This window comes from Neoarius graeffei, chromosome 3 (assembly GCF_027579695.1).
Source record: "Neoarius graeffei isolate fNeoGra1 chromosome 3, fNeoGra1.pri, whole genome shotgun sequence".
Taxonomy (NCBI): Eukaryota; Metazoa; Chordata; class Actinopteri; order Siluriformes; family Ariidae; genus Neoarius; species Neoarius graeffei.
Genome location: NC_083571.1, coordinates 49,487,231 through 49,548,178, shown reverse-complemented (window position 1 = coordinate 49,548,178; position 60,948 = coordinate 49,487,231). Strand labels below are relative to the sequence as shown.

The window sequence follows — 60,948 nt, the reverse complement described above, 5'->3', positions numbered from 1 at the left end:
GGCTGGGGTGCCCTTGAGTGAGGTACCTAACTCCCAACTGCTCCCTGGGTGCTGTTAGCATGGCTGCCCACTCTCTGTGTGTGTGTGTGTGCTCACTGCTTCAGATGGGTTAAATGCAGATAGGAATTTTCACAAGTGTGTGATGAATAAAGTTGTGCTTTCTTTCTAACCAAAAAAACACTTGCAAGCTGTAATTTCTGCCAAAAGGTGGTGTTAATAAATACTGATATAGTCAGGTGTACAAACTTTTTTTTATGCAACAAGTACTTTTTTCCTCTATCTCTGTTTAAAAGTTCCTCAAATATAAATTAACTGTCTATTAACATTTACAAAAAATGTTATTTGCTAAAAATGTTTGCTGTCGAGATTGTCTTTACATCTCTTCATGTTAAAATCAGCAAAATGAGGTGATAGGTGCCCAAACTTTTACAGACAGTTGGATGTGAATAATGAGAAACAAGAAAATCAAGTTTGCAACAGTCTGAACAGTCTGCACTGTACATCATATCATGAATACCTACCTCATTATCACAATGATCATGACTAATGACTCAAATCAAAGTCCCTTCCATGCCAAGATCTGGTTTTCCAAGGCAGTCTCTGTCCTAGTACTAACCAGCTCTTTGACGTGCATGGGTGTGGCGTCGATCTCTGTTTGAGACTACTAATGACTACTTCTCAAAAAATGTCACAGGCCGGGTTTCATAAGCCAGGCACACAACAGTAATCAGAAACCAAAACTTATGAAGACATTAAAGACAAGCAACTGCAAGCAGAACAGTTCAAGGTAAAAACTTGAGCGGTAAGAATTCTCATACGAATTTAAAATTTTTGAGCTTCCTTGAGTAGACTTAAGCCTGCTGGAGTACCATAAATAAAATCTGTTTTTAATAATGGTAGATTTTAATGAAATTTTTGGTATTATTTTTTTAAAAAAAGCAATAGAAACCATAGGTTACAATCATAAATAGCAGCATAGTAAAGCTTTTGCATTTTTATTTTGAAGATTATAAGGTTAATTAATTAATCAATTGATTAATTAAAAGAAAACTATCAGCATTTAATTATTGAAAATTGACATATATGTGTGTGTGTGTATATATATATATATATATATATATATATATATATATATATATATATATATATATATATATAAAACTTCAAAAGACCATAATAAACCTAAAATAGATTTGATAGATTTGATTCATGCAACATATAAATTACATACATTGTAAATTAAAATTTAAAATACATATAAATTAATTATTTTATTTACTTATCAGTTTAGTTTTGTTTGTATATTAATATTAATATATGCATCCATGTATTAAAACATTATATAATAAATCAATACATTATCCAATTAATTAGCTATATTTTCTGCCAAACAGTTGATTAATTAAAATATGTTTGATTAGTCAGTTAGCTCATCAACTACGCTCTGCTTTCTATCACTGTAAATGGTGAAAATGGTGTCAGTTTACAGTATTTATTTTATCGCAAATTACTAGACACTGCACAATTTGACAGTTGGAGCAGTGCATTTGTTTACTGGAAAATACCAGAAAATGCAATGCATTGTGGGATAGCTAACATTTTCGACAGGGGTCCGGTCAGAATTGTAAAAATACTCCTTATGTTAATCTTGAGTTTAATTTTCTATCCAAGCAAATATGTTGGTGATTTTTTTTTAATTCAGTGATAAAATTGGTGGCTCAGTGGTTAAGGCTTTGAGTTATATATCAGGTTATTGTGTGTTCAAATCCCAACACTTGCAAGATGCTTTGGTTGAGTCCTTGAGCAAAAGCCTTAACCTTCTGCTCAGCTATATTGGGCAGATGTACTGGTTTTTGCTTTGTTTTATATGACTATTATATTTACAAGTATTTTTACTTGCAAGATTTACAGTATATTACTGGAAACACAGTAATATCCCTTAAAAAGAAAAGGATAGATAGCACAGTACGTTACTGTAAATATGTTACAGTAAATAACTATACAAATGTAAAGTACTTTACTGAGAACTCTGCTGCCATTATTGTAATTTCTACAGTAAAAAAAGAAAGAAAAAAATCCAAGTCTTTATTTTATGATGGATAAATCAGTTCTACATTCAATTATCTGTTAGTTAGTTAATTACCTTATAAATTATTTGCACATTTTTAAAGTTATGGTCCTATGTGTGTGTATGTGTGTGTGTGTGTGATCTGATTACTCCAAGAGCATTTCACAATGGTACATGATGAAATACGAGTCTTTGTTTTGCATATGAGTGACGCATTATTCTTTGTGTCCAACAGTTATATCCAAGAATGAACACAACAACACATCAGGGTAAGATAAGTGAATAACAGAAAAGTATTCATTCTCTGAATTTGGCAGTGCAGAACAGTAAATGGCTAATCCACACATGTTTCAGCTGTTCCTCAAACAATAATGACATTTAACTAAGTTGTTCAACAGAGTATTAGCAGCCAAAAAAATTACATCCACTCATTGTATATTTATTCAAAATGAATTAAGAAAAACTTGGTACAGTGTATATCAGGCATGGATAGTAATACAAATGGTATATCTGAAATATTTTATATTAATATTTTATATTTATTTGCTTTTGGAAATTTTGTAGAAATGTCCAGGTGACAACCAGAGGCTTTTCTACACTGTTTCAAAGTTGTTTTTTTTTCATAACTGGACTAGTAGTTTCCAGACCAAATCATTTAAATTCTTGATCTTCTCCGATATATAATTTAGTTTCATCCTCATGTAAAAGCACCATAACATTGTGACAAAAACTGAGAATGTATGGTACATTCATCAGACTGTGATTTCTGAATATAAATTCTTAACTATATTCTTTTTTCATAATCTAAAAATATAATAATGTACCATGAGTTGGCCTAGTGGTGTGCATGTTCACCTCTTGACCGGGAGATCATGAGTTCTACTCACAGTTGGGTCTCACCAAAGACCATCATAAAAATGGTACCTACTGCCATCTTATGAGGCAAGCTGCAATACAGATGTGAGAAGGGAGTCAAACTCTTGGGCTACCAGAGGACTGTAACCCTAGCTATGTACAACCCCAATTCCAAAAAAGTTGGGGCGCTTTGTAAAATGTAAATAAAAACAGAATTCAATTATTTGCAAATTTCATAAACCCATTTTTTTAATAATAGAACATAGACAACATATCAAATGTTTAAACTGAGACATTTTACTATTTCATGAAGAATGATTCTGGAATGGAAATCCCTGCTTGGGCTCAGGAACACTTCCAGAAATCATTGTCTGTGAACCAGTGGCGGCTCCTGAATTTTTTTTCAGGGGGGGGGGGGGGGGGGTGCAATTTTCCCCCGTTATGTCTACACGGACCGTAAATGTCCACAGGACTGAAGTAAATTGACCTAGGTAGCAAATCAATTGGCCGAACTTGTTTTTTTTGTCTGGTAAATTCAGATATCAATACAGACAATATCTCTTCTCTCCACTAGGTGGCAACACTAAACAAGTTAAAGGTGGCAAACTAATGCCGCTTTTCCACTACAAACGCGGCTGAGCCGTGCCGTGCTGAGTTGGGCTAAGTCGAGCTGAGTGGGGCTGTTGGAGTTGCATTTCGACTACAACCGCGCTGAACCGTGCTGGCTGGAAATGGGTGGACACATTGGGTGGAGTTAGAGAAAGTGGGTGGACGTCACGTGATGTCGTTAAGCAGCGCAAACAGTGACATCAGTGAGCTTTTAAGCGGTAGTCTCACGACCCGAATAGTAAACAATAAACATGGAGTCGTTAGTGTTGCTGGTCTTGGTGCTGTGGCTTGTTGTCACCGACAACGCCAACAGATACTGGCAAGAGCGTATAGATGAGGCGAGGCGCATAAGGCTTCAGAAATTCTCGTAATTCGTAATTCTTCTTCTTCCGGGTTTACGGTGTTTACAGATCCCAGCGTGCTCGCGGGGCGTGTGTGGGCATGTGAGGACACTCCTCCTCACCAATCAGTGCACAGGGGAGTGTCTGCTCACGCCCCCAGCCTCACTCGGCTCGCTTTGGCTCGCTTCAGCCCCACTCCAAAACGGTGCGAGTTTTAGGGGCTAAGCAGGGCTGAAGCGAGCTGAGTCGTGCTGTTCTTTGGTAGTCGAAACGCGAGCCGTGTCGGGCTGAAGCGAGCTGAAAAAGGGTAGTGGAAAAGGGCCATAAGGTAGCCTAGTAAACTAGACCCACCCGCCTAGCGGCCAAAAATATTTTTGCCTACGAGTGGCAAATATTCACATTTAGTCTGGCTTGCCAGGCTAAAACTAAGGAAGATTCATTGTGAAGCCTTCAAAGCAAAACATTTGGCATGACAATCAATTAATATTACATTACTCATTTATTTTCTCATATTATTCCAGTATTCTATAATAAGTAGACACAAATTCTTAATTATAAACATATTCTAATTTCTTCAATTCTAAAGAATGCAATTAAAGTGGCAGGATATAAATCCAAAACAAGTGTTTATTTAAGTTTTGAAAAAGATGAAGAAAAGCATAACCATCAAACAAACATGTGCAGCTTAATTATGTGTTTTTTTATATGGAATTGCACCATTTTAACAACAAATAATTCTAAGTAAATTCTGCAGTTTTTTTCCCCAAGAATTCCTCCAGAAAGCCATGCCTTAAAAGGAAATTTAAAGTATTACAAGCATGTCAATGAACACAAAAGGCTTTAGTTATTTAGCTATACACACACAAGGTTACACAAGGTTTTGTAGTCAGTGCAACTTGGCTTAACAAGTTGGAAAAAAGGTAAGGTGCTGCTGGCTCCAATGAACACATATACTGTACAATATATAAAAACTGAAAATATGCTTAATTTACACCAAGTCAGAGAGAACTTGAGGCTACTGAAATATTCCAAGCATGGCAATGTTAAACTGCCATTGGTAAAACACACACACAAAAACAACTTTTGCCTAGTAAATTCAAATATCAGATATCACTGTACCGTCTGCTGTGCTACTTCCAGGGTGGAAGAGAACGCAAGGGTAGCAAAAAAGAGCATTGACTACATCACAGCCAGCTAGCCAAGTTTTCTGGTGGTACCAGTTCTTGTTAAAACCTCTTGAGTAGGTCTTCTACCCCTTCGTAGACACTTGCTTGATGTTTAAATTCGGTCTAGGAGGTCCTAGCTGTTTGATTGCCGTTTTCTCCTCATTGGTACGACGACTAAAGGGAACTTCTTTCAGAGACGCTATCGTATTGTTGCACTCAACACTCGCCATCTTCTTCATAGAATGTTCACACATTTCCTGCGCAAGTTGCGTTTTCCAGCCCAAAATTATGTTCAAAACCCGCCAAAATGCACTTAAAACCAATCTGGCAACACTTGCGCGGCGCAACAGGCGTATGACGTAAGCACGCTGCTTGTGCGAGCACATAAAATCTAATAGAAAATGCATTGGGAGCAGGATTTTCGAAAAAAACGTACGTACCATTAGTGCCAATGGGAGATTTTGGGGCAAATCTGAACCTGACAGAAATCGCCCCAAAAGGGCGTGGCTACACCAGGCGCGACTTTAGCCTGATTGGACAATGACATTACTGTTGGTAGTAGGCGTAGATAAAAAAAAAAAATCTCCCTCCCTGTTTGGGAGTGCGTCACCCAAATCGCCCCTATTAACGAGCCGCCAGTGCTGTGAACACAGTTCGCCATGCCATCCACAAATATACAGGTTCAAGCTCTATCATGCAAAGAAGAAGACGTATGTGAACATGATTCAGAAATGCTGCTGTCTTCTCTGGAACAAAGCTCATTTAAAATGGACTGAGGTGAAGTGGAAAATTGTTCTGTGGTCAGACGAATCCATCCATCATCTGTAGTCACTTATCCTGTTCTACAGGGTTGCAGGCAAGCTGGAGCCTATCCCAGCTGACTATGGGCAAGAGGCAGGGTACACCCTGGACAAGTCGCCAGGTTATCACAGGGCTGACACAGAGACAAACAACCATTCACACTCACATTCATACCTAGTCAATTTAGAGCCATCAATTAGCCTAACCTGCATATCTTTGGACTGTGGGGGAAACCAGAGCACTCAGAGGAAACCCACGCAGACACAGGGAGAACATGCAAACACCACACAGAAAGGCCCTCGCTGGTCACTGGGCTAGAACCCAGGACCTTCTTGCTGTGAGGCAACAGTGCTAACCACTACACCACCATGCAGCCATCAGACGAATCGAAATTTGAAATTCTTTTTGGAAACCATGGATGCCACATCCACTGGACTAAAGAGGAGAGAGACCATCCGCTTTGTTATCAGTCCTCAGTTCAAAAGCCTGCATCTCTGCTTAGTACATTAGAGATCTTGCAGTCACTTGACCGGAAAGTACACAGCCGCCATCTTGTCGGTCAACAGCACAGCTGAATATTGCTGCACTCGTGTACAGAATGGATCAATTTCAACCGACGGACTACACGGCTCATTTTTCTAATGAACAGATAACTAGATATATGTCTAAAATAAACGATCTACAGATTAGTGACCCTTATGGCTTTCCGGACGGAGTTTTCACGACCGTGTCAGTGGATGTTGAACTGCCAGCGGAATACCCAGACCACCGGCAGCTCGTTTATAGAGATCTTGCAGTCACGTGACCGGAAAGTACACAACCGCCATCGTGTCGGTAAAAAACACCGCGCTGAATATTGCTGCACTCGTGTACAGAATGGATCAATTTCAACCGACGGGCTACACGGCTCATTTTTCTAATGAACAGATAACTAGATATATGTCTAAAATAAACGATCTACAGATTTGTGACCCTTATGGCTTTCCGGACGGAGTTTTCACGACCGGATTTTGAACTGCCAGCGGAATACCCGGACGTGTATAATTACCTCATTCACTTTCCCTCGCTATGGGCGGCACGGTGGTGTAGTGGTTAGCGCTGTCGCCTCACAGCAAGAAGGTCCTGGGTTCGAGCCCCGGGGCCGGCGAGGGCCTTTCTGTGCGGAGTTTGCATGTTCTCCCCGTGTCCGCGTGGGTTTCCTCCGGGTGCTCCGGTTTCCCCCACAGTCCAAAGACATGCAGGTTAGGTTAACTGGTGACTCTAAATTGACCGTAGGTGTGAATGTGAGTGTGAATGGTTGTCTGTGTCTATGTGTCAGCCCTGTGATGACCTGGCGACTTGTCCAGGGTGTACCCCGCCTTTCGCCCGTAGTCAGCTGGGATAGGCTCCAGCTTGCCTGCGACCCTGTAGAAGGATAAAGCGGCTAGAGATAATGTGATGTGTGACTTTCCCTCGCTGTTCAGTGGTGAAGCACTGCGTGCTTATAAACCTCTGCACAGTTATCTTTACAGAAATTCAGCGACTCAGATGTGGCATCTTGTGAACATCTTGTGAAAATGATCCTCACTGGATGGGTAAGTCACGTATTGAGTATAGCACTGACCAGCCGATTATAGAATAGAATAAGGTAATTCCAAATCGTCCGTGTTGTTTACATGGATCTGGCGTTGGAGAGGTAGAGGCTTGGCAGTGGAGGTTTGAGTAGCTGTTTTCTGAGCTTAGTCAACAGGCCGGCTCTGCCTGTAGCCTCGCTTTTGCTTCGGCTCCCGGCGCCGCCTCCTTCGCTTTGCTTCCTATAACAATCCACGGAGACCCCGCTGGTCTCGCAATCTGGTCTCGTCCGGAATGTTGTTGTTTTTTTTTTTTCTCGTCCGGAATGTTGTGCATGCGATGGAAATCGCTACAAACCGTCATTTTCTGCTGGAAACCAATGTCCAGTAAGTCCATACGGTTGTAGTGGATATTGAAGTCCGGTACAGACGAACAACACGCAAAAATACACACAAAAAACATAAAAAACGTGCACAGGTAGGGAGAGCTTGGAGCCACAGCCGTTGTAGTAAAATTGTATATAGAAGGGTTTTCCAGAAGAAAAGGTAAAAGCAGAAGTAAAAGCAGAAGTAGAAGTAGAAGGCGGAATATGGCGTTTGACCGACACGATGGCGTCTGTCACAATCTGGATCGGCTGTGACGTCACATGCAAGATCTCTATATTTGGGTGACGCACTCCCAAACAGGGAGGGAGATTTTTTTTTTTTTTATCTACTCCTACTACCAACAGTAATGTCATTGTCCAATCAGGCTAAAGTCGCGCCTGGTGTAGCCACGCCCTTTTGGAGCGATTTCTGTCAGGTTCAGATTTGCCCCAAAATCTCCCATTGGCACTAATGGTACGTACGTTTTTTTTCGAAAATCCTGCTCCCAATGCATTTTCTATTAGGTTTTATGTGCTCGCACAAGCAGCGTGCTTACGTCATACGCCTGTTGCGCCGCGCTAGTGTTGCCAGATTGGTTTTAAGTGCATTTTGGCGGGTTTTGAACATAATTTTGGGCTGGAAAACGCAACTTGCGCAGGAAATGTGTGAACATTCTATGAAGAAGATGGCGAGTGTTGAGTGCAACAATATGATAGCGTCTCTGAAAGAAGTTCCCTTTAGTCGTCGTACCAATGAGGAGAAAACGGCAATCAAACAGCGAGGACCTCCTAGACCGAATTTAAACATCAAGCAAGTGTCTACGAAGGGGTAGAAGACCTACTCAAAAGGTTTTAACAAGAACTGGTACCACCGGAAAACTTGGCTAGCTGGCTGTGATGTAGTCAGTGCTCTTTTTTGCTACCCTTGCGTTCTCTTCCACCCTGGAAGTAGCACAGCAGACGGTACAGTGATATCTGATACTTGAATTTACTAGGCAAAAGTTGTTTTTGTGTGTGTGTTTTACCAATGGCAGTTTAACATTGCCATGCTTGGAATATTTCAGTAGCCTCAAGTTTTCTCTGACTTGGTGTAAATTAAGCATATTTTCAGTTTTTATATATTGTACAGTATATGTGTTCATTGGAGCCAGCAGCACCTTACCTTTTTTCCAACTTGTTAAGCCAAGTTGCACTGACTACAAAACCTTGTGTAACCTTGTGTGTGTATAGCTAAATAACTAAAGCCTTTTGTGTTCATTGACATGCTTGTAATACTTTAAATTTCCTTTTAAGGCATGGCTTTCTGGAGGAATTCTTGGGGAAAAAACTGCAGAATTTATTTAGAATTTTTTGTTGTTAAAATGGTGCAATTCCATATAAAAAAAACCCACATAATTAAGCTGCACATGTTTGTTTGATGATTATGCTTTTCTTCATCTTTTTCAAAACTTAAATAAACACTTGTTTTGGATTTATATCCTGCCACTTTAATTGCATTCTTTAGAATTGAAGAAATTAGAATATGTTTATAATTAAGAATTTGTGTCTACTTATTATAGAATACTGGAATAATATGAGAAAATAAATGAGTAATGTAATATTAATTGATTGTGATGCCAAATGTTTTGCTTTGAAGGCTTCACAATGAATCTTCCTTAGTTTTAGCCTGGCAAGCCAGACTAAATGTGAATATTTGCCACTCGTAGGCAAAAATATTTTTGGCCGCTAGGCGGGTGGGTCTAGTTTACTAGGCTACCTTAGTTTGCCACCTTTAACTTGTTTAGTGTTGCCACCTAGTGAGAGAAGAGATATTGTCTGTATTGATATCTGAATTTACCAGACAAAAACAAGTTCGGCCAATTGATTTGCTACCTAGGTCAATTTACTTCAGTCCTGTGGACATTTACGGTCCGTGTAGACATAACGGGGGAAAATTGCCCCCCCCCGAAAAAAAATTCAGGAGCCGCCACTGACCCAGACGTGTATAATTACCTCATCAACTTTCCCTCGCTGTTCAGTAGTGAAGCACTGCGTGCTTATAAATCTCTGGACAGTTATCTTTACAGAAATTCAGGATTTGTCAGCGACTCAGATGTGGCATCTTGTAAACAAGAAAATGATCCTCACTGGATGGGTAAGTCACTTAAGTATTGAGTATAGCACTGACCAGCCGATTATAGAATAGAATAAGGTATTTTCAGCTGTAATTCCAAATCGTCCGTCTTGTTTACCTGGCGTTGGAGAGGTAGAGGCTTAGCAGTGGAGATTTGAGTGGCTGTTTTCTGAGCTTAGTCAACAGGCCGGCTCTGCCTGCAGCCTTGCTTTTGCTTCCTCTCCCGGCGCCGCCTCCTTAGCTTTGCTTCCGATAACAATCCACGGAGACCCCGCTGGTCTCGCTATCTCGTCCGGAATGTTTTTTTTTTTTCTCGTCCGGAATGTTGTGCATGTGATGGAAATCGCTACAAACCGTCATTTTCTGCTGGAAACCAATGTCCAGTAAGTCCATACGGTTGTAGTGGATATTGAAGTCCGGTACAGACGAACAACACGCAAAAATACATACAAAAAACATAAAAAACGTGCACATGTAGGGAGAGCTTGTAGCCGCAGCCGTTGTAGTAGAATTGTATATAGTAGGTTTTTCCAGAAGAAAAGGTAGAAGTAGAACCAGAAGTAGAAGTAGAAGGCGGAAATATGGCGTTTGACCGACAAGATGGTGTCTGTCACAATCTGGATCGGCTGTGACGTCACATGCAAGTGCTCCATAGCATGGGCAGCTTGCACATATGGAAAGGCACCATTGATGTTGAAATGTATATACAGGTTTTAAAGCAACATATGCTCCCATCCAGATGACATCTTTTTCCAGGAAGGCCTTACATATTTCAGCAAGACAATGTTAAACCACATTACTGCATCTATGTATTACAACAGCATGGCTTCATAGTAGAAGAGCATGGGTGCTAAACTGGCCTGCCTGCCGTCCAGACCTATCACCAACTGAAAATATTTGGTGCATCATGAAATTAAAAATATGACAAAGACCCAGGACTGTTGAGCAGTGAGAATCCTATATTAGGCAAGAATGGGACAAGATTTATTTCCCGAAACTCCAGCAACTGGTCTCCTCGGTTCCCAGACGTTTACAGACTGTTGGTAAAAGAAGAGGGGATGCTACACAGTGGTAAACATGGCCCCATCCCAACTTTTTTTGAGACATGCTGCTGTTATCAAATTCAAAATGACCTTTTTTCCCCTTAAAATTACACATTTTTCTCAGTTTAAACATTTGATATATTGTCCATGATCTATTGTGAAAAATATATGGGTTTATGAAATTTGCAAATCATTGCATTCTGTTTTTATTTACATTTTACACAGTGTCCCAACTTTTTGGAATTGGGGTTGTAATAGGTGAGAGGCTGAGGGCTACTGAAATAGAGGTCAGTGATGTGCCTTGTGGCATGGGAAGGATTTTGACTGATAGACATTCAGGCAAGATGACGATTCAATGACTAAAAGAGTAAAAATAGTATAGAACATTGTGAACCATTGTAGAATATACAGTAGTGTTTTAGAACAGCAATGACGAAAGTATGAGAGTACATGGGCTCAGTCATGCATGACAAAACAAAAGGAGGATTTGTACATTGCTCAAAAGAAATACAAACTCTTCAGTGAACCAGCACATACCTTTGTAGACAATCATTCATCAGAAACATACAGTAATTTTTAAGCTTAAAAATTTGAACGTTATGCATAATTCATATATGACTGTTTGCTTTATTGAACTGTTATTAACCACAGACACATTAGATAATTATAATTGTTAAAAAATGTATAATAGAATGTTAACTACATAAAATTACTATTACTCTGTTGTTAGATTAGCTGTACTTTCAAGATTTAAGATTAAAAAAACCAGATCAAATGTGATTGAAAGTTAAATGTGGAGTTTAAAGTACACTTTTGTTTGAAACTAAGCCAAACCCATGATGTTCAAATGTTAGACAGAAAAATCTTCATCATGTGACCCAGTAATCACATCCATTTTACAACAAAAGGTGATAAAATCGGTCCTTATGAGAGTTAATGCCTGTTCATATCACACTCAAAGCAAATGTATGTCATTTATGTCATAAAGGGCTTACGGAGGTGTGATATAGCCTTATGAACACTGCCCTTAAGTAATGTGTTACAGTAAAACTATGATAAGACCAGAAAATATAGTTAAAATCAGTAGGTAAACTGATTGGTATGATTGTAAGTGCTATTGCATATGATACAAAATAGACCCCGGATGTTCAGGGAAGCAAAAACAAGCAGAAGCTCTAAAGATGAATTTCCAGTAACAGATACCTGATGGCTCTGCAGATTTCTAGCAGAAGCCCTTTCCTTGTTTCCTGATTGTGATACCTAGAAAACTCTAGAAATCAAATAGTTACTTCACTACTTCTTAGATGTAGATATAATTAGTAACCAGGCCCGTTTCAAGCTATTTGGGGGCCCTAGGCAAAGGGGGATCTGGGGCCCATAATTATCCCCCCCTCGACGAAAGGCCGCCTACCCACTGAAGACTTAATAAATAAACATCACACATATTGTAATCATTCTTACGATTTTTACTTAATAAATGAACTCTTTACATTATTATAAATAATTATCAAACCCAATTAAACACAAGAATAGACAAAATACACACACACACACACATATATACTGTATATATATATATATATATATATATATATATATATCATCTCATTATCTCTAGCCGTTTTATCCTGTTCTACAGGGTCGCAGGCAAGCTGGAGCCTATCCCAGCTGACTACGGGCGAAAGGCGGGGTACACCCTGGACAAGTCGCCAGGTCATCACAGGGCTGACACATAGACACAGACAACCATTCACACTCACATTCACACCTACGGTCAATTTACAGTCACCAGTTAACCTAACCTGCATGTCTTTGGACTGTGGGGGAAACCGGAGCACCCAGAGGAAACACACGCGGACACGGGGAGAACATGCAAACTCCGCACAGAAAGGCCCTCGCCGGCCACAGGGCTCGAACCCGGACCTTCTTGCTGTGAGGCGACAGCGCTAACCACTACACCACCGTGCCGCCCCATATATATATATATATATATATGTATGTATATATATATATATATATATGAAAATAAGACAAAGTAATATGTGCAAATAACACAACACTAAATATTTGCAGTATATACACAAGTAGAAATAACTTCAAATGGTGATTAAATGATTACAAACATGAATAAGAATCTTTATAAGAACCAGCACACACAGAAAAGTGCAAAAGGTATAGAAAAACACATAAAAATTTAAGAATACACAACTAGAATCATGGGCAAAATGTCTAAAACTGCTGCTTGCGGGCTTTGGCTTCAGCAAAGGCAGCCACAATACCCTCCATGTCCAAAGACCTGCGGACATCACATTCAATTGACATCAGTGCCAGTCCGGAGAGCCTCTCTTGGCCCATGGTGGACCTCACATAGTTCTTAATAAGCTTCAGAGCTGAAAAGCTCCTCTCACTTGAGGCAACTGACACAGGAAGTGTAAGAATTAAACGTAGTGCAATGCTTAAATTACTGTACAAGTCTAGTGTGTACATTCTCACTTACCTGTGTCTTGTTTTTTTCTGTCTTCCTCTTCCCTTTTCTTCTTTCTCTTCTGGCTCCCTGAGGGGTAATTTTGCTTCATATTTGATTGTTTTGTTTTTTTTGCCGCGGAGCTCTGCAACCACTTGACTGGATGGAGATGGGCATTGAGGGGTTGACAACAGACTGTCATTGCACTTTTCGGCCAAAGCATGTAGGGAGGCGCTGTTGTGCATTAGGGGCCCCCCTTGGAACTAGGGTATTTCAACAAGTGTTATTAGGTGCTGCGCTGCCGCGCTCAAAAAGTTGTCATTGCTATTGAATACATAACCAGTCGTTCGGCAGCGGGGGCCCTTCGAGGGCTGGGGCCCTAGGCAATTGCCAAGTCTGCCTACCTTGTTGCAACGGGTCTGTTAGTAGCTATTGATTATGATGTGTCAGCACATCTGCAGTATAACAATAATTTTAAAATGATCAAAGTTGGAAACACACAATTGTCTAAAATGTTTTTTTTTGTATGCTGTAGCATTAAGATTTTGTTTCACTAAGAAATGAAAGCTGACATTCTGATACAGTATATCGTCTCGTATTCCTGTTCATCAACTCAAACCCAAATGTCTTCAGTGAGCAACAAAAATAAAAAAAGACTTACTGAATTGCCTTGTCATTTCAATGGTTTTATGGGTGATTCTGATAAAAGCAGATTATTATAAGACCCTACATGACTAAACACAAGTTCCTCACACTCTTTTCTTGAGAGATTTCTGAGTAAGTCACCTAAAGGGCATTACTCCACAGGGGCATTACTCCACTCTTTCTGTATTATTTTATGTCTACTGTATGTGTGCAGATTTGGTACTGAGCTATATGGATGAACTGGTTCAGAGAGTGAATGAGACACGGCGGATATGTAAAGCTTTGTTGCACCAAGGTCTGCTGAGTGAAGACAAATACAGGAGCATTGTAGCAGCTGTAACTTCTCAGGATAGAATGGAGCAGCTCTTGCATGCTCTGTCTATCAAAGGACAACAGGGAAGAAATGCCCTTTACAGACTTCTACAAGAATATGAGCCTGAGCTTACTCTGCAGCTGGGTATGTTGAACACACTACTAATTTCCACATTGTATTTCTGTCTTTTCTAATCTGATGGAATTTCCCAGAGCATTCTGTTTATACCTGGCTATGGAGGTCTTTCACTGATGTCACAGATTTTTGTTTATCATGTAGCTCTGCCATATTGCCGGGCAAACAAAGAAACAGCCACAACAGTTAATAATGAAAATTGAGACAACTGCAGTCAGTACAATCTCTCTGAAATTATAAAAAAAAATTAGATTATACCAGCAGGCTGCGTTACATCCAAAAGCTGAAACATGCAGGCATCACAGATCCATATAATTTACCCACAAATGTATTTATTTATTCTGCACACTGCTCTGTCTCTCTTTTTAGTCAAAAAGAATCAGTTTGTTTTATTAATATATTTATTTATTTTTCAAAATATAAAGTATAGCATTCACACATTAAAAATTGACTATTTTCTACATTGTACAGTAGAACAATACAGAAGACGTCAAAACTATGAAATAACATATGGAACATATATGGAATTATTATATGGACACAAGTGCTTTACTGGGAAATATGCCTATCGTATTTTTCATACGAATTCCATCGTGGACATGGAGATTCAAAACCGTGACTACTTTTTTTATATATGTCACACGTGAAGAAAATGATGAATTGTTTTGATAAATTTGGGTACTTTTTGTTTTTGAATGTGTCTATACAATAAAAAAGAACATCAAATGCTGGCTTGAAGATATTTTATCTTCTCATGTTGAAAAACTTGTATTTTTCATACAAAATACTTTGTGGATCTGAGTGACATATTTCCCCATATTTCACTCCGATGACATCACTCCCAGTCTTTTCACACTGACTAGATGCACATTGTCAAAATGGTGAACTGGTTCAAAGTTAAAATTCTTTTGATTAACTTGCGTATTTTTTTTCTTTTTTGTGGATGTGTCCATAAGCCTCAGTCACAACCGGCTGTACGTGCTCCTACGTGCAAAAAACGCAAGAAACACACGGAGGACGCGCATGTGACGTGCTGATTTTCGAGCCGCAGACCGGCCGCAGAGGTTCGTCATGTCAAACAAACTCTACAGGCGCTTATGTTTTTTTCAGGTTGCAAGACAAACTTACAGCCAACGTGCGTCTTTCTCCATGAACAAAAAAAAACAACGCAGTGATTTGGGAAACGCCAAAAATCGCACAGCCAAAAAATCATATGTCCGGTTGTGACCAAGGCTATATAAAGCCTCGGTCACAACCGGACGTACGATTTTTTGGCCGTGCGATTTTTGGCATTTCCCAAATCGCTGTGTTTTTTTTTTTTCGTTCGTGGAGAACGTAGTTGTGGTGACCATAAAGGAGTAAGATCACCGCGCACCCAACGTACAACCCGGAAGTCGAACGTGCGCACCACACACGAAATCTGAGGCTGCTCAGACGTATGGCTGTCGCTTCATTTGTACAGCCAACGCACCTTCAAACGTGCACTCATCGTACTGACCGTGCGTTCCATGCAGGCTTCGTATGAAGGTTGCAAGAACTGCGCACGATCTGTACGTTGTGCGTACCAACGGCGTTCGTTTGTCGCACTGCGGCGATTGGAGAGGGTTATATATATTTCGGCATACTTTGGTTTCTCACTGTGAAAATGGCAATCCCTCCGCAAAGACTTCGTCTCAAACTCCTGGCCTGCTGGCCACTGTCGTGGTCTTCATCCTCCTCCTCACTGCTCCTTGTCCTCTCTCTCTCCTCCCTCTCTGCCGCCGTCTCTCCTCCGTCTCCGACACCTTTTCTATCCTCCTCTTCCCTTTTGCCTTTGACATATTGAATTGAAGCGATGCAATGAAATGAAATTAAATGAAATTGGGTTTTCTCTCAATCAAAGCCTACGTGTACAAATGGCCGTAGGCACCCCTGCAGCTTTATATACCCGAGTTTTCATGCGATTGATGCCCTATCGCCGTACAGCCAATGCATGGCCGACTTACTTGACACGCATGGATGACATACGAAATATCTGAACGTGCATTGGCCGCACTAATTACGTATGTGGGGCGCACAACACATACGGAGTCCGCAAGTGCGATGTACGAAAAAAATTGACATTTTGCCCAAACCTGACACCAGCAAATCGTACGAAAGACGCATGTCGGCCGTACGGAAGACACACGAGGCCGTAAGTTTGTCTTGCAACCTGAAAAAAACGTATGCGCCCATAGAGTTTGTTTGACATGACAAAGAACCTCTGCGGCCGGTCTGCGGCCAGTCTACGGCTCGAAAATCAGCACGTCACACGCGCGCCCTCCGTGCGTTTCTTTGCGTTTTTTGCACGTAGACCGGCCGTAGGAGCACGTACGGCCAGTTGTGACCGAGGCATAACATAAAGAACATTACACAGTGATGCAAAGATATGAAGTTTATCTTCTCATGTTGAAAATATTTTCACTTGCTTGCTTCACTAACTCGTGAATATGTTCATCACTCGAAGATAAACATCATATCTTCGCACAACTATGTAATATCCTTTACATATGTGATAAGAGTGAAACAACTTTTTGCATCGGGGTAAAGAGGAACTGGGAGACAGTCTTCAATAACAGGTGCATCTTATTGCTTCCTTTACTTTCACTTTACAGTGACTACACTTCCTTGTGTACACACAAACAACTGTGCACTGTAAAAAATTATTTATATTAACTTAAAAAAGTGATTAACCTGGTTGCCTTAAAATTTCAAGTTTGTTGAAACTCATGTAGTAAGTTAGCACAATGTAACTTGATTGCCTCATGCTAATTTACTATATGAATTTTAATGAACTCAAAATTTTAAGGCAACCAGGTTAATCAGTTTTCTAAGTTAACACAACAAATTATTTTTACAGTGTGGATGGTTCATCTCTCTCTCTCTCTCTCTCTGTCTCTCTCTCATGATTTGGCTGTCTGAAAGGCACACAGAGACACATATTAATGGACAGCCAGTAACTAGGCATATGTGTAACTTGTCATGTTACCTGCTGGTTCAACCTGATTCCTTGCTGTTCACAGCCTACACTCAACCACACCTTTGCTGCCATAGTGTTAAAATATATATATGTTTCATATTTTACATTCTTCACAGTAGCCACCATTTACCTTGCTGACGCTTTGCACACTATTGGCATTATCTTAACCAGCTTCATGAGGGAGTCACCTGGAATGCTTTTCAGTTAACAGTGCCTCGTCAAAAGTTAATTAGTGCAATTTCTTGCCTTCTTAGTGCATTTGAGATTAAACAGTAAATAGTAAATGATAAAAATACAGTAAATAGCCCTAATAGCCCTACTCCACAACTGTAGTAATCCATATTATGTCAAGAAGCACTCAACTAAGTAAAGAAAAACAACACCCATCATTACTTTAAGACATGAAGTGTCTTTTAATTAATAAAAAAATCTAGGAGGGCAATCGGTAAAGTGCATATCTCTGCCAAGCCACGTTTTCAGATTTGTGTCAAAATCTAATCAATTGTTCATTGGTTCATGACTAATCTTTCCTCAAAATTTCGTTAAAATCCATTCACTACTTTTTGAGTTACACTGGGAGCAAACAAACAAACAAATGGAGCCAAAATCATAACCTCCTCCAGCAAAGTTGGCAGTGGTAATAAAGAAAAAACATTGAATTAGAAGGTGTGTCCAAACTTTTCACTGGTACTATATGACATAAGAGTATCTATCTATCTATCTATCTATCTATCTATCTATCTATCTATCTATCTATCTATCTATCTATCTATCTATCTATCTATCTGACAACAATCTGTTGTTGCTAATTAAGTTACTGTTCATTTTTTCTATCGCTATTTATCTAAAATGGAACATCAAATATATATAGTATAGATAGATACAATCACCTACAGTATTTCCCAAAATATAAAACTGTAAAATGGGGATTACTACAGTATAGTATTTCTATTTGTTAAAACTTATTTACTCAGCACTCTTTCTTTCTGGTACCGCAGTGACAGAATCCTTGCTTTGAGCTTCATTCTCATGCTTGAAGTGGACTTGGTTATTGAAAAAATCACTCCCATACTGCTGTTTCTCCCATGCAGAGCATGCTCTATACGTACATGTGGTGAGGCAGAAGCTTATTCAGTCAGTGAAGAAAGTGGAGCCAGTGGTCAACAGAATGCTCACCCAGGGTCTGATCATGGAAGAAGAATACTTCCAGGTGTGTGAAGAGGAAGGAAGCAAGGCGAGGATGCATGCCATGTTCAGAGTTTTGGAGCAGAATGGGATGAAACAGAGCGACGGGTTCTACAATGCACTTTTCTACTGTGAGCCTTTACTGTACCGTGAACTAGGTCAGTCAATCCTGTAACTACTTTCATTTGTTGGACTTGAATTATGAATTGTAAACCATTTATGACCACATGTTCTTCAAGAGCAGTTAGTGAGCAACCATTTATTTATGGCTTATCAATGTCAACCACAATTCAGGTTGAAGATTTGGTTTAAATGTTTTAATTTCCATTTTGCATTTCTCTGACTAATATTTAAGTCATTTCTATTTTTTACATTTAAGTGCGGGGCGGCACGGTGGTGTAGTGGTTAGCGCTGTCGCCTCACAGCAAGAAGGTCCGGGTTCGAGCCCTGTGGCCGGCGAGGGCCTTTCTGTGCAGAGTTTGCTTGTTCTCCCCGTGTCCGCGTGGGTTTCCTCCGGGCGCTCCGGTTTCCCCCACAGTCCAAAGACATGCAGGTTAGGTTAACTGGTGACTCTAAATTGACCGTAGGTGTGAATGTGAGTGTGAATGGTTGTCTGTGTCTATGTATCAGCCCTATGATGACCTGGTGACTTGTCCAGGGTGTACCCCACCTTTCGCCCGTAGTCAGCTGGGATAGGCTCCAGCTTGCCTGCAACCCTGTAGAACAGGATAAAGCGGCTACAGATAATGAGATGAGATGTTCTTCAAGAGCGGTTAGTGATCAACCATTTATTTATGGCTTATCAGTGTCAACCACAATTCAGGTTGAAGATTTGGTTTAAATGTTTTAATTTCCATTTTGCATTTCTGTGACTAATATTTAAGTCATTTCTATTTTTTACATTTAAGTGCGCGGTGGCACGGCGGTGTAGTGGTTAGCGCTGTCGCCTCACAGCAAGAAGGTTCGAGCCCTGTGGCCAGCAAGGGCCTTTCTGTGCGGAGTTTGCATGTTGTCCGCGTGGGTTTCCTCCGGGTTCTCCGGTTTCCCCCACAGTCCAAAGACATGCAGGTTAGGTTAACTGGTGACTCTAAATTGACTGTAGGTGTGAATGTGAGTGTGAATGGTTGTCTGTGTCTATGTGTCAGCCCTGTGATGACCTGGCGACTTGTCCAGGGTGTACCCCGCCTTTCGTCCGTAGTCAGCTGGGATAGGCTCCAGCTTCCCTGCGACCCTGTAGAACAGGATAAAGCGGCTAGAGATGATGAGATGAGATGAGATGAGATGAGATGAGATGAGATGAGATGAGATGAGATGAGATGAACATCAATATTGTTAGCCAAAATGGCTTTAGTGAGCAACTTCTACCACTTTCCTCTTGTAGTTTCTAAGATGTCCTAGATGAACTACTCCCAACTTCATTTCAACTTTCTCTAAAGTGGTTGTGTGACAATGTCAACTGTTAAGAGTGTGATCCAAATAGAATTAAAATAACTTAAATATACATTGTACTATTACCAGATCCCCATAGTAAGATTTTTTTTCTTTGCATATACTACAATTCTATGTGATTCAATTTGGAAAATGTAATATTCTTAATCGACGTTCTGGGTTTTTTTTTTTGCTTGCTTGTTTTTTTTGTCTCTGACATTCCTCTTTCATTTTCACTAATTTTCTCCTGATTTTGACTTCATGATGATGTGTTATTAAATATAGCATGATTTACATAAGGCAGCATGGTGGTGTAGTGGTTAACACTGTCTCCTCACAGCAAGAAGATTCTGGGTTCGAGCCCAGTGGCTGATGGGGGCTTTTCTGTGTGGAGTTTGCATGTTCACCCTGTGTCTGTGTGGGTTTCTTCCAGGTGCTCCAGTTTCCTCCACAGTCCAAAGATATGCAATTCGGTTAACTGGTGGCTCTAAATTGACTGTAGGTGTGAATGGTTGTTTGTCTCTATGTGTCAGCCCTGTGATGATCTGGAGACTTGTCCAGGGTATACCATGTCTCTGGCCCATAGTCAGCTGGGATAGACTCCAGCTTGCCTGTGACCCTGTACAGGATAAGTGGTTACAGATGATGGATGGATGATTTACAGAAGGGAAAGGAAACATAATTCAGTGATGGATAAACCACTAACCTGTTGTGTGTGTGTGTTTATTCATACTCACCTGGCTGACAATGCCACCTGCTGCACTATATATATATATATATATATAAACAGTTATTCCGTGAAATCTAGTTGTACATGAGCAGATAGCTGACGAGGCACGAAGCACCACATTTTTATTTTTTGCAAATTTGATAAATAAAAACTTTATATAAAATGTCCAACAAAATCATTTCCTCTTGGCAAACTGGAGAAACGACAGTAGCAATTTGTGAAAATGCGATAATAATTCTTGAAAAATAAAAAAGATATGTTCTTATCATCAAATACTTTTGTTACATACTTTTTGCTTATTTTGTATTTTTTGGTATCTTCTTCTTGGGGTTTTTGGTGGTTGGCAAACCAACTTAAAGGTGCATTACTGCCACCGACTGGACTGGAGTGTGGAACAGGCGATATTGGGGAGGGAACTATATTCTTTTAGCTATTTCTGTTTCTTTTCAATACTTGATAACACTTTTTGGGGTTTTGTTTTAGAGTAGAGTCTTTATTTCATCCATGGTTGGTTCAGCAACACGCTCTGCCATTTTGTTTTTCTCTACTCACGGTACATGAGTTCATAACCTAGTAGTAGAGTAGCCAATCAGAGTGTGCGATTGCTCATATCAAGTGAATGTGGATAGAAATATACAGACATCATCTGGTCAATGACCAGAACTAGGGCTACATAATATCTCCCCAAGTGAAAGTTATAATTGTCATTTGTTTCCCTTAGTCTGTATTAAGGCACTAAACTATCTAAATAGCTGGCAACAATACCTTACCAAACTTTTGCCTGGAGGAACAGCTAATAAATTTATGATTTGTCTACACCTCATGTTTTATAAGAACCCTTGATTATGCTCTGTATTCAATGTACCTGTACTAGATTTTTAACCACAAAGTCTCACCTATCTTTTTCCTTTGCAGAAAAAGACCGAGTGCTTCAGATGTATGAACTGGATATGGAAAATAACAAATTAGTGCACCTTATGAATGAGCACAATCTAGAAGAGAGGTGGAGAGAGCTGGAAAGTAAAGAAAAGCAAGTGGAAAAAGAGAAGGAGGAGCTGAGGAGACAGTGGGAACTTTTAAAAGAACAGCAAGCAGAGCTGGATCAGGAGCTGAGTCAGGTCCTTGAAATGAAACACGAACTCAAAAAAAATTCAAGAAAGTGAAATGAGATGAAGGAGGATGTGAATTCTTATTTTCCCACTGGAAGAGAAGAGCACAAAAGGACTGGACTAACATTGGAATAACAACAGCTACTTGGTGCCAGTAAATGACAAAAGCTCTTGTTGTTCAACTGATCTTTGTAAATTACGTTGATGATATAACCATAACATGTTATTTGCCCATAACATGTGGAGTACCACAAGGGTCTGTCTTAGGTCCTAAACTGTTTATATTGTACATTAATGATTTATGTAATGTATCAAATATAATGAAATGCATATTATTTGCCGATGATACAAACATCTTTTGCGCTGGGGACAATGCACAGCAGCTTATGGAAACAATCACAACCGAAATGAATAAATTAAAAAGGTGGTTTAACGTAAACAAATTGTCATTGAATTTGAGTAAAACAAAGATTATGCTATTTGGAAAATATAAGTCGAACCCTCAAGTTGAATTGAAAATTGACAACATAACCATAGAAAGAGTTTATGAAATAAAATTTCTGGGTGTGATTGTTGATCATAAAGTCTGCTGGAAACCGCATATTAATCATGTTAAAGCAAAAATAGCAAAGATTACTGCAATTTTGGGGAAATCAAGACACATTCTGGACTATAAATCACTACATACTCTGTATAATGCACTCATACTTCCATATCTGAGCTACTGTGTGGAGATATGGGGTAATACCTACAAATCTAACCTGCAGCCGTTATGCACATTACAAAAAAGAGCAATAAGAATTGTCAATAATACGGGATATCTTGAGCATACAAACGCATTATTCGTAAAAGCACACACTCTGAAATTCACGGATCTGGTTAAACACAAGACTGCACAAATTATGTATAAAGCAAGACATAACCTTCTTCCGGGTGAGGTACAAAATACGTTTATGGAAAGGCAGGGTGGGTATAACCTGAGAGGGGAAATGAATTTTAAGAGAGTAAATGTTAGAACAACTATGAAAAGTATGTGCATAACAGTCTGTGGGGTGAAATTGTGGAATGGTCTGGAAAATGAACTCAAAAATAGCACCAACATAAAACTGTTTAAAAAAATTATATAAAAACATGTTAATAAAAATATATGAGAATGAGGACAGGCAGACTATATAGGTGATGATGAAATTGAGAGTAAGTCTGTGACTGGTCTTCTTGTATTTAGTGTATAGTTATAGGTATGTGTATATGTATGTACTGTATATATATGTATTGTATGTGTGTCTATATGCATAACATAAGTATCTGTATATATGATTTGATTTGGTCGATATATATACCCATGTCGGTATGTTTTGGTATGTTGGTATGTTTTCTTTTTTGTTTATTGCTTTTGTTTTCTTTTGTATATATAGTTTATTATGGTGGAAAGTGACATTTGATTAGCGGTGGTATAGAGGGCTAGGATTGGATGTTATTACTTCTTCCTAATCCTTTCTGAACATTGTTATGTTATTGCCTTGTGGCTACGCTATTCTGTTTGTTTATGACGATATTTTGATTATTGCATTTTCAGAATAAAGTAATCAATCAATCAAATAACAAGCCTTTTTAGACTCATAATCTATACCTGTTAGACAATAAAGTTACAGTGTGATCATTTTATAATTGCATGTGTTAAATTGTTCTATTTTCTATTTTACACCAAAGTACAGTATGTGAGTGATCTGCTAGTTATGTCCTTTATTTTTGTTTTTATTTTATTTGGAAATTGTAATATTTTTAATTGATGTTCTGGGGTTTGGTTTGGTTTGGTTTGGGTTTTTTTTTGTCTCAGACAATCCTCTTTCATTTCTACTAATTTTCCATCGATTTTGACTTGATGATGATGTGTTATTATTATATATAGCATGATCTTCATAAGGTGGCGCGGTGGTGTAGTGGTTAGCACTGTCGCCTCACAGCAAGAAGGTTCTTGGTTCGAGCCCAGTGGCTGATGAGGGCCTTTCTGTGTGGAGTTTGCATGTTCTCCCCGTGTCCGCGTGGGTTTCCTCCGGGTGCTCTGGTTTCCCCCACAGTTCAAAGACATGCAGGTTAGGTTAACTGGTGGCTCTAAATTGACCGTATGTGAATGTGAGTATTAATGGTTGTCTGTGTCTATGTGTCAGCCCTGTGATGACCTGGAGACTTGTCCAGGGTGTACCCCGCCTCTCTCCCATAGTCAGCTGGGATAGGCTCCAGCTTGCCTGTGACCCTGCACAGGATAAGTGGTTACAGATAATGGATGGATGCATGGACTTTTGTCCAGCTTTGTGCATGTTTTTGGGAGGTAGCAAAAAACTGGAGGACCTGGAGGAAATAAAATAAAATAAATAAATCACCTGAGCTTGTGCTTGTTCTAACAAGAGGTGCCCACTTGAGCGTTATTATGCCTTTTATCAGGGGTAAAACCTAAGGCAGACAAGGTAAAATTCAAACTCAATACAATGATGGAGGATTTGGGGAAAAGGAAGGAAGTCAACTGTATCATGAAAGCACTGTTTATACTGTGAAAAATTCCTTTAATTATTTAAAAATGTATAGTTACTAATTAATTCATTCATTAATATGTACAACTTCCTTACTGTAAATTTGTATAGCTTTCTTACAGTAATGACACATTACTGTAAGAAAATACTGATAACAGCATATTACATCACTGCAAAATGTTTAGTGGTATTGTTTTTAAACCCTTTCACTGCCAAATTTATATATCTTAGATAAATCTAAAAAACAAGGTGACAGAAGTGTTAAATCAGTAACTTCATTTCAAGTTATATAATAACAAACATATTACACTGCTCAGTATCAACCAGAAAATGAACAATCAATTTGCAAAATATGAAATAACTAAAACTCATGATTACACAATAAGAAATTACTAAACTGAACAATGAGAACAACAATAAGACACACTGTGGCTCACTCCTGATTATCACAGAAAAAAACAAGTGTTGTCAGGCAAAACAAACCTTGCCTGGTAGCACTTATGATGAATATGAATGAAGATATCGCAAAAAAAAAAAGATCCCCTATGGGTACATGTGGCTACTGCTTATAAATAAGATAGTTTTCTGATCCCATGTCCATACAGTAAATATAGCATATATATTTACTCTATGAGGTAGTAGCCACAAAAATGAAGCATAATCCAAAAATGAACTATTTAAAAATCACAGAAGTAAAATATGCCAAGTGTCTGTACTTTATATTATTCTACTCTTACCTCTTACAGTTTTCAAAACTGAAACCTCCGAACCGAGGCTGACATACAGTACACACACTGTCGCCATGACCCAAACTCTTATTTCCTGGAAATGGCCCGGCGCTAGAGCTCAGTGGAACGCACTTTCCCTCTGTAACAGTGGTCTCAAAGTTTAGGGGAATAAAAGGGTACTTTGCAGAGAATAGGAGCAGGGCTTTACATTAGCACCCGCCCACCCGCCAAATGCGGGTAAAATTCGGCTTTGGTGAGTAATAACTTTAGTCCCACTAGCCACTTTGGCGGGTGGTTTATTCTGTGGCATGACAATATATTTTAATTGTAGTTTTCTCTGAAGGCATCTGATATAATAAACGCATTGCAATGTAATATTACGCGCCTACAGCTCCCATGAGCACCTGCATAAACATTTTGACAACATGTTAGAATTGTTTAGAACGCTCGTTAATGGCTCAGATAAAATCAGTGATACGGTAACCTGCGGTTAATGAACGAAGCAACAAAGTTGCTGACGACTGACAAGCGCACTATGTGGCGGCATATAGCTGGAGTTTCAAACCCTGCTGCTCAGGGAAAAAGGGGCAGAGATGAGCAGGGCCGGAGCAGCATTTTAAAATCACAGAGGTCCGTGATGCGCAAAACGCGCGCCGAAAATTTTCGCCATATTTAAATGAGAGGGGTGAATTACACATCACACAAGAGCTCTATTCCTGAAATCACTTTTAATGGTGTTTGAACTGAATATCATCAGTTTTGAAAAAAATCATGTATGTGGCAAGAGTAAGAATAATTTAAGCTTTTTTAATGGTTTGATCTGGCCCAAGCAATGAGGACAAAAGATACCCTAACCATGTAGCCTATGGAACTAAGTACCCCGTTTACACATAGCCGGATATCTATGAAGACACATATTTATTTATGCGGTTGCACCTCTCATTTACACATAAACGGAGGTTTCAGTCACTGAAAACGGATATCTTTGAAAACTCCGGGCAAAGTGGAGACTTCTGAAAACTCCATTTTCATGCCTGCGTGTAAATAGTAGAAAAAGGAGTTTTAGGTTTTCCCGACGTCACGATATGCGTCACAGAACAATATTTGTGTCAGGCGCTCGATATTTTGGTTTGATGGTCTCATGGATGCAACACGGGTGGTTGTCCTTTTTACATATTTGCAAACACTTTTGGTTTGTTTGCATTTGCAAATAGGACTACAACTTCTTTATGAGGAGCAGAGGAGAAGGACTGCGAGGAGGGTCGCAGTTTTTCAGGCACTTTTCCTCCCACCAAGACAAAGACTTGCTGCTTACCAATGTCACCGTCATCATGTCATTTGTATTTTCACGATTCTGATAGGCTAATATGGCTTTATACATCTCCTTATACTGCCACCTATATGTTTGGCATGCTCATAATAGCGCTTAGCCGCTTATCTATGCGGATCCGTGTAAATGCAGATATTTTGGAGAACGGTCTGGTGTAATCGTGGATATTTTTGAAAACAGAGAGGCGGGGTTATCCATTTCTATACATACCCGGGTACATGTAAACTAAGCATAAGATACATTAACAATCTGGCATCTGTTACACCTACACAAAAAAAAAAAATTCTGGGAAAAAAATCAGTATACACCACCATGTTTTAGGCAAAGTTATCCAAGGCAAACATAAGTTGAAACTTTCCACTCTATTGCTTTGGCTTATCAAATGATTTATTTTTAAAATCACAAACAAGGTAGGCTACAACTGCGCTGCTTCGAAAATGTAAATTTAACAGCTTCATGAAAGTGCGTTGATGGTTACCATGGAAACTCCGTGTCTCCTGCACTGCATTCCTCCCCCGAGTCGCGCGCTCATTTGCTTTGGTGTTCTTGGTCTCAGAGCCGCGCGCACCAAACACACACAGAAGACAGAATCAACGTTTAACATAATTAACAATGCACTTTTTACGGAGACGTTTTAATGTTATTCTTAATTTTTTTACCCAGTTGAATATTTAGCGTACAAATGTATTTTCAGCTCTTAAAAATGACCGAGGTCTGGACCTCGGTGGCCTCATAGCTGGCTACGGCTATGGAGATGAACAAGACGCTAATAGGAAGATAAGACAGTTCAATGACAAATGGAAGTTAGGGCGAGATTGGCTAGTTCATAGCAAAACCGAAAATATCATGTACTGCGAAGACTGTAGAAAGTCTGGCAAAGACAGGCACCAGTAATTTTAAACTCAAAACTATAAAGGACCACGAAAAGGCAAATGCACACATCGGTACTATAACATCAAAACAGGCAAAGATGGCTAGTTCACTACAGGACAGCATTGCTTTCAGTCCCTGGCTGTCATGAAGTCGGCTGAGCTGGAGAGGATGGAGCTGCTGTTTAGAAACGTTCACGCGATTGTAAAGAAGTTGATCCCGCCCCAGCTATCAACTTATGGCCTGCTGGAAGCCTCAGGTCACGAAGACCATTTTTCATGGACCATTCAGACTCATCTGATGATGAATGTAATGAGGACATTTAATGTCTCTCTCTATACAAGTTCACACACACACACACACACACACACACACACACACACACACACACACTATTAATAGATAATACATAATAATACTTGATAATACACATAATACTTGCATATCAAAACATCAAGTGTTTTTAATGATAAATGTTTTGAATTGGACTTTTAATATTAGAATCAGTTCAGTTGTACTGAATGTTATTTTTCATATTATACGATATTTCACATTGTAAGGGGCTTGAATTTGAGTTCAATAAACAGAATACTCTATTTATATTTTTGTCTGAACTGGTTGCATGTTTTCATATAGGGAGCTACCTTAACACCACTGAATACTTGAGTGCTACTGTAGAGATACATTATATGCTGCCATTCATAATTAAATCTAGATCTTCCGAATTTTAACGTATCACGGTGAAGAAAGAACTGCAATTTCCTAGCAACAAAATTGTGGCTAGTGAAAAGGCTGAATGGCTAGTGACTCAGGAAAATCACTAGCCACAGTGGCCGGTGAGCAAAAAAGTTAATGTAAAGCCCCGAATAGGAGGGTACAGTTAAAAAGGCTGAAGCCCTTCACCGTGAACCATAGGCAAGAAAAATGGATATATATTGTCCATGATCTATTGTGAAAAATATATGGGTTTATGAAATTTGCAAATCATTGCATTCTGTTTTTATTTACATTTTACACAGTGTCCCAACTTTTTGGAATTGGGGTTGTAATAGGTGAGAGGCTGAGGGCTACTGAAATAGAGATCAGTGATGTGGCATGGGAAGGATTTTGACTGATAGACATTCAGGCAAGATGACGATTCAATGACTAAAAGAGTAAAAATAGTATAGAACATTGTGAACCATTGTAGAATATACAGTAGTGTTTTAGAACAGCAATGACGAAAGTATGAGAGTACATGGGCTCGGTCATGCATGACAAAACAAAAGGAGGATTTGTACATTGCTCAAGAGAAATACAAACTCTTCAGTGAACCAGCACATACCTTTGTAGACAATCATTCATCAGAAACATACAGTAATTTTTAAGCTTAAAAATTTGAACGTTATGCATAATTCATATATGACTGTTTGCTTTATTGAACTGTTATTAACCACAGACACATTAGATAATTGTAATTGTTAAAAAATGTATAATAGAATGTTAACTACATAAAATTACTATTACTCTGTTGTTAGATTAGCTGTACTTTCAAGATTTAAGATTAAAAAAACCAGATCAAATGTGATTGAAAGTTAAATGTGGAGTTTAAAGTACACTTTTGTTTGAAACTAAGCCAAACCCATGATGTTCAAATGTTAGACAGAAAAATCTTCATCATGTGACCCAGTAATCACATCCATTTTACAACAAAAGGTGATAAAATCGGTCCTTATGAGAGTTAATGCCTGTTCATATCACACTCAAAGCAAATGTATGTCATTTATGTCATAAAGGGCTTACGGAGGTGTGATATAGCCTTATGAACACTGCCCTTAAGTAATGTGTTACAGTAAAACTATGATAAGACCAGAAAATATAGTTAAAATCAGTAGGTAAACTGATTGGTATGATTGTAAGTGCTATTGCATATGATACAAAATAGACCCCGGATGTTCAGGGAAGCAAAAACAAGCAGAAGCTCTAAAGATGAATTTCCAGTAACAGATACCTGATGGCTCTGCAGATTTCTAGCAGAAGCCCTTTCCTTGTTTCCTGATTGTGATACCTAGAAAACTCTAGAAATCAAATAGTTACTTCACTACTTCTTAGATGTAGATATAATTAGTAACCAGGCCCGTTTCAAGCTATTTGGGGGCCCTAGGCAAAGGGGGATCTGGGGCCCATAATTATCCCCCCCTCGACGAAAGGCCACCTACCCACTGAAGACTTAATAAATAAACATCACACATATTGTAATCATTCTTACGATTTTTACTTAATAAATGAACTCTTTACATTATTATAAATAATTATCAAACCCAGTTAAACACAAGAATAGACAAAATACACACACACACATATATACTGTATATATATATATATATATATATCATCTCATTATCTCTAGCCGCTTTATCCTGTTCTACAGGGTCGCAGGCAAGCTGGAGCCTCTCCCAGCTGACTATGGGCGAAAGGTGGGGTACACCCTGGACAAGTCACCAGGTCATCACAGGGCTGACACATAGACACAGACAACCATTCACACTCACATTCACACCTACGGTCAATTTACAGTCACCAGTTAACCTAACCTGCATGTCTTTGGACTGTGGGGGAAACCGGAGCACCCGGAGGAAACACACGCGGACACGGGGAGAACATGCAAACTCCGCACAGAAAGGCCCTCGCCGGCCACAGGGCTCGAACCCGGACCTTCTTGCTGTGAGGCGACAGCGCTAACCACTACACCACCGTGCCGCCCCATATATATATATATATATATATATATATATATATATATATATATATATATGAAAATAAGACAAAGTAATATAAAATGTGCAAATAACACAACACTAAATATTTGCAGTATATACACAAGTAGAAATAATTTCAAATGGTGATTAAATGATTACAAACATGAATAAGAATCTTTATAAGAACCAGCACACACAGAAAAGTGCAAAAGGTATAGAAAAACACATAAAAATTTAAGAATACACAACTAGAATCATGGGCAAAATGTCTAAAACTGCTGCTTGCGGGCTTTGGCTTCAGCAAAGGCAGCCACAATACCCTCCATGTCCAAAGACCTGCGGACATCACATTCAATTGACATCAGTGCCAGTCCGGAGAGCCTCTCTTGGCCCATGGTGGACCTCATATAGTTCTTAATAAGCTTCAGAGCTGAAAAGCTCCTCTCACTTGAGGCAACTGGCACAGGAAGTGTAAGAATTAAACGTAGTGCAATGCTTAAATTACTGTACAAGTCTAGTGTGTACATTCTCACTTACCTGTGTCTTGTTTTTTTCTGTCTTCCTCTTCCCTTTTCTTCTTTCTCTTCTGGCTCCCTGAGGGGTAATTTTGCTTCATATTTGATTGTTTTTTTTTTTTTTTTGCCGCGGAGCTCTGCAACCACTTGACTGGATGGAGATGGGCATTGAGGGGTTGACAACAGACTGTCATTGCACTTTTCGGCCAAAGCATGTAGGGAGGCGCTGTTGTGCATTAGGGGCCCCCCTTGGAACTAGGGTATTTCAACAAGTGTTATTAGGCGCTGCGCTGCCGCGCTCAAAAAGTTGTCATTGCTATTGAATACATAACCAGTCGTTCGGCAGCGGGGGCCCTTCGAGGGCTGGGGCCCTAGGCAATTGCCAAGTCTGCCTACCTTGTTGCAACGGGTCTGTTAGTAACTATTGATTATGATGTGTCAGCACATCTGCAGTATAACATTCATTCTCATCTCATTATCTCTAGCCGCTTTATCCTTCTACAGGGTCGCAGGCAAGCTGGAGCCTATCCCAGCTGACTACGGGCGAAAGGCAGGGTACACCCTGGACAAGTCGCCAGGTCATCACAGGGCTGACACATAGACACAGACAACCATTCACACTCACATTCACACCTACGGTCAATTTAGAGTCACCAGTTAACCTAACCTGCATGTCTTTGGACTGTGGGGGAAACCGGAGCACCCGGAGGAAACCCACGTGGACACGGGGAGAACATGCAAACTCCGCACAGAAAGGCCCTCGCCGGCCCCGGGGCTCGAACCCAGGACCTTCTTGCTGTGAGGCGACAGCGCTAACCACTACACCACCGTGCCGCCTGCAGTATAACAATAATTTTAAAATGATCAAAGTTGGAAACACACAATTGTCTAAAATGTTTTTTTTTGTATGCTGTAGCATTAAGATTTTGTTTCACTAAGAAATGAAAGCTGACATTCTGATACAGTATATCGTCTCATATTCCTGTTCATCAACTCAAACCCAAATGTCTTCAGTGAACAACAAAAATAAAAAAAGACTTACTGAATTGCCTTGTCATTTCAATGGTTTTATGGGTGATTCTGATAAAAGCAGATTATTATAAGACCCTACATGACTAAACACAAGTTCCTCACACTCTTTTCTTGAGAGATTTCTGAGTAAGTCACCTAAAGGGCATTACTCCACAGGGGCATTACTCCACTCTTTCTGTATTATTTTATGTCTACTGTATGTGTGCAGATTTGGTACTGAGCTATATGGATGAACTGGTTCAGAGAGTGAATGAGACACGGCGGATATGTAAAGCTTTGTTGCACCAAGGTCTGCTGAGTGAAGACAAATACAGGAGCATTGTAGCAGCTGTAACTTCTCAGGATAGAATGGAGCAGCTCTTGCATGCTCTGTCTATCAAAGGACAACAGGGAAGAAATGCCCTTTACAGACTTCTACAAGAATATGAGCCTGAGCTTACTCTGCAGCTGGGTATGTTGAACACACTACTAATTTCCACATTGTATTTCTGTCTTTTCTAATCTGATGGAATTTCCCAGAGCATTCTGTTTATACCTGGCTATGGAGGTCTTTCACTGATGTCACAGATTTTTGTTTATCATGTAGCTCTGCCATATTGCCGGGCAAACAAAGAAACAGCCACAACAGTTAATAATGAAAATTGAGACAACTGCAGTCAGTACAATCTCTCTGAAATTATAAAAAAAATTTAGATTATACCAGCAGGCTGCGTTACATCCAAAAGCTGAAACATGCAGGCATCACAGATCCATATAATTTACCCACAAATGTATTTATTTATTCTGCACACTGCTCTGTCTCTCTTTTTAGTCAAAAAGAATCAGTTTGTTTTATTAATATATTTATTTATTTTTCAAAATATAAAGTATAGCATTCACACATTAAAAATTGACTATTTTCTACATTGTACAGTAGAACAATACAGAAGACGTCAAAACTATGAAATAACATATGGAACATATATGGAATTATTATATGGACACAAGTGCTTTACTGGGAAATATGCCTATCGTATTTTTCATACGAATTCCATCGTGGACATGGAGATTCAAAACCGTGACTACTTTTTTTATATATGTCACACGTGAAGAAAATGATGAATTGTTTTGATAAATTTGGGTACTTTTTGTTTTTGAATGTGTCTATACAATAAAAAAGAACATCAAATGCTGGCTTGAAGATATTTTATCTTCTCATGTTGAAAAACTTGTATTTTTCATACAAAATACTTTGTGGATCTGAGTGACATATTTCCCCATATTTCACTCCGATGACATCACTCCCAGTCTTTTCACACTGACTAGATGCACATTGTCAAAATGGTGAACTGGTTCAAAGTTAAAATTCTTTTGATTAACTTGCGTATTTTTTTTCTTTTTTGTGGATGTGTCCATAAGCCTCAGTCACAACCGGCTGTACGTGCTCCTACGTGCAAAAAACGCAAGAAACACACGGAGGACGCGCATGTGACGTGCTGATTTTCGAGCCGCAGACCGGCCGCAGAGGTTCGTCATGTCAAACAAACTCTACAGGCGCTTATGTTTTTTTCAGGTTGCAAGACAAACTTACAGCCAACGTGCGTCTTTCTCCATGAACAAAAAAAAAAACGCAGTGATTTGGGAAACGCCAAAAATCGCACAGCCAAAAAATCATATGTCCGGTTGTGACCAAGGCTATATAAAGCCTCGGTCACAACCGGACGTACGATTTTTTGGCCGTGCGATTTTTGGCATTTCCCAAATCGCTGTGGTTTTTTTTTTTCGTTCGTGGAGAACGTAGTTGTGGTGACCATAAAGGAGTAAGATCACCGCGCACCCAACGTACAACCCGGAAGTCGAACGTGCGCACCACACACGAAATCTGAGGCTGCTCAGATGTATGGCTGTCGCTTCATTTGTACAGCCAACGCACCTTCAAACGTGCACTCATCGTACTGACCGTGCGTTCCATGCAGGCTTCGTATGAAGGTTGCAAGAACTGCGCACGATCTGTACGTTGTGCGTACCAACGGCGTTCGTTTGTCGCACTGCGGCGATTGGAGAGGGTTATATATATTTCGGCATACTTTGGTTTCTCACTGTGAAAATGGCAATCCCTCCGCAAAGACTTCGTCTCAAACTCCTGGCCTGCTGGCCACTGTCGTGGTCTTCATCCTCCTCCTCACTGCTCCTTGTCCTCTCTCTCTCCTCCCTCTCTGCCGCCGTCTCTCCTCCGTCTCCGACACCTTTTCTATCCTCCTCTTCCCTTTTGCCTTTGACATATTGAATTGAAGCGATGCAATGAAATGAAATTAAATGAAATTGGGTTTTCTCTCAATCAAAGCCTACGTGTACAAATGGCCGTAGGCACCCCTGCAGCTTTATATACCCGAGTTTTCGTGCGATTGATGCCCTATCGCCGTACAGCCAATGCATGGCCGACTTACTTGACACGCATGGATGAAATACGAAATATCTGAACGCGCATTGGCCGCACTAATTACGTATGTGGGGCGCACAACACATACGGAGTCCGCAAGTGCGATGTACGAAAAAAATTGACATTTTGCCCAAACCTGACACCAGCAAATCGTACGAAAGACGCATGTCGGCCGTACGGAAGACACACGAGGCCGTAAGTTTGTCTTGCAACCTGAAAAAAACGTATGCGCCCATAGAGTTTGTTTGACATGACAAAGAACCTCTGCGGCCGGTCTGCGGCCAGTCTACGGCTCGAAAATCAGCACGTCACACGCGCGCCCTCCGTGCGTTTCTTTGCGTTTTTTGCACGTAGACCGGCCATAGGAGCACGTACGGCCAGTTGTGACCGAGGCATAACATAAAGAACATTACACAGTGATGCAAAGATATGAAGTTTATCTTCTCATGTTGAAAATATTTTCACTTGCTTGCTTCACTAACTCGTGAATATGTTCATCACTCGAAGATAAACATCATATCTTCGCACAACTATGTAATATCCTTTACATATGTGATAAGAGTGAAACAACTTTTTGCATCGGGGTAAAGAGGAACTGGGAGACAGTCTTCAATAACAGGTGCATCTTATTGCTTCCTTTACTTTCACTTTACAGTGACTACACTTCCTTGTGTACACACAAACAACTGTGCACTGTAAAAAATTATTTATATTAACTTAAAAAAGTGATTAACCTGGTTGCCTTAAAATTTCAAGTTTGTTGAAACTCATGTAGTAAGTTAGCACAATGTAACTTGATTGCCTCATGCTAATTTACTATATGAGTTTTAATGAACTCAAAATTTTAAGGCAACCAGGTTAATCAGTTTTCTAAGTTAACACAACAAATTATTTTTACAGTGTGGATGGTTCATCTCTCTCTCTCTCGCTCTCTCTCTCTCTCTCTCTCTCTCTGTCTCTCTCTCATGATTTGGCTGTCTGAAAGGCACACAGAGACACATATTAATGGACAGCCAGTAACTAGGCATATGTGTAACTTGTCATGTTACCTGCTGGTTCAACCTGATTCCTTGCTGTTCACAGCCTACACTCAACCACACCTTTGCTGCCATAGTGTTAAAATATATATATGTTTCATATTTTACATTCTTCACAGTAGCCACCATTTACCTTGCTGACGCTTTGCACACTATTGGCATTATCTTAACCAGCTTCATGAGGGAGTCACCTGGAATGCTTTTCAGTTAACAGTGCCTCGTCAAAAGTTAATTAGTGCAATTTCTTGCCTTCTTAGTGCATTTGAGATTAAACAGTAAATAGTAAATGATAAAAATACAGTAAATAGCCCTAATAGCCCTACTCCACAACTGTAGTAATCCATATTATGTCAAGAAGCACTCAACTAAGTAAAGAAAAACAACACCCATCATTACTTTAAGACATGAAGTGTCTTTTAATTAATAAAAAAATCTAGGAGGGCAATCGGTAAAGTGCATATCTCTGCCAAGCCACGTTTTCAGATTTGTGTCAAAATCTAATCAATTGTTCATTGGTTCATGACTAATCTTTCCTCAAAATTTCGTTAAAATCCATTCACTACTTTTTGAGTTACACTGGGAGCAAACAAACAAACAAATGGAGCCAAAATCATAACCTCCTCCAGCAAAGTTGGCAGTGGTAATAAAGAAAAAACATTGAATTAGAAGGTGTGTCCAAACTTTTCACTGGTACTATATGACATAAGAGTATCTATCTATCTATCTATCTATCTATCTATCTATCTATCTATCTATCTATCTATCTATCTATCTATCTATCTATCTATCTATCTGACAACAATCTGTTGTTGCTAATTAAGTTACTGTTCATTTTTTCTATCGCTATTTATCTAAAATGGAACATCAAATATATATAGTATAGATAGATACAATCACCTACAGTATTTCCCAAAATATAAAACTGTAAAATGGGGATTACTACAGTATAGTATTTCTATTTGTTAAAACTTATTTACTCAGCACTCTTTCTTTCTGGTACCGCAGTGACAGAATCCTTGCTTTGAGCTTCATTCTCATGCTTGAAGTGGACTTGGTTATTGAAAAAATCACTCCCATACTGCTGTTTCTCCCATGCAGAGCATGCTCTATACGTACATGTGGTGAGGCAGAAGCTTATTCAGTCAGTGAAGAAAGTGGAGCCAGTGGTCAACAGAATGCTCACCCAGGGTCTGATCATGGAAGAAGAATACTTCCAGGTGTGTGAAGAGGAAGGAAGCAAGGCGAGGATGCATGCCATGTTCAGAGTTTTGGAGCAGAATGGGATGAAACAGAGCGATGGGTTCTACAATGCACTTTTCTACTGTGAGCCTTTACTGTACCGTGAACTAGGTCAGTCAATCCTGTAACTACTTTCATTTGTTGGACTTGAATTATGAATTGTAAACCATTTATGACCACATGTTCTTCAAGAGCAGTTAGTGATCAACCATTTATTTATGGCTTATCAATGTCAACCACAATTCAGGTTGAAGATTTGGTTTAAATGTTTTAATTTCCATTTTGCATTTCTCTGACTAATATTTAAGTCATTTCTATTTTTTACATTTAAGTGCGGGGCGGCACGGTGGTGTAGTGGTTAGCGCTGTCGCCTCACAGCAAGAAGGTCCGGGTTCGAGCCCTGTGGCCGGCGAGGGCCTTTCTGTGCAGAGTTTGCTTGTTCTCCCCGTGTCCGCGTGGGTTTCCTCCGGGCGCTCCGGTTTCCCCCACAGTCCAAAGACATGCAGGTTAGGTTAACTGGTGACTCTAAATTGACCGTAGGTGTGAATGTGAGTGTGAATGGTTGTCTGTGTCTATGTATCAGCCCTATGATGACCTGGTGACTTGTCCAGGGTGTACCCCGCCTTTCGCCCGTAGTCAGCTGGGATAGGCTCCAGCTTGCCTGCAACCCTGTAGAACAGGATAAAGCGGCTACAGATAATGAGATGAGATGTTCTTCAAGAGCGGTTAGTGATCAACCATTTATTTATGGCTTATCAGTGTCAACCACAATTCAGGTTGAAGATTTGGTTTAAATGTTTTAATTTCCATTTTTCATTTCTGTGACTAATATTTAAGTCATTTCTATTTTTTACATTTAAGTGCGCGGTGGCACGGCGGTGTAGTGGTTAGCGCTGTCGCCTCACAGCAAGAAGGTTCGAGCCCTGTGGCCAGCAAGGGCCTTTCTGTGCGGAGTTTGCATGTTGTCCACGTGGGTTTCCTCCGGGTTCTCCGGTTTCCCCCACAGTCCAAAGACATGCAGGTTAGGTTAACTGGTGACTCTAAATTGACTGTAGGTGTGAATGTGAGTGTGAATGGTTGTCTGTGTCTATGTGTCAGCCCTGTGATGACCTGGCGACTTGTCCAGGGTGTACCCCGCCTTTCGTCCGTAGTCAGCTGGGATAGGCTCCAGCTTCCCTGCGACCCTGTAGAACAGGATAAAGCGGCTAGAGATGATGAGATGAGATGAGATGAGATGAGATGAGATGAGATGAACATCAATATTGTTAGCCAAAATGGCTTTAGTGAGCAACTTCTACCACTTTCCTCTTGTAGTTTCTAAGATGTCCTAGATGAACTACTCCCAACTTCATTTCAACTTTCTCTAAAGTGGTTGTGTGACAATGTCAACTGTTAAGAGTGTGATCCAAATAGAATTAAAATAACTTAAATATACATTGTACTATTACCAGATCCCCATAGTAAGATTTTTTTTCTTTGCATATACTACAATTCTATGTGATTCAATTTGGAAAATGTAATATTCTTAATCGACGTTCTGGGTTTTTTTTTTTGCTTGCTTGTTTTTTTTGTCTCTGACATTCCTCTTTCATTTTCACTAATTTTCTCCTGATTTTGACTTCATGATGATGTGTTATTAAATATAGCATGATTTACATAAGGCAGCATGGTGGTGTAGTGGTTAACACTGTCTCCTCACAGCAAGAAGATTCTGGGTTCGAGCCCAGTGGCTGATGGGGGCTTTTCTGTGTGGAGTTTGCATGTTCACCCTGTGTCTGTGTGGGTTTCTTCCAGGTGCTCCAGTTTCCTCCACAGTCCAAAGATATGCAATTCGGTTAACTGGTGGCTCTAAATTGACTGTAGGTGTGAATGGTTGTTTGTCTCTATGTGTCAGCCCTGTGATGATCTGGAGACTTGTCCAGGGTATACCATGTCTCTGGCCCATAGTCAGCTGGGATAGACTCCAGCTTGCCTGTGACCCTGTACAGGATAAGTGGTTACAGATGATGGATGGATGATTTACAGAAGGGAAAGGAAACATAATTCAGTGATGGATAAACCACTAACCTGTTGTGTGTGTGTGTTTATTCATACTCACCTGGCTGACAATGCCACCTGCTGCACTATATATATATATATATATATAAACAGTTATTCCGTGAAATCTAGTTGTACATGAGCAGATAGCTGACGAGGCACGAAGCACCACATTTTTATTTTTTGCAAATTTGATAAATAAAAACTTTATATAAAATGTCCAACAAAATCATTTCCTCTTGGCAAACTGGAGAAACGACAGTAGCAATTTGTGAAAATGCGATAATAATTCTTGAAAAATAAAAAAGATATGTTCTTATCATCAAATACTTTTGTTACATACTTTTTGCTTATTTTGTATTTTTTGGTATCTTCTTCTTGGGGTTTTTGGTGGTTGGCAAACCAACTTAAAGGTGCATTACTGCCACCGACTGGACTGGAGTGTGGAACAGGCGATATTGGGGAGGGAACTATATTCTTTTAGCTATTTCTGTTTCTTTTCAATACTTGATAACACTTTTTGGGGTTTTGTTTTAGAGTAGAGTCTTTATTTCATCCATGGTTGGTTCAGCAACACGCTCTGCCATTTTGTTTTTCTCTACTCACGGTACATGAGTTCATAACCTAGTAGTAGAGTAGCCAATCAGAGTGTGCGATTGCTCATATCAAGTGAATGTGGATAGAAATATACAGACATCATCTGGTCAATGACCAGAACTAGGGCTACATAATATCTCCCCAAGTGAAAGTTATAATTGTCATTTGTTTCCCTTAGTCTGTATTAAGGCACTAAACTATCTAAATAGCTGGCAACAATACCTTACCAAACTTTTGCCTGGAGGAACAGCTAATAAATTTATGATTTGTCTACACCTCATGTTTTATAAGAACCCTTGATTATGCTCTGTATTCAATGTACCTGTACTAGATTTTTTTTTTTTTTTTTTTTAAAGATATTTTTTTGGGCTTTTTGCACCTTTATTGGATAGGACAGTGTGGAGACAGGAAATGAGCAGGAGAGAGAGAGACGGGAAGGGATCGGGAAATGACCTCGGGCCGGAATCGAACCCGGGTCGCCCGCATTCATGGTATGGCGCCTTAACCACCTGAGCCACGACGCCCCCCTGTACTAGATTTTTAACCACAAAGTCTCACCTATCTTTTTCCTTTGCAGAAAAAGACCGAGTGCTTCAGATGTATGAACTGGATATGGAAAATAACAAATTAGTGCACCTTATGAATGAGCACAATCTAGAAGAGAGGTGGAGAGAGCTGGAAAGTAAAGAAAAGCAAGTGGAAAAAGAGAAGGAGGAGCTGAGGAGACAGTGGGAACTTTTAAAAGAACAGCAAGCAGAGCTGGATCAGGAGCTGAGTCAGGTCCTTGAAATGAAACACGAACTCAAAAAAAATTCAAGAAAGTGAAATGAGATGAAGGAGGATGTGAATTCTTATTTTCCCACTGGAAGAGAAGAGCACAAAAGGACTGGACTAACATTGGAATAACAACAGCTACTTGGTGCCAGTAAATGACAAAAGCTCTTGTTGTTCAACTGATCTTTGTAAATTACGTTGATGATATAACCATAACATGTTATTTGCCCATAACATGTGGAGTACCACAAGGGTCTGTCTTAGGTCCTAAACTGTTTATATTGTACATTAATGATTTATGTAATGTATCAAGTATAATGAAATGCATATTATTTGCCGATGATACAAACATCTTTTGCGCCGGGGACAATGCACAGCAGCTTATGGAAACAATCACAACCGAAATGAATAAATTAAAAAGGTGGTTTAACGTAAACAAATTGTCATTGAATTTGAGTAAAACAAAGATTATGCTATTTGGAAAATATAAGTCGAACCCTCAAGTTGAATTGAAAATTGACAACATAACCATAGAAAGAGTTTATGAAATAAAATTTCTGGGTGTGATTGTTGATCATAAAGTCTGCTGGAAACCGCATATTAATCATGTTAAAGCAAAAATAGCAAAGATTACTGCAATTTTGGGGAAATCAAGACACATTCTGGACTATAAATCACTACATACTCTGTATAATGCACTCATACTTCCATATCTGAGCTACTGTGTGGAGATATGGGGTAATACCTACAAATCTAACCTGCAGCCGTTATGCACATTACAAAAAAGAGCAATAAGAATTGTCAATAATACGGGATATCTTGAGCATACAAACGCATTATTCGTAAAAGCACACACTCTGAAATTCACGGATCTGGTTAAACACAAGACTGCACAAATTATGTATAAAGCAAGACATAACCTTCTTCCGGGTGAGGTACAAAATACGTTTATGGAAAGGCAGGGTGGGTATAACCTGAGAGGGGAAATGAATTTTAAGAGAGTAAATGTTAGAACAACTATGAAAAGTATGTGCATAACAGTCTGTGGGGTGAAATTGTGGAATGGTCTGGAAAATGAACTCAAAAATAGCACCAACATAAAACTGTTTAAAAAAATTATATAAAAACATGTTAATAAAAATATATGAGAATGAGGACAGGCAGACTATATAGGTGATGATGAAATTGAGAGTAAGTCTGTGACTGGTCTTCTTGTATTTATAGTTATAGGTATGTGTATATGTATGTACTGTATATATATGTATTGTATGTGTGTCTATATGCATAACATAAGTATCTGTATATATGATTTGATTTGGTCGATATATATACCCATGTCGGTATGTTTTGGTATGTTGGTATGTTTTCTTTTTTGTTTATTGCTTTTGTTTTCTTTTGTATATATAGTTTATTATGGTGGAAAGTGACATTTGATTAGCGGTGGTATAGAGGGCTAGGATTGGATAAGTTATTACTTCTTCCTAATCCTTTCTGAACATTGTTATGTTATTGCCTTGTGGCTACGCTATTCTGTTTGTTTATGACGATGTTTTGATTATTGCATTTTCAGAATAAAGTAATCAATCAATCAAATAACAAGCCTTTTTAGACTCATAATCTATACCTGTTAGACAATAAAGTTACAGTGTGATCATTTTATATTTGCATGTGTTAAATTGTTCTATTTTACACCAAAGTACAGTATGTGAGTGATCTGCTAGTTATGTCCTTTATTTTTGTTTTTATTTTATTTGGAAATTGTAATATTTTTAATTGATGTTCTGGGGTTTGGTTTGGTTTGGGTTTTTTTGTCTCAGACAATCCTCTTTCATTTCTACTAATTTTCCACTGATTTTGACTTGATGATGATGTGTTATCATTATATATAGCATGATCTTCATAAGGTGGCGCGGTGGTGTAGTGGTTAGCACTGTCGCCTCACAGCAAGAAGGTTCTTGGTTCGAGCCCAGTGGCTGATGAGGGCCTTTCTGTGTGGAGTTTGCATGTTCTCCCCGTGTCCGTGTGGGTTTCCTCCGGGTGCTCTGGTTTCCCCCACAGTTCAAAGACATGCAGGTTAGGTTAACTGGTGGCTCTAAATTGACCGTATGTGAATGTGAGTATTAATGGTTGTCTGTGTCTATGTGTCAGCCCTGTGATGACCTGGAGACTTGTCCAGGGTGTACCCCGCCTCTCTCCCATAGTCAGCTGGGATAGGCTCCAGCTTGCCTGTGACCCTGCACAGGATAAGTGGTTACAGATAATGGATGGATGCATGGACTTTTGTCCACCTTTGTGCATGTTTTTGGGAGGTAGCAAAAAACTGGAGGACCTGGAGGAAATAAAATAAATAAATCACCTGAGCTTGTGCTTGTTCTAACAAGAGGTGCCCACTTGAGCGTTATTATGCCTTTTATCAGGGGTAAAACCTAAGGCAGACAAGGTAAAATTCAAACTCAATACAATGATGGAGGATTTGGGGAAAAGAAAGGAAGTCAACTGTATCATGAAAGCACTGTTTATACTGTGAAAAATTCCTTTAATTATTTAAAAATGTATAGTTACTAATTAATTCATTCATTAATATGTACAACTTCCTTACTGTAAATTTGTATAGCTTTCTTACAGTAATGACACATTACTGTAAGAAAATACTGATAACAGCATATTACATCACTGCAAAATGTTTAGTGGTATTGTTTTTAAACCCTTTCACTGCCAAATTTATATATCTTAGATAAATCTAAAAAACAAGGTGACAGAAGTGTATATATTAAATCAGTAACTTCATTTCAAGTTATATAATAACAAACATATTACACTGCTCAGTATCAACCAGAAAATGAACAATCAATTTGCAAAATATGAAATAACTAAAACTCATGATTACACAATAAGAAATTACTAAACTGAACAATGAGAACAACAATAAGACACACTGTGGCTCACTCCTGATTATCACAGAAAAAAAACAAGTGTTGCCAGGCAAAACAAACCTTGCCTGGTAGCACTTATGATGAATATGAATGAAGATATCGCAAAAAAAAAAAAGATCCCCTATGGGTACATGTGGCTACTGCTTATAAATAAGATAGTTTTCTGATCCCATGTCCATACAGTAAATATAGCATATATATTTACTCTATGAGGTAGTAGCCACAAAAATGAAGCATAATCCAAAAATGAACTATTTAAAAATCACAGAAGTAAAATATGCCAAGTGTCTGTACTTTATATTATTCTACTCTTACCTCTTACAGTTTTCAAAACTGAAACCTCCGAACCGAGGCTGACATACAGTACACACACTGTCGCCATGACCCAAACTCTTATTTCCTGGAAATGGCCCGGCGCTAGAGCTCAGTGGAACGCACTTTCCCTCTGTAACAGTGGTCTCAAAGTTTAGGGGAATAAAAGGGTACTTTGCAGAGAATAGGAGCAGGGCTTTACATTAGCACCCGCCCACCCGCCAAATGCGGGTAAAATTCGGCTTTGGTGAGTAATAACTTTAGTCCCACTAGCCACTTTGGCGGGTGGTTTATTCTGTGGCATGACAATATATTTTAATTGTAGTTTTCTCTGAAGGCATCTGATATAATAAACGCATTGCAATGTAATATTACGCGCCTACAGCTCCCATGAGCACCTGCATAAACATTTTGACAACATGTTAGAATTGTTTAGAACGCTCGTTAATGGCTCAGATAAAATCAGTGATACGGTAACCTGCAGTTAATGAACGAAGCAACAAAGTTGCTGACGACTGACAAGCGCACTATGTGGCGGCATATAGCTGGAGTTTCAAACTCTGCTGCTCAGGGAAAAAGGGGCAGAGATGAGCAGGGCCGGAGCAGCATTTTAAAATCACAGAGGTCCGTGATGCGCAAAGCGCGCGCCGAAAATTTTCGCCATATTTAAATGAGAGGGGTGAATTACACATCACACAAGAGATCTATTACTGAAATTACTTTTAATGGTGTTTGAACTGAATATCATCAGTTTTGAAAAAAATCATATATGTGGCAAGAGTAAGAATAATTTAAGCTTTTTTAATGGTTTGATCTGGCCCAAGCAATGAGGACAAAAGATACCCTAACCATGTAGCCTATGGAACTAAGTACCCCCGTTTACACATAGCCGGATATCTATGAAGACGCATATTTATTTATGCGGTTGCACCTCTCATTTACACATAAACGGAGGTTTCAGTCACTGAAAACGGATATCTTTGAAAACTCCGGGCAAAGTGGAGATTTCTGAAAACTCCATTTTCATGCCTGCGTGTAAATAGTAGAAAAAGGAGTTTTAGGTTTTCCCGACGTCACGATATGCGTCACAGAACAATATTTGTGTCAGGCGCTCGATATTTTGGTTTGATGGTCTCATGGATGCAACACGGGTGGTCGTCCTTTTTACATATTTGCAAACACTTTTGGTTTGTTTGCATTTGCAAATAGGACTACAACTTCTTTATGAGGAGCAGAGGAGAAGGACTGCGAGGAGGGTCGCAGTTTTTCAGGCACTTTTCCTCCCACCAAGACAAAGGCTTGCTGCTTACCAATGTCACCGTCATCATGTCATTTGTATTTTCACGATTCTGATAGGCTAATATGGCTTTATACATCTCCTTATACTGCCACCTATATGTTTGGCATGCTCATAATAGCGCTTAGCCGCTTATCTATGCGGATCCGTGTAAATGCAGATATTTTGGAGAACGGTCTGGTGTAATCGTGGATATTTTTGAAAACGGAGAGGCGGGGTTATCCATTTCTATACATACCCGGGTACATGTAAACTAAGCATAAGATACATTAACAATCTGGCATCTGTTACACCTACACAAAAAAAAAAAAATTCTGGGAAAAAAATCAGTATACACCACCATGTTTTAGGCAAAGTTATCCAAGGCAAACATAAGTTGAAACTTTCCACTCTATTGCTTTGGCTTATCGAATGATTTATTTTTAAAATCACAAACAAGGTAGGCTACAACTGCGCTGCTTCGAAAATGTAAATTTAACAGCTTCATGAAAGTGCGCTGATGGTTACCATGGAAACTCCGTGTCTCCTGCACTGCATTCCTCCCCCGAGTCGCGCGCTCATTTGCTTTGGTGTTCTTGGTCTCAGAGCCGCGTGCACCAAACACACACAGAAGACAGAATCAACGTTTAACATAATTAACAATGCACTTTTTACGGAGACGTTTTAATGTTATTCTTAATTTTTTTACCCAGTTGAATATTTAGCGTACAAATGTATTTTCAGCTCTTAAAAATGACCGAGGTCTGGACCTCAGTGGCCTCATAGCTGGCTACGGCTATGGAGATGAACAAGACGCTAATAGGAAGATAAGACAGTTCAATGACAAATGGAAGTTAGGGCGAGATTGGCTAGTTCATAGCAAAACCGAAAATATCATGTACTGCGAAGACTGTAGAAAGTCTGGCAAAGACAGGCACCAGTAATTTTAAACTCAAAACTATAAAGGACCACGAAAAGGCAAATGCACACATCGGTACTATAACATCAAAACAGGCGAAGATGGCTAGTTCACTACAGGACAGCATTGCTTTCAGTCCCTGGCTGTCATGAAGTCGGCTGAGCTGGAGAGGATGGAGCTGCTGTTTAGAAACGTTCACGCGATTGTAAAGAAGTTGATCCCGCCCCAGCTATCAACTTATGGCCTGCTGGAAGCCTCAGGTCACGAAGACCATTTTTCATGGACCATTCAGACTCATCTGATGATGAATGTAATGAGGACATTTAATGTCTCTCTCTATACAAGTTCACACACACACACACACACACACACACACACACACACACACACACACTATTAATAGATAATACATAATAATACTTGATAATACACATAATACTTGCATATCAAAACATCAAGTGTTTTTAATGATAAATGTTTTGAATTGGACTTTTAATATTAGAATCAGTTCAGTTGTACTGAATGTTATTTTTCATATTATACGATATTTCACATTGTAAGGGGCTTGAATTTGAGTTCAATAAACAGAATACTCTATTTATATTTTTGTCTGAACTGGTTGCATGTTTTCATATAGGGAGCTACCTTAACACCACTGAATACTTGAGTGCTACTGTAGAGGTACATTATATGCTGCCATTCATAATTAAATCTAGATCTTCCGAATTTTAACGTATCACGGTGAAGAAAGAACTGCGATTTCCTGGCAACAAAATTGTGGCTAGTGAAAAGGCTGAATGGCTAGTGACTCAGGAAAACCACTAGCCACAGTGGCCGGTGAGCAAAAAAGTTAATGTAAAGCCCTGAATAGGAGGGTACAGTTAAAAAGGCTGAAGCCCTTCACCGTGAACCATAGGCAAGAAAAATGGAAAACTGGGTTTATCTGAGACACAGTTTCAAGGCTTTTGGGGAGGAATTTCCAATTTATTGTAAACAGCAAAATAGAGTCTGTTTCTATTTGAGCTATTGAACAGACCAGGGGCTCAGTGCAGTTTTCCTGAGGCTTGTATTTTTTTAAGGGTGATTGGCATAGATAGATTGGCGAGGTTATATCTAACTTTACAAGAAATATCATCACCCACACACATTCACAGGTTATGACATCTTTATCACTGATTTTTTGCACTGTTCTTTTTAAATTAGTCATTCACTTCAGTTTCTGACTCTTTATTATTAAATTATCATCAACACCCAGAATGTCTCAGAAAACTGAGGCATGTGTCCACTGACTTAATGTCACTAGTAAAATTAATCATCAGTTTAATAAAAATATCATTTCTCACTCACATCTCTCTCCTTTCGGATCACAAAGACATACATTCTAAGCTACATTATTATATTACAGCATTCAAAATCTCAGATGACATCCAAGTCAGCTGTTTTCTATTAATCTCTTACTTTTTTTGAGGGTGAAAATACCCGGGGGCTAGAGCCCAGAAATGGAGCTCCCTTAGGCCGTTTACTGTCTGACAGCGCTTTCAGGGGTTTTTTGTTTGTTTGTTCGTTTGTTTTAATTTAAAATTTGTATTTATTTATTTTTTACCGACCCTTGTATTACTGACGCTGCCCGATGTGCTCAGGGATGGTCGGGGTTCTGAGTGTGTCTCCCCTGTGGTTGTTTTGGCCCACGGGCGCAGATAGAGGGGGGGACGGGGGGGATACGTCCCACCCAGATTTAAATTCACCTCGTCCGGTCCCCCCCACTTATAGGGAGGAAAAAACGTCTATGCTGTCTTTCTTTGCATAAGACAAACCTCACGGAAAAATCAAAAGACTAATTACCATTCGGTTTATTGAGGTGCACAGCAGTACATACATAGTTGCAACAACTCACATAAAACAAAACAAAGACTGATATTCGGTTGGTTGAGCTGCGCAGACTGCACAGGTTGCAAGCTCAAGCTTGGTTGCTATGGTTACCCACAACAAGTTTGACAGGCATATCGGGGACAGCTCCTAGTTCAGGACCCCAACACGGCATGATGAAGGGTGCCAAACCAAAAAGGCAGAAAACGATTGCATCATTTTTTCAAAAAACAACGACTGTAAGTAAACTGTGCCTTACTTTATCATATCACCTTGCAATTTTTTGATAGTATGTTCAAAGTAATATCATAGTGAAAGTAAAATCGTACGGAGTAGAGATGCCTTTCTGGTAGCCTCCTTCTTTCAACATAATTTCAGCGAACATATTGTTTCATAAGGAAACTTTGCGAAGAGTTGTTGACTGACTGCCGCTCACGCAATACACAGGCATAGTTAGAAAGTCAGGATGCACTGGTTTACACTTTACACACACACACGTAGCCCAGCCTCTCGCTATGTTTAACAATTGGAACTTAGTGGTTTTAAAACTAGTTTTCTTAAAGAATCAGTGTGCTGAAAGTCAGTTAATGTTTAAATAAAACAGTTTTTGCATACGGCATATGGCATGCTTGGGGAGTGATTGGAATCAGTATCAGAATCAATAAGCTTTATTTCTTTCAATGATGGGTAATTAAGTTTGACAGTCCAAGTCTCAATACATAGGATACACAGACCTAGATGCTATAGATAAATACAAAGGGTAGACAAAACAGTCAGCAGTCATCCAGAACACACACACACACACACACACATTCAACCCATATGACATCCTGTCGTGTCAGTGGTAAATAGCACATGAGAGCACCAGACATCACAGGTGTGCTCTATTCCTACTCTTTATTTATTAGTAGGCCTAAGCTAACGGTTGCAGGGATGAAGGAGTGATGTTTTTTTTGTCTTAGCTGAGTAATGTCGCCGCCCTGAGGGCATCAGAGTATATTCCTCGCACAACACATGGTGGGGTTGGGGTTGGTTTGCTGGCAGCTTTGTTCCCCCCAGTTCAAAAAACGTATCTGCGCCCCTGTTTTGGCCCTTAAGCCTTGTGTGGTGTTCATATTTTTGTTAGCCAGCGTTCGTGGGTCTGGTGGACCCGCTGCATTTTGGTGCTTTAAATTCAACACAATCAAACAATTTTACATTAAATACTTAACAGACATTTCCTTCACCCCAATTATAAGCAACATAAACAGCATACAGTGGTGCTTGAAAGTTTGTGAACCCTTTAGAATTTTGTATATTTCTGCATAAATATGACCTAAAACATCATCAGATTTTCACACAAGTCCTAAAAGTAGATAAAGAGAACCCAGTTACACAAATGAGACAAAAATATTTTACTTGGTCATTTATTTATTGAGGAAAATGATCCAAAATTACATATCTGTGAGTAGCAAAATTATGTGAACCTCTAAGATTAGCAGTTAATTTGAAGATGAAATTAGAGTCAGCTGTTTTCAATCAATGAGATGACAATCAGGTGTGAGTGGGCACCCTGTTTTATTTAAAGAACAGGGATCTATCAAAGTCTGATCTTCACAACACACGTTTTGTTAGGACTTGGACTGTTTTTGGCCTCTAGAGGCCGCTGTTATTTCCTTTTCGTGTCATGTTTATTTTGGCCTCTAGAGGCCGCCACTTCCTGTGTTTTGTGTTTTTGTTAATTGCCTGTTTAGTCCTAATTATCTTCACCTGTGTCCTTAATTAGTTTGTGTATTTATACCCCTGAGTTCAGTCCTCTTGTCACGGAGTCTTTATGCTGTTATGTTTATCTCCAGTTTCCTCTGTACCGTGTTCTTTGTTTTGCACTTTGCTTTTCTGGTTTTTTGGCTTTTGTTTTGTACCTTTGGATATTTTTATTTTTGTGATCTTCTGAGCTTTTGCATTTTTGCCTTTTCCTTTTTGGACTTTGAACTTTTGATATTTTATTTTTCCCTTTGTCTTCCCAGTATTGGATTATACTCTTTGTTTTTGTTTTTTTTGTTTTGCCCTGTATATAGTGTATATAGTATAAATAAACCTTTTGATACTTTTTCTACTTCCGCCTCACGCCTCTGCATTTGAGTCATCCCCCTGGTGGCCTAGTGGGGGTTTGCTGGATTATCACACCAACGAACCAGGTTCGAATCCCAGCAAAACCCTAACAGAAAGACTCCGTCATGACCGACTCAGCAGAGGCTGCTTCAACTGTCTACCCGGCCAACCTTCAGGGAATTATGGCAGCTTTGACACGTTTCGGAGCGACCATGGACGCTCATGGACGTACGCTCACCAGCCAACGTGAGGCCCTTGCTCGCCACGAGGAACTGCTTCAGCAAATTGGGAAAACCCTGGCACAGCTGACATCTCTGCCTGCATCTCCTGCTCCTGATCCAGTTCCTGCTCCTGATCCAGCTCCCACTCCTGCTCCAGTGCCTCCTGCCATGCTGCCTTCTTCACCTCGCGAACCCAGCCTTCCTGCACCACAGAGGTATGACGGCAAGCACAGTGAGTGCCGAGAGTTCCTTACCCAGTGTCAACTCACCTTTGAGCTTCAGCCTACCACCTACACTACGGATCGCCACAAGATTGCCTTTGTGATCACCTTATTAGCTGGTAAGGCGCGAGCCTGGGCTACTGCTATCTGGCAAAGACAGGGACCTGAGTGCTTTGATTTCCAGCTGTTTTCTGAAGAGATGCTTCGGGTCTTCGATCAGGCAGACATCAGTACCGACGCAGCCCGAAAGCTCATGTCCATCCGGCAAGGAGGAAGCGTCGCAGATTACGCCATCTCGTTCCGAACACTCGCAGCAGTAAGTGGATGGAACGAGACTGCCCTGGTGTCAGCCTTCCACCATGGTCTGTCTGACCCCATCAAGGACGGTCTGGCCTCTATTGGATGCCCAAGTGACCTCGAAACCCTCATCTCACATGCTATTCGTCTGGACAACAGGATGAGAGAACACCACCAAGCCTTGAGCCCCCCCAGCCTCCCTACCTCTACCTGGAGACCGTCTACCTCCTTCAGTGACTGTCCAGAACCCATGCAAGTGGGTCGTACTCGCCTCTCCGCATCTGAGAGGGAGCGCAGAAGGAGGGACAAGTGCTGCATCTACTGTGGCAAGCCCGGTCACTTCCAAGCATCATGTCCCGAACTCTTGGGAAAAGGACCGCCCCGTCCAGCCGAGGGAGGGTTGTGACGGGGCCTACCCTCTCTCCTGGACTCCCTGGTCAAGGAATCTACATCCCGGTCTCCATCTCCTGGGGTGAGTCTGTCCACTCTTGTCAAGCTTTGATAGACTCAGGGGCGGCTGGGAACTTTATGGATATTCACTTCGCCCAAAGCATCAATATACCTACTGCACCTCTTGAAGTCCCTCTGTCTGTGTCTGCCCTCGATGGCCAAGCGTTAGGTGATGGAAGAGTCACCCAAGTTACTTCTCCAGTCTTCCTCCAGTCTCAAGGTCACAAGGAAGAAATATCCCTGCACCTGATTCCTTCACCTGAGTTCCCAGTTATTCTAGGCCTTCCTTGGCTTACTCGCCACAACCCTCGCATAGACTGGGTAACAAGCCAGGTTGTGGAATGGGGCCCTGCATGCCATGCCTCTTGTCTGCTCTCTAGCTCTCCTGTGTTTCCTGCCGAGCCCCCTGATCTCACCGAGTTATCTCAAGTTCCCACAGAGTACTGGGATCTCAAGGAGGTATTCAGCAAGAGCAGGGCCGCCGTTCTTCCTCCGCACCAGGCCTACAACTGTGCCATCGACTTGCTCCCTGGGACTACCCCTCCTCGTGGCAGACTGTTTTCCCTCTCTCAGCCAGAACGCAAGGCCATGGAGGAATACCTCAAAGACGCCCTGGTCTCTGGGTTCATTCGACCCTCCACCTCACCTGCTGGTGCCGGCTTCTTCTTTGTCGGCAAGAAGGATGGGGGGCTCCGACCATGTATTGACTACAGGGGCCTGAACAAGATCACTGTGCGCAACTGATATCCCCTTCCGCTGATGTCCACTGCTTTCGACCTGCTCCAAGGCGCCACCGTCTTCACCAAGTTGGACCTACGGAACGCATACCACCTCATCCGTATCCGACAGGGAGACGAGTGGAAGACTGCCTTTAACACCCTGTCTGGGCACTACGAATACCAGGTGATGCCCTTCGGACTCACCAACGCACCAGCTGTTTTTCAGGCCCTAATCAACGACGTCTTAAGGGACATGATTAACCTGTACGTTTTTGTCTACCTCGACGACATCCTTATCTTCTCCAAGACCATGCAGGAGCACCGCCACCATGTCCGCCAGGTTCTCCAGAGGCTGCTACAGAACAATCTGTTCGCCAAGGCCCAGAAATGCGAATTTCATGTTCCCGAGGTCTCCTTTCTGGGATTTATTGTACGGACAGGCCAACTCCAAATGGACCCTGCCAAGACCCTGGCCGTCCGGGATTGGCCTACTCCCAAGTCCGTTAAGGAGGTTCAGCGGTTCTTAGGATTCGCTAACTTCTACCGCAAGTTCATCAGGAACTTCAGTTCTGTGGCAGCACCCATGTCAGACCTCACCAAAGGGACAGGTGGATCTTATGTCTGGTCTCCTCAGGCGGAAAAGGCGTTCAGAGACCTCAAGGACCGCTTCTGCACGGCACCCATTCTGGTCCTCCCGGACACCTCCCAACCATTCATCGTGGAGGTGGACGCCTCGGACAGTGGTGTCGGCGCGGTGCTCTCTCAACGTTCGGAAGGAAAGCTGCACCCCTGCGCTTACTTCTCCCACCGCCTGAGTCCTGTGGAGTCCCGGTACGATGTGGGGGATCGAGAACTGCTAGCGGTCAAACTGGCCCTTGAGGAGTGGAGGCACTGGCTGGAGGGAGCGCAACATCCATTCCTGGTTTGGACTGACCACAAGAACCTGGAGTACCTCCAGCAAGCCAAGAGACTTAACCCTCGACAGGCTAGGTGGGCCCTGTTTTTCAGTCGGTTTGACTTCACCCTCTCGTACCGCCCCGGCTCCAAGAACACCAAACCTGACGCACTGTCCAGGCTGTTCTCTGCCACTAACAGGGAGAATGAAGTCGGGCCTATTATCCCTGTGTCCCGGATTGTGGCCCCTGTCCGCTGGGGTATTGAGGAGGCTGTCCGACGAGCCCAACGCCAGGACCCCGGTCCTGGGACGGGGCCACCGGGCCTCTTGTACGTCCCACATCAAGCCCGGGCCAAGGTTCTCCAGTGGGGTCACTCTTCCCCTCTCACCGCCCACCCGGGAGCTCGGAGGACCCTGGACTTCCTGAAAAGACGCTTCTGGTGGCCTAACATGGAGCAGGAAGTAAGGTCATTTGTCCTGTCCTGTGAGGTTTGCACCAGAACCAAGAACCCACGACAGCGTCCCCAGGGTCTCCTGCATCCTCTGACCATTCCCTGGCGTCCCTGGTCCCACGTGGCAGTCGACTTCATCACAGGTCTCCCTGAGTCACAAGGTAACACGGTCATTTTGGTCATTGTTGACAGATTCTCCAAGGCCTGCCGCTTCATACCACTGTGCAAACTCCCCTCTGCTCTTGAAACAGCGAAACTTTTGTTTAATCATGTCTTCCGAGTCTTTGGTCTTCCACAGGACATCGTCTCAGACCGAGGGCCCCAGTTCTCCTCCCGAGTGTGGCACGGGTTCTGCAAGGTCATCGGAGCCACTGCCAGCCTCTCCTCTGGGTTTCACCCACAGTCCAATGGTCAGACGGAGAGGCTCAACCAGGACCTGGAAACCACCCTGCGAGGCCTGGCTATGGATAACCCGACATCGTGGAGCACCTGGCTGCCATGGGCAGAGTACGCCCACAACACCCTGCAGTCATCGGCCACCAAGCTGTCGCCATTCCAGTGCCAATTCGGGTTCCAGCCACCTCTGTTCCTGGACCAGGAGGAGGACGCGGGGGTGCCCTCGGTCAACTAATATGTGAGACGGTGTCGCAAGACCTGGAGCAAGGTCAGGAAGACCCTCATACAGACCTCCAGAACCAACCAGACTCAGGCCAACCGCCATAGAAGACCTGCACACACTTTCCGCCCTGGGCAGCGGGTTTGGCTGTCCACTAAGGACCTTCCGCTGTGGGTGGAGAACCGCAAGCTTGCTCCTCGCTACATTGGCCCCTTCAAGGTGGTGCGCAGGGTGAACCCTGTCTCCTACCGGCTCCAGTTGCCCCGGACTCTGAGGATCAACCCCACTTTCCATGTTTCCCTGTTGCGGCCCGTACTGACATCTACGTATGCCCCTGCCCCTAGGAACCCCCCACCCCCCCGCATCTTCCAGGGGCAGACTGTGTTCACTGTGCATCGCCTGCTTGACTCCCGCCGGGTCCGCGGCGGCTTGCAATATCTGGTGGACTGGGAGGGCTATGGTCCTGAGGAGCGCTGCTGGGTTCCTGCTCGGGATGTCCTAGATAAAGAACTGTGTCGGGACTTCCATTCGGCCCATCCGGATCGCCCTGGGAACATCAGGAGACGCTCCTAGAGGGGGGGGTCCTGTTAGGACTTGGACTGTTTTGGCCTCTAGAGGCCGCTGTTATTTCCTTTTCGTGTCATGTTTATTTTGGCCTCTAGAGGCCGCCACTTCCTGTGTTTTGTGTTTTTGTTAATTGCCTGTTTAGTCCTAATTATCTTCACCTGTGTCCTTAATTAGTTTGTGTATTTATACCCCTGAGTTCAGTCCTCTTGTCACGGAGTCTTTATGCTGTTATGTTTATCTCCAGTTTCCTCTGTACCGTGTTCTTTGTTTTGCACTTTGCTTTTCTGGTTTTTTGGCTTTTGTTTTGTACCTTTGGATATTTTTATTTTTGTGATCTTCTGAGCTTTTGCATTTTTGCCTTTTCCTTTTTGGACTTTGAACTTTTGATATTTTATTTTTCCCTTTGTCTTCCCAGTATTGGATTATACTCTTTGTTTTTGTTTTTTTTGTTTTGCCCTGTATATAGTGTATATAGTATAAATAAACCTTTTGATACTTTTTCTACTTCCGCCTCACGCCTCTGCATTTGAGTCATCCCCCTGGTGGCCTAGTGGGGGTTTGCTGGATTATCACACCAACGAACCAGGTTCGAATCCCAGCAAAACCCTAACACGTTTGTGGAAGTGTATCATGGCACGAACAAAGGAGATTTATGAGGACCTCAGAAAAAGCACTGTTGATACTCATCAGGCTGGGAAAGGTTACAAAACCATCTCTAAAGAGTTTGGACTCCACCAATCCAAAGTCTGACAGCTTGTGTACAAATGGAGGAAATTCAAGACCGTTGTTGCCCTCCCCAGGAGTGGTTGACCAACAAAGATCACTCCAAGAGCAAGGCATGTAATAGTCAGCGAGGTCACAAAGGACCCCAGGGTAACTTCTAAGCAACTGAAGGCCTCTCTCACATTGGCTAATGTTCATGAGTCCACCATCAGGAGAACACTAAACAACAAATGGTGTGCATGGCAGGGTTGCAAGGAGAAAGCCACTGCTCTCCAAAAAGAACATTGCTGCTCATCTGCAGTTTGCTAAAGATCACGTGGACAAGCCAGAAGGCTATTGGAAAAATGTTTTGTGGATGGATGAGACCAAAATAGAACTTTTTGGTTTCAATGAGAAGTGTTACATTTGGAGAAAGGAAAACACTGCATTCCAGCATAAGAACCTTATCCCATCTTTGAAACATGGTGGTGGTAGTATCATGGTTTGGGCCTGTTTTGTTGCATCTGGGCCAGGACAGCTTGCCATCATCGATGGAACAATGAATTCTGAAATATACCAGCAAATTCTAAAGGAAAATGTCAGGCCATCTGTCCATGAACTGAATCACAAGAGAAGGTGGGTCATGTAGCAAGACAACGACCCTAAGCACACAAGTCGTTCTACCAAAGAATGGTTAAAGAAGAATAAAGTTAATGTTTTGGAATGGCCAAGTCAAAATCCTGACCTTAATCCAATCAAAATGTTGTGGAAGGACCTGAAGTGAGCAGTTCATGTGAGGAAACCCACCAACATCCCAGAGTTGAAGCTGTTCTGTCTGGAGGAATGGGCTAAAATTCCTCCAAGCCAGTGTGCAGGACTGATCAACAGTTACCGGAAATGTTTAGTTGCAGTTATTGCTGCACAAGGGGGTCACACCAGATACTGAAAGCAAAGGTTCACATACTTTTGCCACTCACAGATATGTAATATTGGATCATTTTACTCAATAAATAAATGACCAAGTATAATATTTTTTGTCTCATTTGTTTAACTGGGTTCTCTTTATCTACTTTTAGGACTTGTGTGAAAATCTGATGATGTTTTAGGTCATATTTATGCAGAAATATAGAAAATTCTTAAGGGTTCACAAACTTTCAAGCACCACTGTATATGGTTAATATTTGCCCTTTACCTTTGTTAGATTACATTTATTTAAAAAAAAAAGGTGCGACTCATTTTCTGTTTGTTTTTTAATAAAATGTAATTTTACAAAAAGAAAATCAATTATAGTCAAGATATGAGTGGAAAAAAGATGTTTATCTTCAAATTTACAAATGAAGCAAGGTTTTTCATAACAACTGATTCTTATTTCTTTGAATTTCATTAGAAATTTCACCCATTCAGTTCAGTTTACACAACACAAGCTGAACACATACAGTAACCATGTCAGTCTATACAACACATCATCCCCATGCTTGTCTTCGTTTTGGGACTGGCTGATGCTCCATCTCATCCTCTTCTTCAAAGTCACTGTCAGACTCTGAATTTTCAAAAATGTGATCCTCACGTTCTGAAACATCTTCATCTACATCATCATCAAAAGCTTCTCTCTCTTCCAAAATCATTTGCAAGTCCATCTGAGCAGAGAATCTTTTGGCCATCTTGATCAGTTTTGATAAGGAGCCACATTGGAAAAGCTATATTTATTGTGTCCTGCCCCCAATTTATGGGAACTTCTGTCTTGGTTCCTGCAAGACAGAGGATAAAATGTGTAGGAATGTGACAGCAGACAGGTGTCGGTGCTTGAACGGCAGGGGCAGAAACACAAAACTCACACACATACACACTAACAGCAGGCCCAGACAGGAGGACGACAGAGTGAAGGTACACACTTTTATTAGCCCCGGGTCCAATGGACCCGAACATCCTGTATGTAATATAAATATATGTGTGTGTGTTTGTGTGTGTGGTCATCGAAAATGAGTTCTAATATGTTCTTCACAGAAAATGAGCCAAGGCCAATGAGTCTGAGTTTGAAAAAATAATTAATCTTATAAAATAAGATTAATAAATTAATAAAATAAAACATTTCAGGAGAAAGCTAAAAACCTGTAACTGTTGCTAACACCAAGCAAAAACATGGCTGAATCCTGAATGACTCAATTTTGTATAACTAGGGGACTACATAGGCGGCAAAATGTATTTTTTTTCCTGCCATGGAAGTGCACTTGTATACTGAGGAGGAAGCCATTTGCATTACAGCCATGAATGAGGATTCAAAATGGCATTAATTTTACATCATGGATAGTGATAACGGCAGTCTTCACAGTGAAAGCGAGTTTTACTACCCTGAGGAAGACAAAATAAAAACATTTCAGGAGAAAGCTAAAAACCTTTAACTTGCTAATGCCGAGCAAAAACATGGCTGAATCCTGAATGACTCAATTTTGTATAAATAGGGGACTACATAGGCAGCAAAATGTATTTTTTTTTCCTGCCATGGAAGTGCACTTGTATACCGAGGAGGAAGCCATTTGCATTACAGTCGTGAATGAGGATTCAAAATGGTGGCTTGTCTCGGTTTTCCCTTTCGGGCTCTCTCGTTTTCTGTTAGAATTTGGGAAAGAAAAAAATAAATATATTATTTACCAGCTTAAAGTGCCATTCCACCATTGGATGTATTCTTTGGCATAAAATACAATATATTTTATGACAACATGACTAGACAGAGAAATCTTTTAGCTTCAAAATGATATATCAAACATAATTTTTTGACAACGACAAGTATATTAATTTTGTGACCAAAGTCACCTACCCTTTTAATTTCCACGCGATAGTGAAACGTGATGTCATCGGCAGGTTCCCCTTCTTGTGTACCACGTCACGTGTGACATGGCACAGATTATCAGCAATGGCGGATAGAACACGATTTCCACTTGTCGATTGCTGTGCCGATATTCACCATCGACCGTCTCCTTTGGGCATCACTTGCTATTTTCCTTCGCTTCTTTTCCGAAGCTGACAATCGCGTTCTATCCGCCATTGCTGATAATCTGTGCCACGTCACACGTGACGTGGTACACAAGAAGGGGAACCTCCCGATGACATCACGTTTCACTACCGCGCGGAAATTAAAAGGGTAGGTGACTTTGGTCGCAAAATTAATATACTTGTCGTTGTCAAAAAATTATGTTTGATATATCATTTTGAAGCTAAAAGATTTCTCTGTCTAGTCATGTTGTCATAAAATATATTGTATTTTATGCCAAAAAAATACATCCAATGGTGGAATGGCACTTTAAGGTTGGTCCGTATGGTGAAATACCGTGACCTTGGCCTTAAATACTGACCTCAGCCCAGAGGGCCTCGCTCATTACTTTCAAGACCTCGGTCACGGTATTTCAAGATATGGACCTCCCAGCTGGTAAATAACGTATATGTGTAAGCTTGGCGCTCATGTGGTCATTATGTGTAGTCGATTTTTATTGGTCGCAAGCACGCGCTCATTGTTTACATTCCGGCTTCCCAAAGTCTCTTCACTGGGGTTGAATTTCAGCAAACGAAGGGATTTCTATAAAAGATTACTTATGATAATGATGACACACATTCGTCACCTGTGACGAGCGCCAGCGGGAACCCTGGCCATTATTTTGTTGAATGAAACTTAGTTTCACATCGTACGCTATTCAGTTTTGTACAGATATGCAAACAAATATATTTTTTGTGACTCAGTGAAAAATAGATGGTGGCAAATCTTACTACAGATGTCAATTTGCCACCACTGACCATCTACTTTTGAGACTCTGCTGTAACAATCATAAACATGTCTGAAAGTGATTTCTTTAGTCTAGTCCATAGCAGGCAAGGTGATAATAATAATAATAATAATAATAATAATAATAATAATAATAATAATAATAACAAATCAGGGCGGCACGGTGGTGTAGTGGTTAGCGCTGTTGCCTCACAGCAAGAAGGTCCGGGTTTGAGCCCCGTGGCCGGTGAGGGCCTTTCTGTGCAGAGTTTGCATGTTCTCCCTGTCTCCACGTGGGTTTCCTCCGGGTGCTCCGGTTTCCCCCACAGTCCAAAGACATGCAGGTTAGGTTAACTGGTGACTCTAAATTGACCGTAGGTGTGAATGTGAGTGTGAATGGTTGTCTGTGTCTATGTGTCAGCCCTGTGATGACCTGGCGACTTGTCCAGGGTGTACCCCGCCTTTCGCCCGTAGTCAGCTGGGATAGGCTCCAGCTTGCCTGCGACCCTGTAGAACAGGATAAAACGGCTACAGATAATGAGATGAGATAATAAATCAACAGAGCAGGGAAGTTGTAATCAATGGGGTTTAAAAGTGGGTGTGGCCAAAACCCCTTCCTTCGCGTATGTAAACAAACCAAGAAACCATCTCATTTGCACGGTGTATGCAAATGAGACAGGTAGTGATCCAATCAGCATGTTTGTTGGAGGAGTCTTTCTGAGACAGCGGTCCTGCAGTCTGAGTTCAGAGGGGCTTTTTTGTTTGTTTGTTTGTTTGTTTGTTCGTTTCATTTTGTTTTGTTTTTTTACCTTTTTGGTCACCATGACCTTCACATTGACCGGATGACCCTCAAAATGTTCGAGGTTCTATTTGAGACCAATGCCCATCTGTCCTGAAAGTTTCATGAAGATTAGTCCAGCCGTTTTCCCGTAATGTTGCAAACAAAAAATCAAAGAAACACAGAAACCCAACCGAAAATAATACCTCGCCCTGCTTACTCTGTAGCAGGTGAAGTAAAAAGCAAGTGTAACCTACTTCAGCTCACACTATTAAGAGTAACCGCTGGAGGTTACAGATGCCTATACCACTATATGTTTACCTTTTGGACCAGCACATCAAAAGATTAGGCTCGCTACTGGAGAAAGGGGTATCAGAAATTGCATTGAGTAGAAGAGCAAAAACGCACACAACTCACAGGTAAGTTTTATGTGTATTGTATTAACGCATAAACAAACAACAAAAAAAAAAAAAAAAATAATAATAATAATAATAATAATAATAATAATAAAATTAGAATGTCCTTCAGTGCATGAAAGGTCACAGTATCACTCCAGAAATGAAATATATAGATCAACCGGGTGGATAACAAAATCACAGTTCTTATCTCCAATTCGGTTGGCTCGCCACAACTGCTGGAAGCTACCTCCACCTCTACAGTATGGAAGTGATCACAGCAGAAGAGTCCATGCACCGCTCCTGGGGTTCACAGAAGAAAGAAAACCATAAAAAAGAAGAGACACACACACAAAAAAACCGGCCTGTGTAGGCCAAACCAAGGTTACAATAATGTTCTTGATAACAACTACATATACATGCATATCCATATGAATTACAATCACTACACTAATTAAAATATGGCTAAACATCAACTTTGTCTCATGTCTTTCTTCATCTCCACCCACTCAGAACCATATGAGGTGAGAGCCATGTAACAATATAAACGAGTTATATATTTTCTTAGCATGAACATTTCTCCTTTAATACAACATATGAAATTAACAACTTGTCCATCTATACTAACTTAACTGGCATATACACATTCAAAACGTTATTTACGAGTTAATACCAGTGGTGATTCACCAGAGATCAAAATCCTGTACACACATACAGTGGCACTACGATCACAGCTCACGCCAATCCAGCTTCCAACCGCTTCCAAAAACACAGGGGACATGGGAGTTCAGCAACGTGCAATTTCATAAATGGAACTTTCCATCGTTCGTATGCTAACAGTTTAAACTAGCAGCATAGCCAGCAATTTACTTACATTTCTTCTAGTGTCAGCCACAAAAAACACAAAATCCTCGCTCCGCCAGCGGGCGGAACGATTTTTATGCTGTTGACTCTTACAATGACAGCAAGAGGAAGGTAAAATGTCGAAGTTTCAAGTGCTTAGCAAGCAGAATCTGCCACGAATGTTGGCAAGCAGCCACCTCCAGAGAGGGAAACTAACAGCGTAAAGTCACCGGCGGCTTCTGATTGGCTCAGCTTGCACATGTGAACTCCACATGTCACCCATGTCCTTGCGCATGTGAACTCCACATGTCACCCATGTCTTTATCCCATGAAAGAAGAGCACATTCGTCACTTTTGAGATAAAATGAAGTGCATATGAATAAACCAGTGTGTGGTTTATTCCTTTTTGGATTTATAGCTATATTTAATATAATTTTGTCATAAATCCTATTTATCCATGTGTCATGAACTGTATGCATTTATTTATTTATTTTGCAAATAATCTATGGTCAACTAAATTAGTGGCTAGGACATAGTGACCAGGGCTACACAAGCTATTTTGGTATTAGTCAAGTGTTTTTATTAGCTTAAATATATCTTTAGTAGTGTAGCAGGAGCTGAGCTATTCTATTAATGGCATTTAGCAGATGCTCTTATCCAGAAAGACATACAACATACCCAGAGCAGCCTGGGGGTTAGGTGCCTTGCTCAAGGGCACTTCAGCTGGTCCAGGGAATCAAACCAATGACCTTTTGGTTCCAAAGCTGCTTCTCTAACCATTAGGCCATGCCTTCCCTAGTTCCCCCCCATTTCCAAAATAATGCAGCTTTTCAGGTAACAAGCTACTTTTCCCATCAAGTAGCAGTGGAGCATGACAAA

The 60,948-nt window shown here is 40.7% G+C and overlaps 1 protein-coding gene across 2 annotated transcripts; it reads left to right on the top strand.

The window, feature by feature from the left end:
* The first annotated feature begins 679 nt into the window (after positions 1-679).
* Positions 680-22,551, top strand: LOC132883388 (uncharacterized). 2 transcript variants are annotated; one of them, XM_060916965.1, is made up of 5 exons: positions 680-802; positions 2,304-2,337; positions 14,235-14,477; positions 18,558-18,809; positions 21,725-22,539. In XM_060916965.1, the coding sequence occupies exons 2-5, from the start codon at positions 2,316-2,318 to the stop codon at positions 21,970-21,972; spliced, it is 765 nt and encodes a 254-aa protein (XP_060772948.1). In that variant the 5' UTR covers positions 680-802; positions 2,304-2,315; the 3' UTR covers positions 21,973-22,539. The 2 variants fall into 2 exon arrangements, with proteins under 2 accessions (XP_060772948.1, XP_060772949.1); XM_060916966.1 differs by having other exon boundaries at positions 681-787; positions 21,725-22,551.
* The last annotated feature ends 38,397 nt before the right edge of the window (positions 22,552-60,948 follow it).

Excerpts from the sequence above, each read along its gene's own strand:
- LOC132883388 (XM_060916966.1), top strand. The coding sequence starts at position 2,316 with ATGAACACAACAACACATCAGG. Across the intron at positions 14,478-18,557 it reads TGAGCTTACTCTGCAGCTGG|AGCATGCTCTATACGTACAT; the intron begins GTATGTTGAACA and ends TCTCCCATGCAG. Across the intron at positions 18,810-21,724 it reads TTTACTGTACCGTGAACTAG|AAAAAGACCGAGTGCTTCAG; the intron begins GTCAGTCAATCC and ends TTTCCTTTGCAG.